The sequence below is a fragment of the Anopheles arabiensis genome, chromosome 2 (genome assembly GCF_016920715.1).
Source record: "Anopheles arabiensis isolate DONGOLA chromosome 2, AaraD3, whole genome shotgun sequence".
NCBI classification, from domain to species: domain Eukaryota; kingdom Metazoa; phylum Arthropoda; class Insecta; order Diptera; family Culicidae; genus Anopheles; species Anopheles arabiensis.
In genome coordinates, this window is record NC_053517.1 from 62,634,650 (window position 1) to 62,706,738 (window position 72,089).

At 41.1% G+C, this 72,089-nt stretch overlaps 3 protein-coding genes, 1 long non-coding RNA gene and 1 pseudogene across 5 annotated transcripts; 2 read left to right on the forward strand and 3 right to left on the reverse strand.

The window, feature by feature from the left end:
* Positions 1-8,115: 8,115 nt before the first annotated feature.
* LOC120897048 lies at positions 8,116-8,656 on the reverse strand. The gene is made up of 2 exons (XR_005738488.1): positions 8,403-8,656; positions 8,116-8,300 (listed from the first exon to the last, which is right to left on the reverse strand). It is a non-coding gene; the product is annotated as an uncharacterized LOC120897048 (long non-coding RNA).
* Positions 8,657-10,619: 1,963 nt separating this feature from the next.
* LOC120897042 lies at positions 10,620-14,339 on the forward strand. 2 transcript variants are annotated; one of them, XM_040301650.1, is made up of 3 exons: positions 10,620-11,282; positions 11,359-11,752; positions 13,193-14,339. In XM_040301650.1, exons 1-3 carry the CDS (start codon positions 11,242-11,244, stop codon positions 13,754-13,756), a joined length of 999 nt encoding a protein of 332 aa, XP_040157584.1. In that variant the 5' UTR covers positions 10,620-11,241; the 3' UTR covers positions 13,757-14,339. The 2 variants fall into 2 exon arrangements, with proteins under 2 accessions (XP_040157584.1, XP_040157583.1); XM_040301649.1 differs by having other exon boundaries at positions 10,620-11,752.
* A 7,103-nt stretch (positions 14,340-21,442) lies between these two features.
* Positions 21,443-26,353, reverse strand: LOC120897041. The gene is made up of 2 exons (XM_040301648.1): positions 26,161-26,353; positions 21,443-26,101 (listed from the first exon to the last, which is right to left on the reverse strand). Exons 1-2 carry the CDS (start codon positions 26,215-26,217, stop codon positions 22,292-22,294), a joined length of 3,867 nt encoding a protein of 1,288 aa, XP_040157582.1. The 5' UTR covers positions 26,218-26,353; the 3' UTR covers positions 21,443-22,291.
* A 2,633-nt stretch (positions 26,354-28,986) lies between these two features.
* LOC120897044 (multivesicular body subunit 12B) lies at positions 28,987-57,191 on the forward strand. Its single transcript, XM_040301652.1, has 5 exons — positions 28,987-29,133; positions 55,938-56,434; positions 56,565-56,700; positions 56,769-56,945; positions 57,031-57,191. Exons 2-5 carry the CDS (start codon positions 55,974-55,976, stop codon positions 57,148-57,150), a joined length of 894 nt encoding a protein of 297 aa, XP_040157586.1. The 5' UTR covers positions 28,987-29,133; positions 55,938-55,973; the 3' UTR covers positions 57,151-57,191.
* Positions 42,101-43,254, reverse strand: LOC120897045 (annotated as a pseudogene).
* Positions 57,192-72,089: the final 14,898 nt, after the last annotated feature.

The window sequence follows — 72,089 nt, forward strand, 5'->3', positions numbered from 1 at the left end:
GGACCGTTTCCGCAAATGAAAAATCTCCCGCTTTCCGGGGCAATATAAACGACGTGTACCTGTCGTGCTCGACCGGACCTAACTTCCTCATCAACAGCCTGACTTTCGCGGCTTCATCTATACGCTCCGCATCCTTCCTAAACAGCTCCTCATATCTCGCAAACCACCCACCGAACGTTACACCTCCTTCCTCATCATAACGAAATTCCGTTATATTTCTCGCTAGCGTGTCAATGATCTGCTCGGGGTGTACCGCGGCCGTAGACGCACCTAAGTTATTTAAACGCTGGCATAATAATTCACTTATAAGCTGCTGCTGCTGTGCCATCTGCTTTTGTAGCTGCTGTAGCGTTTGCATCATCGTATTATCACTTCCACTCAAATACGGACCTGTACTTTGGTGCTGCTGTGCGGGAGCCGACTGCGATGGCGCCGTTGGAGCTGACAGCAATGGCGCCTGACCACCGTGGAACAGTGGCAATGACCCGGATTGCGATGGCGGTTGCGCACGTATCTGCAACGGCGCGGCATCTTCACTTCGCTGCATACCACCGAGAATGCGCTGGTCGCCCAAAAGATGCACGTTGGGTTGCAGCATCGCACCGTTCTGCGGAATTAGCCCTCCGCTCGCGCTAGCTAGCCCTAGCGATGAACGACGCATCTCCTCGTCCATGGCACCAGTCTCCTCAGAGGACATCCTTCGCCGCTTGGGTCGCGGAATTTTCACTCGGATAAATAAACGAAACAACAAACAATTAGAAACTCGTCGCCACTTTTGTGTTTCAGACTGGTGCACAATTGAGGATATTTAAGGCACACGCGGCTCTTCTGTATAAACCACTTATATTCTAATATAAATAACATATATTCTCCAGGACTGTTGTGTGTGTCGGGTCGCGGCCTATGATCGAGTGCCGACCCTCGGTAGCCCGATCGCTCCCGAAGCTCTTAACGGCCATTCGGACGTCGGATGCTGTCAGTTGCACGACAGCATCGAGTCGCGGTTACACTGCACCGTTTCTGTACACAACACTGTCAATCCAACGTACGGGGTGAATGCCATCGTGAAATCCGCGTTTCGGACCATGCGGTAGCCCACATTGTGAGTGTCGCAAAGGAAACCACTCACGGGTTTTTTTTTCTCATTTTCGGATGGGAAGAAGCCAGCCCTCCGAAAACTGACGAGTGTCACACGGGACCACGCCAGAGCAGCGATTTTCCCGTGTGAAGAACAAGGCATAGGAAGCAACGCGATCTTCTATTTGGCAAACCGCGTGATGCAGCCAACCCGATCTTCTATTTGGCAAACCACGTGACGCAGCCATCGCGATCTTCTATTTGGCAAACCACGTGAAGCAGCCATCGCGATCCTCTATTTGGCAAACCACGTGACGCAGCCATCGCGATTTTCTACGTGGCAAACCTCGTGAAGCAGCCATCGCGATCCTGTATGGTGGAAACCACATGCAGCAGCCATCTCGATCCTGTATGGTGGAAACCACGTTAACCCATCGCGCAGCAGAAATCGAGCTGTGTAAAACAACGGGAAGCAGCATAAGATGACGTGCCAATCATTCGACGGAACCTCATAGTGAACGAACGGACGCAGATTTCAACGTGAACGAACGTGCGGAACATCGTGGATGACGGGTGCAGCTTTTTACGGTGCAACATCGTAGATGACGTGTGCAGTTTTTCGTCGGCGCAGCCATCGCAATAACGTGTCGAGATTTTCATCGGCGCAGCATCGTCTTTGCTGCATGAACCACAACGCCGCAGCCGCTATCGAGAACAACGAGCTGAGAACCTCGTGGTGACCTACCGGCTGCTGACGCTATACGCCACGATATCGGTGAGCTCGTTCCTTTATTTTATTTTATCTTTTCTCTTATTATAACGTATTTTCCCGCGTTCCATCATTATATTATTATCGTATATACTATTGCGTTAAATATTAACATGCATTAAATTTGAATTTGCCGACCTATTTATATATATGCATATTTATACATATTTCACAATCGTTTCGTGATACGTCGTAAACATTTCAAACAAAATTTTTTTTTCATCATAATACGCAATTTTCATAAAAAAAAAAAATCAACTCAATAGTGTAAGCATTTTAGAGAGAATTAGGTACATTTTTTTTATTAGATAGGGAATATTCTGTGAACCTAAAATGTCAAAGAACGAAAGTGATGATAAAAATGCTGGTCCCAGTGCAATTCCGGTGCGAGCCGCGGGGCCGTCATCAGAGGCGGGAACGATGGAACAAGAAAACTCTCATTTGGCCATAGAAAAAATTTCCACAAAATTGCCTTGTTTTTGGGAAGACGCTCCAAGCGCATGGTTTGTGGCAGCAGAAGCTGAGTTCGATATTTCAAACGTTACAAGGGAACGCTCGAAATATTCTCACGTTCTAAGCGTGCTCCCGAAAAACGTCTTGCCGAAAATAATGGACATAATAACTATGCCATTACCAAACAACCCGTACTCACATTTAAAAAGTCAACTTCTAGAAAGGCTTAACGCGAGTGAAGAACAACGAATCACTCAGTTGTTGTATCACGTACAAATGGGTGATCGTAGTCCGTCTGATTTTTACAGACACATGGTTCAGCTGGCAGGTGATTCTGCAAACCTCACTTCCGAGCTTATTCGTAAGCTTTGGTTATCAAGATTGCCAAAAACAATGGAAGTAGCGCTCATTGCCATCGGAAACCGAGAAATCAATGAGCTAATTAAAATCGCAGACAGGGTGTGGGAAGCAACCCAAGCCGGAGCGGTATCATCGATTGCAGGCGTTTCTTCTAGTGAAAGCTCGGGAAGAAATCCCTCGAATGAAACTGCAATATTGCGACAGGAAATTTCTGAACTGCGTAGTATGCTAAGGAGAATTTCCTTCCAAACAGGAAATAATAGAGGAAGACAGCGAGAAAGATCTCAGAGCCAAAAACGTGCAAGAACACCATCACAGGTTCGGAAGCACCCCATGTGTTATTTTCATTTTCGGTTTGGCGAACAAGCACGACGGTGCCAAAAACCCTGCAATTTTTCGCAGCAAAAAACTAATTTGCTCAACGGCAGCGGCGGGCAACCCGAGAGCAATATTGGGCTCCTCTCGTCTTTTCATTGACGATGAAAAAACAACATTTACCTTCCTTGTAGATACAGGAGCCGACGTGACCGTCATACCGTACAATCTTTTTGGAAAAGTCATCAAACAAGCTGAACACCAACTAGTAGCAGCTAATGGTAGCCCTATTGCTACTTACGGAACCAAGTTGCTACAGTTAAGTCTTGGACTTAGGAGAGTGTTTTCGCACTGTTTCACACTTGCTGAAGTGAATCGACCAATCATTGGGGCTGATTTTTTAGCGAAGCACGATTTGTGGGTCGACTTAAAAAGAAAGAGGTTGATCGATCATCTTACAGGACAAGAAACGATCGCAACCATCGCTTTAGTGGATACACCTACCCCCAAAAACTGGATGATTGAATCGAGCATATTTGGTGAAATTTTTAAAAAATATCCAACTTTAGTGGATCCACCAGATTATAAAAAGCCAGTTAGGCATTCGATAGTACATAACATCGAAACCAAAGGAAGCTTACCATTTTCTAAACCACGACGTCTGGATCCGAAAAAGCACAAGATTGCTCAAGCAGAATTTCAACACATGTTGGATCTGGGAATCTGCAGAGTTTCCTCGTCGTCAGCTTCGTCACCGCTACACATGGTACCCAAACCTGATTCAGATTGGAGACCTTGCGGCGATTATAGGCGTTTAAATGCCATCACAATACCTGATCGTTATCCGATCCCGCATGTGCAGGATTTTACGATGAACTTGGATGGTTGCAAATTTTTTCTAAGTTGGATATCATTCGAGCGTACCACATCATACCTGTTGCCGAGGAAGACATCCACAAAACGGCGATAACCACGCCGTTCGGGTTATTTGAATTTCTAAGGATGCCGTTTGGCCTCAGAAATGCAAGCCAGTGTTTTCAACGACTCATGAATAATATTTTTCATGATTTAGATTTTGTGTTTGTATACATAGATGACATTCTGATAGCTAGTTCGACGCGTGAATCCCCTTTAGAACACTTGCACATTGTTCTAAAACGTTTAACGGATCACGATATAAAACTTAAGCCATCAAAATGCATTCTTGGTGTGAATCAAATAGAATTCCTCAGCCACACCATTTCGGCGAAAGGGATAACACCATCGCCAGAAAAAATAATGGCCATTCGAGATTTTCCTTCACCATGTTCGGTGAAACAGCTTCAAAGAGTTTTGGGAATGGTGAATTATTATCACCGCTTCATTCCTAACATTTCAGATAAGCTAAGAGTGCTTCACCAGTTAGTAAAAGAGCACAACAAAAATAGGAAAATCAAATTCGAATGGTCTGACGCTTGTGAACAAGCACTAAATCAAATAAAGGATGAACTTTCAAACGCTACCATGCTCGTGCATCCGAAAAGTAATGCTGCTTATACACTAACAACAGATGCTTCTAGTGTTGCTGTAGGGGCAGTATTACAACAAACTAGCGAAGGCATTTTGGAACCTCTTGCGTTTTTTTTCTAAAACGATGACGCCCACGGAACAGAGGTATTCCACATTCGATAGAGAATTGCTCGCTATTACTCTTGGGATAAAACATTTCCGACATTTTCTAGAAGGTAGATCGTTCACGGTTTATACAGATCATAAACCATTGATCCATGCCCTAAATTCAAAAACAGAAAAATCCCCAAGACAATGCCGACAACTAGACTTTATTTCACAATTCACAACGGATATAAAGTACATTACTGGCTAGAGCAACGTTGTGGCAGATGCGTTATCTCGAATAGGAGAAACCAACGAAATCACAAACTTCACATATGAAGCAATTGCAAAGGAACAACAAAAAGACGAACAGCTAAAACAACTATTTGAAGACTCAAATAGTCAGGCAAACTCCAAATTCAAATTAAATCAATTAATATTGGATAAAAACAAACTAGTATTCGAGTCGTCGACTGGACAGAATAGGTTGTATGTTCCTTAATCTCTAAGAAAAAAAACTTTCGCCAACCTACACAACCTATCCCATCCGGGTATTCGCGCATCACGCAAGCTGTTATCCGAAAGATTTTTCTGGCCGTCAAAGAACAAGGACGTGGGAAACTGGACTCGTTCGTGTGTTGGATGCCAAAAAGCTAAAATTGATCGTCACACTCGCTCGCCTTTGGAAGCATTATCCGTTCCAAAAGGGAGATTTGAACATGTGCACATGGACATCGTTGGTCCATTGCCACCATCCGAAGGAATGAGCTACTTACTGACCATTGTTGACCGTTTTACACGTTGGCCGGAATGCTATCCGATGCCTGATATGTCGGCTAAAACGCTAGCTGAAACATTTGTAAGGAATTACATTCCAAGGTTTGGTTGTCCATCTACAATCACAACCGATAGAGGCAGACAGTTCCAGTCAAAACTGTTTGAAGAACTAACAAAGTTGTTAGGAACACATCACATTAAAACGACTGCGTATCACCCTCAATCCAATGGAATGGTTGAAAGATTCCATCGACACTTAAAAGGAGCGTTAAAAGCCTGCGAAGACAATACGCATTGGATTTCTCGATTGCCACTGATTCTGCTGGGCATTCGAGTAGCATACAGAGACGCATTAAAAGGCGCTCCAGCAGAAATGGTATATGGAGAAAGTTTGCGACTTCCTTCCGAAGTATTTTTACCCTCTGCTGCAAAATCCGTCGAGGACGTACCCGAATTTGTTCAGGATTTTAAAAAAGCGCTAAGGCACATTGACCCATGCCCACCAAAACTAAATGATACAACACCGGTTTACTTACCAAAACACCTTCAAACCTGTAAACATGTTTTCGTACGGGTAGATAAAGTGAGAACGGGTTTACAAGCACCGTATGAAGGACCTTTTGAGGTAGTTCGACGGTGCAGAAAATTTTCACGGTTAAAATCAAAGAAAAAATGAATCTATTTCGATTGACCGCCTCAAACCTGCTTTCGAAATGGAGGGTGTCTCCAAAACAGGCAAAACCACAAATAGCCAAAAGAATGTTCGCTTTGCGAAAAACTAAATGAAATCTCAAGTTAAGAGACAAACACTCTCACAATTCTTTTTCTATCGCGACTCCGTCACTGGTGGGGGGTTCTGTGGTGTGTGCTGTGCCTGTTCAAATTAAGTGAATTGGGAAGGACAGCTTTTTCTCATCACTTGAGGTCTGCGATATTAAGGGTTAATTAGGGTCTCAAGTAGATAGTTAGAGAGCTTAGGAGATAACGGGAGAGTCGGGCAGGACACGCATAATGAGCGCGAGAAATGCGTAGCCTCGCGAAAGTGCGTAGGTGCGTGAGAAAGGACAGGTGCGCGAGAAGGAATAGGCGCGCGAGCGTAAGGCGAGAGAGAGAAGGTATAAAAAGGAGCATCCGATCGGATAAGCTCTCTTTCTTAATACTCCGGTATACCGCGACAATACTGTTCTCCTGCGCACGATTAACATAATAAAGTGAATATAATTGTAGAAACTTACATGTCCATCGTGCAATGCTGTATAGTTATTTTAAATGTTTAAAATAATCAATTCTATCTTCGTAGTATAATTTTCTTTAACAGCTTAACCAAGATGTACTAGAGAACTTCTTCTCGCAAGTAAGACAAAAAGGAGGGGTGAATGATCACCCATCGCCGTTGAGCTGTCTTTACCGTATAAGAATAATGATACTTGGAAAATCCCCAACCATATTACGGAATCAAACTCATACCAGACAACAAAACAACCAAGAACCGGATGAATATTTGACGACAGTGGAACCTAACGTTGAAGAAAGTAATTTAAAGTAATTTAAAGGAAGAGCCGGAGGAATATATAGCTGTAACGGTGTTTTCAGGAGCCGAAATAGTACCGAACTTCCCAGACATGCAACGCAGGGAAAAAGCTAATGGATTAATAAGCTCAGAAGATAGTGATATTATCAGTACGGCTAGCAGTAATCCTTTAACAATGACAGAACAAGAAGAAGACGGATTGCAATACATTATGGGTTACCTCGCAAAAAAATTTAACGAAAAGTATTCAACGAAAATAATGAGGAAAGCCCACTGAAACTAGCAGCCGAAAAACGATTTAAAATGAACCTAATGATGAGTGATGGCTAACCAGAAGCCTCAACCGTGACGGAGCAACTTATCCCGGATGGCAGCCAGCTTCTTTTTGTCTTCTTTTTTTTCTTTTTCTTTTTTTTCTTTTTCTTTTTTTTTCTTTTTCTTTTTTTTTCTTTTTCTGTTCTTTTCTTTTTCTTTTATTTTCTTACTATTTCTTTTCTAGATATCAGCGTGGAGGACGTACTAAGTATCAAGATGGGCCATCACACAAACGCCTAAAGGAAGATAAAAGGTACGCGGAGTGTTTTAGTGCGGTCGCATTGATCGTAAGCTAATCTGTAATACAGATGGGTTACGATCAATGAATCCCACACTACCCACGACATCGACGGTTGGTATGGAAGTCGTGGGTGCCTTTTGAAGGTTTCACTCCGCGATAACAAAAAAAAAGACGAGAGCAATGATGAAGCTACTACTAACAATTAACCTTAATTTTTTCAACATATCAAAGCTGTGCGACCAAGTTTTCTACATGTCAAATATTATCTAATTAATCTATATACGTTCTTTAGTAATGCGTACATGTGCTTAAGCGTAGAATACATGAACTGTGATGTAGAATTTCCTTTTAAATGTTTTAAGAGATGATTAAACTGTTGATAGTGATATCGTTTCACTCACTAACTGTAGCTGTTCTATTTTTGCATTAAGTCTCACGAATAATGTTTATAAAATATGTTTGGTTCAGCTTGTAAGAGTAGTGTAATTCGCTTATACAACCCATATCAGGATTGAGTAAACTAAATAAATTTAGTAAAATGAATACATTCGTAAAACCAAATATCATACCGTACGTCGAAAACATCACTTAGGGAATTATATATAACGCTAGCTCAAAAACTAAATCACGTTGGTTCTGTAATGTTTTTCTGGATCTGGATGGATGGAATCTGGAAGCGCCAAATAATAGAATCATAACAAGTGATTTTGCTTCCGCCATGTGTACGAGAATCATATGCCACCATCCGACACGGAAACCACAACCAAATGGCTACATATAATTAGGACGGGTGACCAAACTCACTGTTGGCGCGTTTATTCAATTTCATCGAATTGGGTTTGATATATACGGTCTAGTCTAGGAGGCACCTAAAATATAGTATGAGATGATGTTTATACTATTATAGACTAACATATCATAAGGAACTGAGTTTATCAAATATCATATCACTTATGACCACGAATCTTTACCACTTTCCAGATGGTAAAATGAGCCACGAACATTAGATTGTAATAGTACAGATATTGCGCGATGAATAATTTATGTGATCACAAATCACTGAACAATGATTTTATCTTAAATTTACGGAAAATGTTAACTTAATTCCCTTCTTGTTGTTTCGCATCATTCTGATCGTAAACATTTGAAACTAGCGTCGCACACATACAATCACATCCCTTGTACATACACGCGGTAATCCAGACGTCACTTTTCTTAGCTGACCTTTCTTGTACCAAATATCACCAATTTTACGACAAAAAATGCACTAACTTAAGAGAAAAATAAATATTTGTAAGCCAGTTTGCACCGTACGCTATAACCAAAGTCTATATAATACAGAGGTCGAGTCGTCCAGAACATTTGATCAAAAAGCGTGGGAAAGTTTTGACAGCTGGATGAAAAAGCTTCAATAGTTTCATCGTAGCATACATTGAGGTTTTAGTTGTTGAGCATGCAATGGTCTGAATGTATTTTCGGTCATTATTACATCGTTTATTCGTAATATTGCACTGCAAAAAAGTTGACGAATATCAAGAAAAGATAGAATTATAGTACAATTATTGATTATAACAAGATCAGTGCCCAAAATTAGGACAAAATCATGTGCAGCTCAAGAGAACCAAAGCTAATAGGCTTGTTTCCTGATTTTATACGTTTTCAAGTGATGAATTAGAGAAAAAAACTTCTCCATGCCACGTAAATGAGAAGGAAATAACTATACACACTAGATTTTGTGCAGAAAAAGCACAATTGGCCCTAAAAAGTGTTTGGTTGTGTGGAATCGTTCACAAACTTTTTCATCTAACTGTCAAAAACAAGCTTTCAAAATGGTGGACCAAAATCGAGCTATGCATCGACCTCTGTATTATATAGACTTTGGCTATAACCATCAAACTGTCAATGTCTGCTCTGTTTAAACGTCGCATCAAAATGGCTGTCAAAACGGGCCAAAATAAGCAACATAAAATTAATAATTAAAGTGCTTTTTAACACCAATCTTAGGAAAGTAAGAGTGTTAAATTGCTTTAAACATTTTTTTGTACATATTCACATTGATACAAACATTTTCTGACACGTATTCGCGCTGCCGAAAATAGGAACACAGCCTGCCGAAAATAGGACCAAACTGCCAAAAATGGGAACAAAATCAATGTTTGCATTTTCACGAATATTTGTGAAAAAGGGCTTTGAACCGGCAAATAAAAAATATTGTAACATACTATGATAGTTTATCAACCAGAATAACAACACTTTCAAGAAAAATAATAAAAAATGTTTATTTGTGAGCAGTTTTTGTGAAACTACTGCACTAGCCTGCCGAAAACTGGTACAGTTACCCTAGCACGTCAGAATAGAAATACGTCTCAAGTGAGATGAATTGTGCAGCTCACATCGCAAAGTGACTTGGTAAACCCTGTATCTTGCCCACTCTTAACCCACCTTTTCCAAAAATGCTTTGAGGAAAAGTTTGGTCAAGGGTTGGCTAAGGTCAATATGCTGAACAGGATTTTAACTCTTCGATTGATTACATTCATTCACTTACATCACTGCACTTAAAGTTCCGCAATATTATTAGTCTATAAACTATGTACTGACCAGCGAAATGGAAGAGTTCGATCGCAAGTAAACAAACACACATATTTGTTGAAAGTAGGCAATTTCCTACCCCTCAAATATAACGCAAAGCGAGTTGTCACTTGGGCAGGGAAACATTTCACCAACACTGTAAATACATGTAAGCGATTCATTCCGCCAATGTGTTTCGTACAATAACCACACACTTAAATACGACTGCGCAAGTGTCCTGCTATTTCTCCCTTCCAACAGGTTATGGGCCCAGGGAATGTTCCAAGAAAGGTTTCTCGGAAAGTTTAAGTCGTGTGTGTAGAAGTTAATCTTCTGTTTTCTGGCGTGAATCGATAAAGGTCCAGTATGGCAGATGCCGGAAAGTTTTCGTTTGCCAGGTTGAATAACCAAAACTATCAGGGCTGGAAGTTTCGCATGGAAATGCTTATGATTCGCGAAGAGCTCTTGTACGTGATCGACGAACCAAAGGTTGAACCAGTGACGCCACAATGGATCAAGGATGATAAAAGGGCTCGAGCAACTATTGGACTATGTGTTGAGGAAAACCAATTCAGCATAGTGAAAAAGGCAGATTCGGCAAAGGAATTCTGGGAAAAGCTGCGTGAGTACCATGAAAAGACAACCGTTACCTCAAGGGTGTCCCTATTGAAAAAGTTGTGTAACCTGAACCTGGGCGAAATCGGTGATATGGACCGCCATCTTATGCAGGTTGATGAACTCTTCGATCGACTCACAATTGCGGGACAAGCAATGGAAGAATCGCTTAAAATCGCCATGATCTGGCAGAGATTGACTGTCAGAGAGAGATTGACTATCAGAGAGAGATTGACTGTCAAACTGAGTGGATGTGCCTTCCTCGTGCTCCTGATTTTATACGCTGTTTTGCCGTGTTATTTCTGGAATCTCAACATTTTCAACAGTGGTGCTGCTGAGTTGTTCGTACTGGCTAGTGCGTGCCTTCGATTAATATAAAGCTGCTTCTGTTTATTCAACATTTTTGCCGAGAAAGTGTTTGGCTTCGTTTCTGCTCCTGCCACTCATCAGATTGTGCTGAGTCATCGTTATGCAGTGCTCAACCTGCAATGCACCCACCGATAGTGCTAATTCGGTGTCCTGTGCCGGTGTTTGTGGTTCCAAGCATCACACCCATTGCACGGGGTTGTCCCGTGATTCTACTCGTGAGCTTGGGCGTAATAATCAATTGTTGTGGTTGTGCAAAACATGTCACGAGTTTCGCATTGGCACAAATTCACTTCTCACAAGTGAGATAGCAGCCCTACTCGAATTGGTGAAAGCAGATATTCTCACCACAATTGACTCATCTCTCTCTTCTCTTAGATCGGCTATCAAGAGCGATTTGCTTCCTGAGATCCTCGCTCTCGTTGATAAGCGAGCGCTAACACCCATATTAGCTAAGCCGTCTGTTAGCAACGCATCGCGATCGCACACATCCACTAATGTATCGTCGCTCAATGCCACAAATACATCCAGAACGACTAAAACAGCTTCCGCTCGCCGTACATTTACTAACTCAACGGAGCTCACTGATGATATCCAAGCTGCGAACGATACCAACACTGTGGATGATTCTGACAACTGTAACCACTACAATCATCGTACTAAGCCGACTAGTGATGTTAGTGCTGGAAACTATCGAACAAATACACAAGCATCTTCTGATCCTGTTTTGAACCAAAACACCACCAACACGGGCATAGCCGAGAAAGTATGGTTATTATTATTTATTTAAATCAAAGTTATCGGGCAGTATGCCTAAATAACTTAATGCTTACAGTGTACAAGTTTAAATTATGGCCCTAGAACTAACTTGAATATGCTGACGCAGCTGACTAACGGATTGATTGAAATCTGCTGATAACCCTAACCTATTATACACATCAATCATTTTGAGCAGTGGATCATTGGCACCAAAACCAGTCGATCTAAAAGGGCTTCTTAGTAGCTCTCTACTTCTAAGACCTCTAGAAGGAGTAGAAAAGCAAATAAAATTTAAAATGTCAGGTGCATCAAAATCTCCAATTAATAATTTATGCATGAAAGTTATCTGAGCCGTAGTTCTCCTATGCTGTAAAGTCTCTAAGCCAAATAGTAAACACCGAACATTATACGAAGGACGTGGAATTTGGTTTGACCAGGGAAGACGATGAAACATAACACGTGTGATTTTTTTCTGAATTTTTTCAATTTTATCTATGTATGTGATTTGATGGGGACACCAAACTACACTGGCAAATTCCAGGATGGGACGGACTAGAGAACAGTATAATGTTTTTAAACTGAAAGAATCTTTAAAGTCGGCCGAGACACGTAAGACAAATCCTAACAGTTTAAGAGCTTTAGTGACGATAGTTTGATAATGGCTAGATAAACTAAGCTTACTGTCTAAAATAACTCCTAAGTCCCGAACCTGAGAAAAACGTGGAACGCTGTCTTCATTGATTTTGTAGTTATAAATAATAGGATTTTTTTTCTTTGAGAATGTTATACAACTACATTTGCTAACATTAAGTAACATTTCATTATTAAAACACCATGCAGAAAAATAGTTTAACGAGTCTTGTAACATTTCACAGTCGTCAGAATATTTAACAGGTAGGAACATTTTTAGATCGTCAGCATATAATAACAATTTAACATGAGGAATAGCAAACACGACATCGTTAATAAATATAATAAATAGTAAAGGTCCTAATATACTCCCTTGAGGAACACCAGATAAATTATGGAATGTGGCAGATAAACTAGTTCCTATCTTAACGTTAATGCAACGATCAGTTAAATAACTTCTTAACCACTCAACAACATTTGTGTGAACACCATACTTTGATAATTTAGATAGCAATAGAAAGTGGTTGACCTTGTCAAAAGCAGCGCAGAAGTCAGTATAAATGACGTCAACCTGTAAGCCCTTGTCAATATAGGAGTGGCAAAAGTTAAGTAAGTATATTAGATTGGTCTCAATCGATCGTTTCGGCATAAAGCCATGTTGAACATTAGAAATTAATGGTGAAAAGGCTTGGAGCATATGACGAGACATTATCTTTTCAAACAGTTTACTGCACGCACATAACATAGAAATTCCTCTATAATTGCACACATTACTTTTGTCAGATTTTTTATAAACAGGAAACATCCACGATGATTTCCAAAGTTATACTTCACGAACATCAAATCGCATGTCTCGGCTGATGATATGCGTGTGTGGCTTAAAGCTGTGCTACCAACGGACGATATTAATGTTTACCGTCTCACGAAAAAGGGTGTGAACCTGGACTCGATGTCCTTCATATCGTTCAAAGTGAGTGTTCCTAAATCTCTTAAGGAGCTTGCGCTGCAGTCTACTATTTGGCCAGTTTCACTTACTGTTCGGGAGTTTGTTGCTCGTGGCCTACCAAAGCAACGTGTACATGAAAGGGCTCGATTTGACCCTTCTGAGCTTATTTCGCATCGTACAAATAGTGAAAATTGCTCTTCAGCTGTGCCAAAAACTACCGCTCATCCGGATCATTTTTTGGAACATCGATCGCCACCCCCACAGCGCGTGATTCTATCACCATCCCAGATGACCGAGATCCTAGAGGCTATTCAACTGGAGTTTCCTCCCACACCGCCTCAGTTATCACCGGGGGTGGGGCTTCAATCACAATCCAATCTCTGCAACACGAACCGCTCACCACAGATCAGCCCGTTTGCCAAACGGATAGCTCACAATTAATAGACCCATTTGTGATATATTACCAAAATGTTCGAGGCCTTCGCACCAAATACAATGAATTGCGCCTTTCTGCGAATGAATCAGGGTTTGAAATGCTTGCCCTTACTGAAACCTGGTTAAATGAATCGATTCCATCCAACATGGTCCTTGATAGTGATGCCTACAACATATACCGCTGTGATCGAAGCAGGTTAAACAACGAACGTTCGCGTGGGGGTGGTGTGCTACTTGCATGTTCCGTTCGATATCCTTCTGTGGCACTTAACATTAATCAACCCACGCTTGAAGCTTTATGTATACGTGTTTCTTTTTCTAAGTTTCGTCTTTATGTGGGGATTGTTTATGTGCCACCGTATTTGAGCAGCGACCGCAACTATTTGGAATCCCTTTCTGCTTTCATCAGTGATGCATACATGCAAATGAAACCGAATGATCATCTTATCCTTCTGGGTGACTTCAATCAACCTGCGTTAGAGTGGTCGCTTTCTACCGCAGTAAGGCCAGATTCATCTTCAGCTATTAGACATTATGTGCCACATATTTCTTCGAATACATCCAGTTCCTGCTTTTTGGATATGTTAAACCTGCATGAACTCTATCAGCTGAACGGGGTGCATAACCATTTAAATCATTATTTGGACCTGGTGCTCTCCAACTCTGCTGCAGCTGCTTGTTGTTCTGTGTATCCTGCTTCGTCACTGCTCCTGCCCCAGGATGCCCATCATCCTGCTCTAGAAATTGCGTTACCGTCTTCTTTATTTAGGGCTAGTAGGGTTAGGAATGAATTGCCTTCTGCTCCTAATTCATTGAGAGTTCGTTATAATTTTCGGCTCACAGACTATCGTAAACTTAATTCAATTCTATCTCGTTCCGACTGGTCTTTTTTTTATCAATGTACATCGGTCGACGAGGCTGTCCAATCGTTTAATGCTTTGTTAACCTCTGCACTCCTTTCATGTACACCTATTTTTCGTTCCCCTCCTAATCCTCCCTGGTCCAATCGTACTCTTCGCAACCTGAAAAAGGATAGAATGAAATATCTTAGGAGGTATCGTCTGAACCGATCTGCTTTCAACTTTCGTTTATTTAAGTACGCTGCCTCTGCGCATCGACTATACAACAGGGCTTGTTTTGAGGCCTATTCGAGTAGACTGCAATCGCGTTTCCGTTCTGATCCAGCATCCTTCTGGCAATTTGTTAGGATTCGAAGAGGGTGCAATACGTTACCTAATGAAATGGTACTTGATTCTCGAACTGCCTCTACGCCTGTTGAGATCTGTGAGCTATTCTCTGCACATTTTTCCCAAATGTTTGAGCCACCGGTTAGTGACCCTAACCTTATTGAGGGTGGGCTACTCTACACGCCAGAGAACTTAATTAATCTCTCCGATATTTCGGTTAGCTCTGAAACAGTTGTACAGGTGTTATTTGGGTTGAAACGTTCTTTTACTCCTGGTCCAGATGGCATTCCTGCCTCTGTTTTAATAAACTGTAAGGACGTGCTTGCTCCACACCTTGCTAAAATTTTCAACCTTTCACTTTCTCTTGGGGTTTTTCCTGCTCTTTGGAAATCCTGTTGGCTTTTTCCGGTACACAAAAAGGGATGCCGTAGCATTGTTTCTAATTATCGTGGGATAACCCAAACTTGCGCCAGAGCCAAAACTTTTGAGCTATGTATCCTTCCAACCATACTTCATAGTTGTAGTTCAGCTATTAGCCCTAAACAGCATGGATTTATGCCTGGTAGGTCTACTTCAACTAATCTCATGTCTTTTATTTCCAATATTTTTAGATCTTTTGAGGCCGGTACCCAACTTAATGCAATATACACCGACTTTCATGCTGCTTTTGATAGTTTGCCTCACTCTTTATTATTAGCTAAATTGTCTAAACTTGGTTTTGGTGATGGCATTATTAGCTGGCTGTCCTCATATTTAAGTAATCGATCATGCAGGGTTAAAACCGGGTCGTACTTATCTGAGGAGTTTTTTTGTACGTCAGGTGTCCCTCAGGGTTGTGTGCTAAGTCCACTTCTGTTTTCTTTGTTCATCAATGATGTTTGTAATGTTTTACCTCCTGATGGTCATCTCCTTTATGCGGATGATATCAAAATCTTTTTACCTGTGTCTTCTTCTTCTGATTGTCTGAGACTTCAGCATTACCTCAATGCATTTGCTCATTGGTGTTCATCCAATTTACTTCGCCTGTGTCCCGAAAAATGTTCTGTTATTTCTTTCTCTCACTCTCTTTCTCCTATTTTATTTAACTATACTCTCTCTAGCGCTTCCCTCTCTCGTGTTATGTCCATCCGTGACCTTGGTATTATACTTGACTGTCGTCTTAACTTTAAACTGCAGCTTGATGAGGTGCTACTAAAAGCAAATCGAACCCTTGGGTTTATCTTACGTTTTACCTCTATTTTTAGAGATCAAAGCATCCTAAGAATCCTTTATTGTGCTTTGGTAAGGCCTATTCTTGAATATGCAAGTATCATCTGGAATCCTCCCACTATTGATGGCTGTTCGAGAATTGAAAGCATTCAGCGCCTCTTTACCAGGATTGCCTTTCGTCGTTTGTTCGGTGCTGCCTCACTACCTCCCTATGAAACGCGATTGCAGTTATTCAATCTTCACTCCTTAAGCTTCCGCCGCCAAGTGTTTCAGGCTTGTTTTATTGGTGGCTTATTACTTTCTGCTACTGATGCTCCTGATTTACTCTCGTCCATCTCGCTGTATGTTCCCTCTCGTTCTCTTCGTCCACGTGATCCTCTGTCAATTGAAACACGTCATTCTCTTTATACTTTCAATGACCCTCTTCTGTCCTGTTTCAGGTTGTTTAACCACTTTTACTATCTCTTTGATTTCGACTCCTCTCTTAACTCTTTCCGTAACCGTATTTTTTCTTCTAATTCCCTTTAATTATTCTCCTTAGTTTTCTATTACTCTCTTTTTTTTGTTTTTGTTAAGTTTATGATAGTCTCTACGCTCTACTCTTGTTTTTTCTTTTCTTTTTTGCTAGGTCAAGACTAGGTTAGTCAGGCTTAGTCTTTCATGAATTATTTTGTTTATTTGTTAGTATTAAATTAGTTTTAAGTCTATTATATTTAGCCTTGATGGCGGATATTGTATGAAATAAATGAAATGAAATGAAATGAAATGATTCTGCGTAGCTTGCCAGAATCATACGGTGGCTTGGTTACGGCGTTAGAAAGTTGCCCAGATAGTGATTTAACCATGCATTTGGTAAAGTCGAAGCTACTAGACGAGTACGAGCGAAGAAAAGAGCGATCATGTGGTACGGTGAGTGAAGAAAAGGCCATGAAAAGTTCCACTAGACAACCGCCCTCAAACAAAAGAGTTTGCTTCAGCTGTGGTAAGCCGGGCCATCTTAAAAGAAACTGTCGTTCCCGTTCTGATGCACAACAAAGCGACAGAGTGAGAAGGCCGAGGGAATCGAAACATAATGGCTACCAAGCCGAGTGTAGCAGTATGTGTTTTATGGTGGGCGAAGCACACCGTGATGTGTGGCTCATCGACAGCGGTGCTAGTTGCCACATGACGAACAACATGCGTTTCTTCAAAGAGCTGTACAACACAAAAGGACCGAGCGTAATTTTGGCGGATGGTAATGTCGCGGAAGCAAGCGGTTACGGTCATGGATTACTGCGCTGTGCAAATGGAAATGGCGGCGGAAATGGACACACTGCAAAATGTGTTATACGTTCCGTCGTTAAAAACGGGACTCATTTCAGTGGACAAAATTACCGCCAACGGATTTTCAGCGGTGTTTAAAGCAGATAGTTGCGAGGTTCGCAATGCGGATGGAAAATTGATGACTGTGGGGACGCGTTCCGGTTGTTTATACCAGCTACAATTAGCTGAAGCATCGAGAATGGCTACGGAAAAGGAACATAACAGCAATTGCTTGCATTCGTGGCATCGGCGACATGGACATCGAGACCCAAATATGATCCTAAGGATGGTAAACGAGGATTTGGGCACAGGAATGAAGTTCGTCGACTGCGGTATTCACCAATCCTGCGAAACGTGTATGGAGGGTAAGTCAGTACGTAACCCTTTTCCTACAGCAACTGAGAAGAGATCGACGAAGATTTTGGACCTGGTTTACACTGATTTATGCGGTCCAATGCGTACGGCTACACCCGGGGGAAAGAGATACCTGATGACGATGATAGACGACTTCAGCCGGTATACCATCGTGTATTTGTTAGAAAGGAAATCCGAAGCAGCTGAAAAGATAAAGGAGTATGTTCGTTACGTGGAGAATCTCTTTGCACGCAAGCCTCGAACAATAAGATCTGATGGTGGTGGTGAGTACGTTAATGAAAACCTACGTATTTTCTTTGTAGAAGAAGGCATTAAGGCACAATACACGACAGCCTACTCACCACAACAAAATGGCGTAGCAGAGAGGAAAAATCGATCTATAGAGGAGATGACAACAACGATGCTCCTGGATGCCGGATTGGATAAGCGATACTGGGGCGAGGCAGCTCTAACGGCTGTATACCTGCAAAACAGATTACCATCACGATCTGTAAGTACTAATCCCTATGAGCTGTGGTTTGGTCGGAAGCCGGAAATAGGTCACCTTAAAGTGTATGGTTGTCCAGCATACGTACACATTCCTAACGTCAACAGAGGAAAGTTTGACAGTAAGGCTCGAAAACTAATTTTCATAGGGTACTCGCCAGATCATAAAGGTTACCGTTTCGTTAACACTGAGACCAACAAGATCACGATTAGCCGGGACGTAACATTTTTGGAAGATGGTATGATGTCTACCCATTGTAATAGTCCCGTAAAGAAGCAGAGTAAAATAACAGAACCGTCGCAAGAACAGGAATGGAATGATGATTCCAATGAAAACGATATAGAATATTTCTTATCGAGTCCATCAAAGCGTAACACTACGGAAGATAGTCCACTCGTATTTGCTGATGACGAAAGCGAAAATGTCGAGTTTTTCGATGTCGATAATAACGAGGATCCGCTCGCATTTTCACATGAAGACAGAGATGATCAGATTCAGGAAGATACAGATACAGTTAAACGGGCTGTTAGAGTGAATCGTGGTAAACCTCCTAGTAGATTGGGCGACTACGTAGTGGGGGTTGTGACCGAAAGGACAGGAGAGCCTTCTAGCTACAAGGAAGCGATTTCGAGCGTAGATCGAATGTCTTGGAAGCAAGCGATGGAGAGTGAGATGCAGTCTCACATGCAAAACCAGAGTTGGGAATTGGTTCAACTTCCCAAGGGAAAACGTGCATTTGGTAGCAAGTGGGTCTTCAAACAAAAGCGGAACGAGTCAGACGAGATCGTTAGATATAAAGCACGGATCGTAGCTCAAGGCTATAATCAACGATACGGTGAAGACTACGACGAGGTTTATGCTCCGGTCACAAAATACAGTACTCTTCGAACACTGTTGGCCCTGGCGGGAAAGAAGAATTTGTTTCTTCAACATTTCGACGTACGTACTGCCTATCTCTACGGTGATATCGATGAGGAGATCTACATGCGTCAGCCGCAAGGGTACGAGGTTCGAGGAAAGGAGGAGTTGGTGTGTCGTCTGCGGAAGAGCATTTACGGACTGAAACAATCGGCTCGGTGTTGGAACGAGAAGCTGTCGAAAGTGCTTGGAAAGCTGGGGTTCATAGCGAGTTCGGCCGATCCATGCTTGTATACGGCGAAAAGGAGTGGTGAGACGGTGTATCTCATCGTCTACGTCGATGACATTCTCGTGGGTTGTAAGAGCGAGAAAATCATAGCTGGCGTTTATGAACATTTACGAAGGCATTTCGAGATAGCTAATCTTGGTTATGTAAAATTCTTTTTAGGATTGGAAATTCGAAAAGAAGATGGTGTATACAGCATCGGGCTAAACAACTACATTAACAAGCTAGTTAAGACCGTGGGGCTTGTTGAGGCGAAGACATCAAAGACACCAATGGACCAGGGTTTCCTGAAGGACACAGCTGACACCAAGCTGTTGGAAGACAACACCAAGTATCGATCCGTTGTTGGAGCAATACTCTACATAGCTGTTTGTGCGCGACCCGACATAATGGCAACGGCTACTGTACTAGGTAGAAAGGTTAGTGCCCCAACGGAAAAAGACTGGACGGCAGCCAAGCGTGCGGTAAGGTATCTTAAGGATACCAAAGATTGGAAGCTGAAGATGGGTGGAGAGCATGGTGTAACCAACTGCGGTGACTTAATCGCGTTTTCCGATGCGGATTGGGCAGGCGACTCTTCATCACGGAAATCAACAACCGGTTACGTGGTGTACTTCTCAGGAGGAGCAGTGTCCTGGGCTAGCCGTAAGCAGAGCAACGTTACGTTATCTACGATGGAGGCTGAGTACGTTGCGTTGGCCGAGACCTGCCAGGAGGTACTGTGGTTGCGTAGACTCCTTAGTGATTTGGGGGAAGTTCAGCATAGCGCAACAATAGTGAATGGAGACAATCAGGCTTGTCTTTCATTTGCTCAATCGGAGAAATCCAGCAAGCGCTCCAAACATATAGAGACAAAACGTCATTTCATACGGGATCTATGCCAGCGAGGCGATATTAAGTTGAGGTACTGCCCTACTGATAGCATGAATGCGGATATACTAACTAAGCCATTAGGAACGGTAAAGCACAATATGTTCGCGATTCGTTTGGGATTGATGAGAGGTAATTTGAGGGCTATTAATTGAGGAGGAGTGTTGAAAGTAGGCAATTTCCTACCCCTCAAATATAACGCAAAGCGAATTGTCACTTGGGCAGGGAAACATTTCTCCAACACTGTAAATACATGTAAGCGATTCATTCCGCCAATGTGTTTCGTACAATAAACACACACTTAAATACGACTGCGCAAGTGTCCTGCTATTTCTCCCTTCCAACAATATTCACATATTACACATGAATGTTTTACAACAAACCAACTTAAACACACACTTTTAATTGCTTCATTTGCACAATTCAATAACATTTTAACACAGGTGAAACATGTTGAGCAAATAAATTGCCCGTGCATAAAAAACTGACTTCAACAACATTGAAGTGGCTGCTTCTGTGGCCGTGTGGCTTAACCCACCAAACTGATAGTTTTTTAGCTTTGTTTGATGGAACTGGATTTTTAGTACAAGAAATTGGTGGCGTTTTCGGTATCTTGGTTATATGGGCAGTGACTAATTGATTTCCCCCCTTAGCAAGATATTCAGTATGGCGGCACGGTCCATTTGGGGAATGAACCCATGACGGGCATGTTGTTAAGTCGTACGAGTCGACGACTGTACTACGAGACCGACTCACACTCATAGTATGTTATGATTAATTTACGAAAAGTAAAAATCAAGATTAAATACAAGGTATTTTTAGTATTTTTCTTCTAAGTTCAAATTCCGTCAAATTGACGGGTTCCGTAAACCTATTGTGAAATTCGTAACTGACCATCAAGTTTGAAATCGAGATCGTCTAAGCGATCACTCGTAAAGAGAAATTGATTTAAATAAAATTCATAAAATTTAAGTGTCGCGTTCGCAACACCAATAATAGTGGGCATTCAATCGAAGATAGGTCCCGGCTGTATGTACAGTTGAATTTATCAGCACTTCCGTTGCTAATTTAATAGATCAGCATAAAAAATATCTACAATCATAAAATATACTCAGGACTCTGGAAATGTACATGAACATCATTAACTTTATTACGATTACAGTAATACGGATTAAGATTATTTTCTTCTTATAAAAACTCGCATCAATGAAGGGCTTTCTTTTACTATGCGCATTTCCCGTACATAACGCACCGAAGCAAGCGCAGGAACCGCTTCACGTTTCTGAGTGCTTTGTAGCGAATTATTTAAAGCATTATCGGCTAGTGAAAGATTTTGGCTATAACTATTCAAGATGGGCTCTGCTGAATCAAATATATTCACTACAGCTACTTTCTCTTTATCATCTTTATCTTGCTTGCTAGCCGTTGCACATTTTACTCTGCAATCTCGATTAACAGCTATTTCAGATTCATTGCTACTCTTTGCAATATGAAGTTCTTTCCTATTGTTAGCATCTATTTGGTTCGTATTATTTATATCATCTGATGTTTCTATTATATCTTTTTTGTGTTTTGATTCTTTTTTGCATTTGTGGCCTGTCTTTTTTTCCTCGTCAACGTTTGTCTGCTTCCTAGGTGGTTTGCGAGGATTTTTACTTGTTTTCTCATCTGAACTATTTGTGTCAAGTTTTGTTCTGTCGTCCGGGCATTTACTAGACGATGGTCTATACGTACTGCAAACATCCATTTCGTCCAGCGATTCTGGAACCTGCCATGGCACTGCATTGTTAAAATGCTTACAAGAACTTTGAGCGAATTGTAGTTCTGCTGATTCATCTGATTCTGACATGTTTAGGGACTTCTTCGGTAACTCCGTTTTTGTTTGGCTATTCATTGAAACCTCTTCCTGCATTAGCTTAAGATTTGTTTGTTTTAATAGCATATTTATACGAATGGTTTCCGGCGCTTTAAACCTTTTTTGACGACGAAGCTATGGAAAAATTATGCACTTCAGATGGCCTGTTAGACGAATTTGAACTATTGATCGTTGGCTGGAAAGAGGTAACAGAAGTCAGAGTTTCATATGTATTGTTATGGTTTAAAAGCGTACTTCCCAGATTTGTTGAAAAGTGTTCTGTTTTGTTTTTTAAATCAATGCACTTTTTTGAGCAGTCAGTACACGTTTCAACTGGTTCTTCAGTACCGGGTTCAGCTAACTTCTCACTTGATTTTGTTGTGTTCGCTACCCGTTTCGTATGCACATTTCTTTCTTTCATTGCACAATCCATCGTGTCTGACGCCAAAGGTATTGGAATTTGTTGCACTCTTTCGTCCATTAACTTACGTTTGCTGGCAGTGCGATCATTCTTGTCAATTATTGACAATGGTTTAGTATTAAGTGGCGTCGAATGTGCCATCAAATTATGAGAATGAACACATTCTTTAGGTACAACGTTTTGCGCGCTATCATTGATATTAAAATTATTTGATCCCGGAGCCACAACATCATTATTCTGGTCCTCATTCTTAATGGGTGTTTGGAACAGCGAATCCATTATTTGCTCTACCGTTGAGAAGTCATCTAAAGGATAATAGCAAACATCCAAATTATTGTTAAGTATCAATTGATTCGAAGGTTTGGCCGGAGAATGCACTACAACCATTGGTGTCATGGCAGTTTCTTCTGTTCGTTTTAATATCGGTGTTTGTAACTTGCTTGGAATACTGTCTAAGGCAGAAGTGATCGGTAATGCGATTTGGGAAAAATAGGACGAAGAAAGATTGCCACCGGTTGGTGAAGCTAGAAGCTTATTTGTACTAGCACGTATATCGATATCGGATTTGTGCTTTTTCCTTGATGAAGTAGCACTCTCCATAGATAGTCTTCGTTTAGGACATTGGGCCATTGTAATCAATTCGCTTCGAACAACTGTGTTTGGCAAATTTATATTAAGCCGATGCCGTAGCCTTTCACGCATGTCACACGTATGTTCAATGGAAATTTTTGACTTATTCCTAACAATTTTTTGAGATTCATTATTGATTTTTTGGTTATTGACTTCTGCTTCTACATTAAACCCTAAATTGCTATTTTCGGTGACTATCCCCAAACTCTTGGTTATGTTAGCGTTGGGGTAGACAGTATCAGGCAGTGTTTGTTCTACCACTGAGCCATTCATATCGAAGGTATCAAAACAAGTTTGGATTGTTTCTGACTGCCGATTTTCACTATTCTCTTGTCCAACATAACAACTATTTGCACGTCGTGCACGTAAGGAATGCGGAATGCGTGCATTGTTTTCGTCCGAAAATACATCTGAATTCGATAAATATATGTGTTTGTGGCTTTTTGTATCTATACTGGAATTCATCGCTTCCATAGCATATTCAACCTTTTTAGCAACGTGGGGAAGCTCTAATTCACTCCTACAAGCCAAATTATTACTTATATTTTCCTGGTTTGTTTCCTTTGCGGTTTTGACATCGACCGATATTGCGTACTTATTACAATCCATTGACGAGAGTGTTGACAGTTTTAAGTCATTTGATGTCTTTTTCGTTACAGCATAACTATTTTTGCATATGTCTGGCAATTCTTCCTGTTTTTCTGTAACTGATTGCTTTACTTTCGCTTCAACATTTTTAGGAGTTTCCTTTAATTTTTTTTTAATTGATGTGTGAACGTTAGCAGCATGTTTAGATTTGGAATAATCTTTTGATGATTTTTTACATGTGCCACGACTTTCTTCTATTTTATCGCCAATATTTGATTCTGTTTCTTTAAAAGTCTTGTCTTCCGACTTAAACGCTACATGAAAATTAGTTTCGTTCATCCTCGATGTTACATGTGCGACTGTCGTATTTATTTGGGTTACCTTGTTTTCGCTGCGTTTAATAAGAACTGAATGATTTTGATGAGTATCTATTGATTCTATTTTCCGATTCTCTAAAACTGAATGCATCGACATCTCTGACGTGCCAAAGCACAGGTCCGTATCAAGCTCGTTATTAGCACTTTCGGCGTTGGAAGTTACTTTAGATGTTCTTATCTGCTTATTTAATTCATTTACAACATTTATATGGTCATCTACTTTCTGATGGTTATCGTCATTCCCTCTTTCAATTGGTTTGGAGTCTACTTCATCCAGGCAGCCTGATTTCTCTGTATCACATATTATATTAGAATTCATTACATTCGCCCTCGATGTTATGTGTACAATTTCATGTGAACTATTTCCTTCAATTGCACTGGTTACACTGGTTATGCAATTATTTGTACAGTTTTTATTTATGTAGTTTTTATTCTGTACTTTTTCTGAATTATTTAAGGGATTAAACAATGTTCCAATTTTTAAAATATTTTCACCATTACACGTTCCGAACGTACAAAACGGCTTTGTTACATCCAGGACGTCTGTATTTTCTGAGTGACCCATTATATTCGGGATCATTTCGTTTGTTTCAGATGACAAATGAGCTTTGGTCTTATTCATGTGAAATACGTTAGCTTCTTCTATTGTGCTGTTTGAAGTTGAAATTACGCTAGTTTTATTAGTCTCTAACGATTTAGAACGCTTTTCCGAGGCTCCGTGGTTTAACAAAGCACCACCGTAAGGCTTATCTATATGCAAGTTTCTCTTTAATTCGCATACGTCCCGAGCACCTTCACTTTTGGAAGTAAAATTAGTAGCATTTCCTCTAGTTTCATACATAACAGTACACAAATATTCATCACAATCCTCTCTTCTAACAACATCATCACCCAGTAAACTGTTCGCATTGCAGGAGCCTAAGTCAAAATTGGAAGTATTTACTTTTGCTGTAACATCACGAAATACAATAGGTTTTATGTTTAAACTTTTTTCACAGTTTTTCCGTTTTTCAGTTGATGTATGTGTGCCATCTGCTCTTAATTCACTCTTGTTTTTTATTACGTCACTAGTTTTCACTCGTCCGCACTCAGCATCCTTAGAAACTTTCTTGCCATTATTAGTTTTATTGACAAATGATTCTGGTGCAATTATACCGCACAAATCTCTTTTTTTGTTATCTTCACTGATGCATGTCTTTATATCGCGTCCGACACAACTCGTTGAATAAGATGACGGATAATCTTTCTTTGCGTTCATATTTTTCTTGCGATCGTGCACACCTCTATCGCGACTTAGTTCGTAACTGGAATATTCGCACAAACGATTCGGTTCACGAGATTTCGTTCGATGTTTTGAACGACATCTATATCGAGTTAGTTCTCTATCACTTTTACATCGATCGCGATAACCTTTCCCCTCCTTATCACGTTGCCGAACACCTCTAGTATCTACTTTATCATGATCACGAATTTGTCTGTGTGCTACGATTTTTTTAGATTCGCGTTCCATTTCACGATCATACTTGTGGTATTGTTCTGATTTCGCGTCGTTATCAGGACAACTCTTGCTCCAAATTGGATCGGCGGTTTCCTCTGTTGAGACTGTTTGTATTCCAGAATGCACTAAGAGCGTTACAGATGTTTGAGTGAACTTGGAAACGCATTTTTTACCTTTTCCAACATGATTTCCACGCCTGAAAACCACATTATCACATTGCTTTCGTAAGTCACCTATTACTGCATCCTTTCTCTTTAGTTCGGCTTTGGCGGTCAAAAGAAGAGAAGATACGTTTTCAAGTAGAATATCATTCTTTTTTATGATATCATTTTTCTCTTGTTCAACTGCGAATAACTTATCCTGCAATTCTGTTATTCTGCGTTGCAATGCAAGATGTTCTTGGCTTTCCTGAAACACGAAAAGTTTACTGTGGTGTGGATAATTTCGTATTAACATCCTTTACTTACGGTTTTGGCTTCTGATTCAATATACTCGAGATCGCCGTATATGTCGAAGTCATCCATCGTAATATTTGTAACAGATTAGAAAAAACACACAAGCTGTTATTGTTTCTAAAATTTATAATCAAGTCAATGCTTGCTAAGGTGCATCAAAAGCAACTGTCACTTTCATGTTATGATTGTTTGGCGCTATTTCGTGAAGTCAATACAGAACTAGGTGTTGGAATTAGAAAAGGTAAAACTCAAGGTGTATGAATCTGGCAAGCTGAAGGTGTTCCGAGCAACCCGCCAAACATTACGAGCTTACGAGTACAGTGGAACGTCGATTATCCGGGCAGCTCGGGACCGGGCGGTTGCCGGTTAATCGATTTGCACGGATAATGGGCCGAGAAATGTCAAATTCGTAAAAAAATGTAAAAATCCACTAGTTTTATGATTAATTCACCTTGAATCAAGCAATAAATCGTTAGTAGAATATTATTTTAATCAATAACTATAGGTTTAACCACTGTTCATGAACAAATATAAATTTCGAAAACACCACTAGACACTACAGAGCTGCACAAGAAACTGGTTACCCAATTGACTATCGCTGCAAACATTCGCTGTACGTATGAACAGCTGTCACATTTATGCGCACGGTTAAGCCACCCGCCGGTTAATCCGCTCCCGGATAATCGACGTTCTACTGTAGTGATGTGCTGTATGGAGCGCACCCACGACTTCGATCCGACTCCGACTATTGTTAGTTCGATTTCGACTCCCGCGAAATGGAACCACTAGATCCGCCCGGAGTCGGAGTCGTTCGGAGTCGTCCGGAGTTTTCCGGAATCGTCCGGAGTCGCCCGGAGTCGTTCGGAGTCGTCCGGAGTTGAACGACGCCGAACGACTCCGGACGACTTCGATTCCGGGCGGCTCCGGATGACTCCGAACGACTTCGACGACTCCGAACGACTCCGAACAACTCCAAACAACTCCGGACGACTCCGACTTCGCGGCGGCTCTGGACGGCTCCGAACGACTCCGACGACTCCGGACGACTCCCAACGACTCCGAACGACTCCGGACGACTCCGACTCCGGGCCACTCCGGACGACTCCGATCGACTCCGACGACTCCAAACGACTCCAAACAACTCCGGACGACTCCGACTTCGCGGCGGCTCTGGACGGCTCCGAACGACTCCGGATGACTCCGGACGACTCCGAACGACTCCGAACGACTCCGAACGACTCCGAACGACTCCGAACGACTCCGGATATTGCAGCGTGGACCTACCTTCCAGAGTCGATTCCAAATTTATCGGAGTCGGATCGGAGTCGACTCCGGATTTTGGCAACTTTACCCATCACTACATTCGAGTATCAAATTCCAGTGGACATTTTCGAGCACGAATAATCGGGAATTCGAGCAAATTCCCTTAAACCAAGGTGGAATATAGAGGAGGTGTCTTCTTAGCGTTTGGCATGTTGCCATTTTGAGATTCAGTTTGACAACAGCCGTCGATATTTGTTTACAGGCAGCAGGCAGAATATCACGTTGAAAATGCCGATTAATAAAGTGTGGATGCAAAATACAAGTTTTTAGTGCTATACAAATATTTATAAAACGAAAACAATTCATTTATCATATCCAAATACCAGCAACATTTGTCGCATTTGACAACTACCGTCTATCCTGGTTTTGTGTTTTTTTTTCTAAAGCCTCGATGCCCAATCGTTCTGTATGACGACACCTCCTTTCTACCCACTTTGCCTTAAACTGGAGCCTTAAACTTCCCTTAAACTGCACCAGTTTAAGGGAATTTAGAAAAAGACCTTTAAAATCAACTGTGATGCGGCTTTTTCATTGTTTTCTTTTAGATTCGCTCGGAAATGATGTTTCCTATCGTTATAGTTGGTCATGTAGCCATTTTATACATATATAATTACGATTTTTTATAAAATAACATCACAAAAAATTTGCTTTTGTTTATCATAACAAATCAAAGCTACGAATGTAAAATAAGCTCGACGGCATCGTCAATCGATAGAAGAAAGTCTAATTTACGAACTCACCAAATCTTAGCCCTTTCAATTCACTCGATCACACTCAATTCTACAATTTCCGGCGTATCGAGCTCTAATCGAGCAGATATGCGAAAACAATTTTAAACCAATGTCACTTCGGATTCTACTCGAATATTGCTGAATTTTTCGTAATCCCATGCAATTGACAGCGATTTGCGAGGATGCGTGAGGGCACTAGAGCCCTCGCATTAAAGAGCTTGCGAGCCTTGATAGTTTTTTCACCCCTAGTTTTAGCAGTTATAATTATAGCACCTCGAGAGCAGGTATAACAGTGCGATTTGTAGCATACTAAACACCTGAATTTTGACATTTTAGTTTTCAAAAATCCACAAAAATTTAAATAGTGATCTTTTCGCCAAATACTACCGCACAAAATATAATTCTTGAATAAAAATCAACGATTTTTTAAAATACCATAAGATTTCGAGTACATGAAATCTTTCGCAACCCTCGCATTGTTTGACGGGAGTTTTCAAAAATCCACAAAAATTTAAATAGTGATCTTTTCGACAAATAACACAGCAAAACACCTGAATTTTGACATTATAATTTGAAATAATCCACAAAATAAGAACTAGTGAGTTTTTCGATGGATACCACTGCAAAATTTATAATTTATGAAAAAATAAAGATTATCTCAAATACTATAAGATTTCCAACGGATGATACCACTCGCAACCCTTGCAATGTTTAACGGGTAGAGGCAGTGTAGCACCTGCTAGTTTTTATCCACCTTGGTTTAGCGGGAGGATTAAAAATTATACTGTCAAATAATGTAGCTGGTAGTGCCTCTACTGTAATTTATTTATGTTTGAATTAAAAATTTGTATGGATAATTTGTTGTTTAATAAGCATTAATACAAGCAGATAAAAGCGGAAATTCTTCTCAAAGGCTCAACTAACTGCCTGCGTAAGTCTCAAAAGTTTTTTTTTTAAATAACTTCTTTCGATAAAACTATACCTCTCTTTGAGAAGTTCATACAAGTTATCCATTCGATGCGATACCTCTTCACATCCTGTATTGATACATATTGTTTTACAACATTTCTAAATGTTGAAAAGAACAGTGAAATCTCTCTAAGGTGAATATTCAAGGGACCCTCAGCTTAGAAAGATATTCATGTTGGGATGTCATGAAGAAACCATAGGATGGCATTCTTTAACCAATATTTTTGTGAACTACCACCAAAAATCACCTGATACGGAAGTCACAAGAAACGTAAACTCAAAAATGTTATGCTTGACTAGTTAATTTGGCCCGGTTGCAGGATATCGCAACAGAACCTTAGAGGTGTATACTGCCTGCAGGGCACATTTAAAGGCTTTCATGCACATGTAGATAAACAATTCTGTTCTCTTTTGAAGTCTTTTTACTAATACTCTATATGACCGTGTTGCTATCTTGGTACAGGTTCCTATCCAATTCCTATCCCGGTTCATAGCCCATCCATTTTTTTTGTTTTATCTACAATATGTGGTAAATGTTACTGTTTCCATTACATTAGGAACCATGGTCCACTTTCTTTCTCAGTATGTTTTACTATCGGCTGGACTCGTGGTACAGTCGTCAACTCGTACGACTTAACAACATGCCAATCATGGGTTCAAGTTCCAAATGGACCGTGTCCCCATACGTATGACTGACTTTTATCCTGCCATGGGTTATCAAAAACGGTTAAAGTAAGGCTCAGCCCTCTACGTTACATTGGAGAAGCGTTACATCTTTTAAAATATTCCCAAGCAGCATTTTTATTACAGTTTTGTCATCCAGGCGACCGACCAGTATACATTATTAGAATAAAAAATATTTTAATTTGCGATGAAAAAAAAGGAATTTGCTTTAAGATGAATCAATTTCTAGGAGATTTAATTTTTAAATAACAATTAAATTACAGGTTTAATATTTTTCATTGTTGCACTATGATTAATGAAAAAAAAAGTCTGAAAGAAGGAAGCTCATGAACACCCCAAAAGCTTTCAATTGGAGTAACATTTCCTATGATTAGAAAATATAAAATATAAAAAATATTTATAATTAAATTATATATTTGAAATATAATTATTACCTTTTCAATCAATTTTTCCGGCCATTTCGAATAAAAATTACTTTAGATGCTCTTTTTAAGGGCTCTTTTTAAAAATGAGGTTAATGAAGTTAATAAATACTTGAAAGTATTTCATTATCCTACTTTATCAATAACTGGGTAAATAAATAAATAATCAATTTTTATTATTTACCCCTTTTATGTAAAAGATTGGCATAATTATAATTCTTGAAGTTGTTACAACTCTGATTGCTGTTAAAAATGATAGCCTAATAATAATATTAGTATATATTTATACTAAACAATTATCAATGAATTTATCTTTATTAGCGATTGCTGTACTTATTTATGTTTGTTCAAAAATTTTAGCTTTTCTAACTATCATATAAAAGAAAACAATATTAAGCCATGATAATCTATTATTTTGCTCATCCACGGCGGTTAAAACAAACGTTCAAAAATGCTGCTTGGGTTTGTGATAAACAGGCGTTACGCGTAACGCTAGCGTAACGTAGAGGGCTGAGCCTTACTTTTACCTCAAAAAGTTATTGAAAACCAAGCCCCGCTGTGGTACAGGCCTTGGCCGACAACGGTTGTTGTGGCAAAGAAGAAGATGTTTGACTATTCTGCTATGATTGACCATTTTTACAACCACATACTACATACAAAAAATTAATTTAGTCGTTCTTTTTTTAAGGAGATTGGCCACATTCGCCTCTATTAATAATGTTATCTATACCTAAAATTTAACAATCTGCTTTGCTAGCCATTTGTGGCTTGCAAATTACCGTATACCGGGTAGTCTCAGTTTACTTAAGACTATCTGTTGATTTTATTGTCTGTAACAATTTTGGTTTTGGTTAAAGTTGTTTATAAAAGTTAGTATTATGAAGGAATTTTAAAAGGCGAATGAAGGAATGAAATATGAAGGATTTTTTTTATATTGGCAATCGCTGAAAATTTAGTCGTTCTAAACTTATGGAATAGCTACTAATAAATGTCATGACATGTTCATATGATATATGGATCCGAGTCTCCCATCCACAGGGGTCACTGTCACGGCTTATTATTGACCCCTGCCCCACCTTCTGCAAGAATATTTGAGCACCAAGCAACCATGTATGTGCCAAATGGTAATAAAAACAATTGCACTAACTTCATTCAACTTTGTTACTTTCCCATATATAAAAGAAACCCTGACCTAGGAATGTCCTTATTCCGTGTATATTATTGTCCCATTACTTTTTCCTATAAGAGTTGCTGATCATTTCAGGTCTTCAGTTCAGTTAAGTTGTAATGCCACTGCTGAACCATAAGATAATTTTTCCCGCAAGATATACTTTCAATGGATTATTCAAATTCAATTATTTATATTTTGCTTTTTTTCAACTGTTTAACACAACTCGTACAAAGCCTTATCCACGCATCTACGTATGAAGGCCCGATCCATGGGAAATATAAACCCGTTATATGCATGTTTTTAAGATCTTCATTTGGACCTAATTTTTCAGCTCCAATGTGTTCACTATATTGCATTGTACCCGAATTTTTGGAGTAATCTATAATGAAAAATTGTATTTGTTCAACGTTCATAGTGTACGATTTTGCTATCCTTTCTAGCGAGCATTTGATTTCACTTGGATGATAGTTCGAAGCAAGTACTTATTTGTCTTACTTTTTGTTTAAATGTTTTGTACTACACAACACTGCTCCGCATGATCAAATAGATGGAACGGGGTATAATCTTTACCACAGAATTATTTAGAATCACTGGGAATTATTTGATGATTGTTGATACACTTACAATACGTTGGTAGAAGAAAACAATGATGTCTTTCGATTTGAATATCTCAATGATTCTATCAATCTACCATTGCTTGTTGCCTCAAAGAAAGACATCCCCTTTATGAAATAAAAATCATCCAAGCACCCATATTTGGTTAGCAACACTGTTCTATAGTGAGTAACTTTTTCGTACACATAGTTTCTGATGATGTAGGGTTTCATGACTGAAATCCAATTTACGACATAATTAACGCATCGCGTAACGTCCGTATGTGGAAATTTCGGCCGCCATATCGCAAATGCAGATTGGAGAATAATCTCCTGGGGGAGGTATTCATCATGAACAGACATAAAATGTATGGGATATGACGGGACCGTCTAAGTCAGTGATGTCAAACTCGTTTTGAATCGCGGGTTGAAAACATTCTCGCGGGCTGCAGTTGAGTGGTGTTGGGAGGATGGGAACGGATTCCAAGAAATGTCAAACGCATATAAAAAAATGAAATTCACTAGTTTTATGATTAATTCACCTGGAATCAATCGATTAATCGTTAGTATAATATTATTTTAATCAATAACTATAGGTTTAACAACTGTTCATGAACAAAAATGAATTTCGAAAATACCACTAGACACTACAGAGCTGCACAAGAAACTGGTTACCCACTTGACTATCGCAGCAAATGTTCGCTGTACGTTTGAACAGCTGTCACATTTATGCGCACGGTTAAGCCGCCCGCCGGTCGACGTTCTACTGTATATGCTTTTTAACATAACTAGAGTCTGCGTATCGTAATCTATGTGTGTTATATATTTTTATTCTCATACTCTCGTAATATATAACTGTAACTCTCGTACTCTCGTATATACCCTTATCTACTAAAAAATTATAAACAAGTATAAAGGAGTTGTCGTCATGTAGAATATTTGACCATCAAGACTTCTAAGCCATCAAGAAAAAGGCATAAAACCATAATTGGGGTTCTATCCGTTTTAAGTTTGTATTCTGAAATTTCAGCCTGTCAGCTGTTTGCATTGTATAGCAGTTTTCGAGCAGCTATCTAAGTAGGTATACCATACAGATGGGCTTATCCCAAGGTGTATGAATTTAGAAGGCTGATTTTTTTTCATTTCTGCTTTATAATAAAGGTTTTAAGAGTGTTTTGTGTATTCGTCAGGCCTCCAGAAAGCTTGTTTGAACAAAAAAATTTACCCATTCTGTCAAAAAGACATGCTATGAGACCACCTGGACTACATGCTCTTTGATTCTGGATTTCATCACCAGATCGGTTTAATGCTCCTTGGGATACATGAAACAACACCTTGTTTTGACATTTTTCCAGCAGGTACTCGAAACTAATTCTAGCTTTGAGGCTAGAATAATGTAGACCGAAATTGCAGGCTAGTTTTTTGTGTGGCTTTGTATGGTGTGTTTACATGATTTCAGCCTGCAACTGTCAATCTCCATACAAAAAACTGACTAGAATCGTGAAGAGATCTATCGACGGCAATTGCCAAATACGACGAATGTTGCTGATACAGGCGTCCCGAAGATACAGTATCTCGAATTTCTGCGTATGTCAAATCTCGTAATATCCAATTAAAATATCAATAATCTACGTGTAATTTTGCAATTAGGGCAAAATTATTATAGTTATTTTAGGCACCAAATTAATTATTTTATGTGATTGTGACTGAATATAACAGTTTCAAACCTTTTTAAATAGTTTCTAAAACGGACGTCACACGAAGCGCAAACTCAAAAAAAAATACGCTTGATTTGTATGGGAGAGCGTAAACTTCCTATCAAAAGATTATAGGGTTGTATGGCTGAAATCCAGTTTACGCCAAAGTTTACGCTTCGTGTGACGTCCGTATAACATTCGATCAATACGGAAATTATTTGGTATTTCATAATGGATGTTGCAAATCCTTACAATTTGCTCAAAGAATTATCAAATTTAGAATACCGCATATCTCCGAATCCGCGTTTAAAAGGCATTGTCTATCTTGAGGACCACCTCTATATGTGTATGATAAACGAATTGTTTACATTTTATAAAAATTCGTTTAATATTAAAAGCATACATTTTGCAACCACACTTAATAAATCGGCATTTTTCTCGTCACATTGAGGGTGATGTGTGTAGACACATATTATTGTAATGTACAAAATGAAACAATTGAAGACATGACTGTTCAGCTTGAAGGCTATTCAACAATTAATATATTTCTCTCATCTCATCTCATCTTCATCATCACAATAGGCCCGATTATTAAACACAAATTGTAAAGACAAGTTGTCAAAATCGGAAGATTTGTATTATGAAATCCGTTTGTGTTGTGTGTTGGAAAAACAAAATTTGACGAAACACAAACTCACAAGCACACTGCCAAGGTATGTATTATGAAACACAAACGGAAATCCAAAATTGTCAAACTGCTTTCCGTCAGCTTTTTGTCACGGAAAGGCGCCAATCTCAGATTGTTTCACCGACACAACACAACAACAGAGTTGTTACTGTTGCTTTCACGACAAAATATAAGTATTTTATTTCAGAAATTATCAAATTTTAACATTTTAAACAAAAATATGTGTACTGCCATATCCATACAAATGGCGATAAGCTGGAGATACTGGTAACGTACTGCTGTTTTGGGTTAAGAAGCTGCTGTTATTTCCTTCCTCTGTTGTTGTTCGATGGTAGTCGAAAGATGAAGGGCTCACGCACCCGGTTTGCGTTCAACAGCAAAGGATTCCAGCAACTTCTTCAGTGAGTGACTGCTTCAACAACCAACAGCATAGTCACATGTAATTATCACATCTAATACTGCATACACTTTTAGGAATAACAAAGACTCGGAGGGCTCGATCTCCTCCAGAATGTCAAGGAAAATTTCCTTCGGCACAAGATTTTTTTTCTTAAATCTGAAATTAACAACCACGAAATGAAACATGTATAACACGGTTTGCACAAATGATCCGCATGCTTAACTCACGCTTGGTTAGAAAGCTGTAACGGGTCGAAAACACTTCGAAGCAGTCGGCGCTGTTTTACCAGATCTACCGTTGTTTCTTCTTCACTGCTACTATCGTCACTTACGAAGTGGGAGAAAATCATTTCGAAGTTTTAAACAAGGATTGTTAGCTTGATAAACGATCGTGTCTTAAATAAACTTGTTTACGTTTTTTTTATTTTGATTTTGAACATTTTGACACATCGACAAAGGCTTTGACACAGCTTTAACGAAAGTAAAAAATTAACGAAACTTGTGTATCACAAGAACGGTTTCAAAATGCATAACTATTTTCCGTTTGTCTTGACGCACTTGTCTTGTGTCATTTCCGTTTGTGTTTAATAATCAGGCCTAATAATATCTCTTTTTTTTAATTCCATTTGACGAAAAATGGAGCGAACATTTCTGGCCGTTTAATATTTCTTTTTGGTCGTCCTGTTTCGATCTCTAGTTGTTGTCTTGATTCCTTACTCTGTTGTCCAACTGGACGATCAACGGAATTTGATGGTTGTTCTTCTGATGGAAGTGCTGGAATAGGTACGATTGTTATTTCTTGTTCAGTTTCCAAATCTGCTGTTTCCAATTGTGGAATTGATGGTGAATCAGGCGCAGCTATTATCTCTTGTTCGTTGGTGGTCTCCAAATTTGTTATTTCCTGTTGAAGTGGTGTAACTATTGTTTCTTGTCCATTTGTGGTCTCCACATTTACTTTTTCCCGTTTAAGTCCAAACATATCAACCAAAATATTTAAAGGACTTTTCGATTTTTCGTCTGGTTGATCACACGGCTTTAACATTAGCTGGTTGATATGGCTTCGAATGAGTTTTCTTCCATGTATATCGGTTAATAAAATAATGTAATTTACCCTTCCAATCCGCTCGATGACAACACCAGCTGCCCAACTCCATTTGTTTCTTGAATACACACTTCCGCGTAGACATTTTCTCCCTTCCGAAAGCGTCGTCTTACTTGCTTGATTGAGACTTGATGTTCCTTTTCGGGTTCCAACAAAGTTAACAACGTTTTCATTTTCCTTCCGAACATGAGTTCAGCTGGTGTTTTTCCGTTTAATGTTCTGCATGGTGTTGAACGGAAAACCTGAAGGATAACCTGTAGAGATCTCGCTATTTTTTCTCCTTTGTTTATTTTCATAAGTCCTCGTTTTAAAATATCCACAAATCTCTCTGCCTGACCATTGGACTGTGGTGTGGAGCGGATTTTAAATGATTTATTCCATTTTCTTTGCAAAAATTATGGAATTGCGTGGATGTGAATTGACTTCCATTATCTGAAACAATTGTTGATGGATTCCCATACTGCGCAAATAACTCTTCGAGGAATTCTACAGTGGATGATGTTGTTGCCGATGGCATAATCTTCACTTCTGGCCATTTCGAGTAAGCATCCACAACGATAAATAAAAATTTATCGAAAAATGGACCCGCAAAATCAATGTGAATTCTCTCCCACGACCTGGTTGTTTGTGGCCATGGCTGTGGTTGAAGTCGGCTTGGTGATTTGGCTTGGCTCATGCAACTAACACAGTTCTTAACGAAATTTTCAATGTGCTTGTCTAATTTCGGCCAAAACACGTGACTTCTCGCTATTGACTTCATGCGTTCTATCCCGGGATGTCCACGATGCAGCTGTTTTAAAATGCGATTTCGGAATTCTTCTGGAATTATTATACGATCTGCCATCATTAGACATCCTTTTACTGTTGAGATGGCTTCTCGATGAGCAAAATATCCACGAACTTCTTCATTTTCAATAGTTTCAGCTCGTCTAGGCCATCCTTCTTCACACAATTTCTTAACATCCTGCAACACAGGACACCTTGATGTAGCATTTCGAATTATGTTGAATGTTATAGGTAATGTTTCAATAGCTTCACCCAATACTGCTGTGATGTTCTCTTCCGATTGTAATGAAGCTATAACGAACTCTTCATCTGTTTTGGAGTAATTGTTCATGAGCCGCGAGAGAACGTCCGCATATCCAAAATTAGTTGTAGATATGTATTCTATTTCAAAATCATAGCATAATACAGGGTTTTCGAGGATTATATAGACATGTTCAGCGAGTTGTAGATTCATTCAGGCATATAATAGACTCTTTCAGCGAGTTGTAGATTCATTCAGGCATATAATAGACTCTTTCAGCGAGATATAGAATTGTTCGGAAGTAGGCGTTGACATGTTCAGCGATTCTGTAGAGCTGTCACTTTCGTACCCCTTGGACTGCAGTTTGGACCATTCTCATCAGAAGGTAAACAAACGATTTTCGTAAAAATATGTTTGTTTTAACTAATTCATGCATTAAACAGCTTGGGGAATGATTATTAGCTTCTTTTAGGACGAGCGAGATATAGATTCGTTCAGGCATATAATAGACTCTTTCAGCGAGATATAGAATTGTGCGGAAGTAGGCGTTGACATGTTCAGCGATTCTGTAGTGTTGTCATTTGGTTTGTTTACACCCTGTGCCGCAGCATTCAATTTTTCATTCTTAAATATCCTAAAAATAGCTAATAATCATTCCTCAAGCTGTTTAATACGTAGATTAGTTGAAAAAAGCATATTTTTTCGAAAACCGTTTGTTTACCTCCTGATGAGAACGATCCAAGCTGCAGTCCAAGGGGTACGAAAGTGACAGCTCTACAGTATAACCGAACATGTCAACGCCTACTTCCGAACAATTCTATATCTCGCTGAAAGAGTCTATTATATGCCTGAACGAATCTACAACTCGCTGAACATGTCTATATAATCCTCGAAAACCCTGTAATGTTGCCATCCGCAAAACGATGCATGGCCACTGCGCCTATGCCATATTTTGATGCGTCCGCTGCTATGATGATTTCGTTCACTGGATCGTAATGTGTTAAAAGCAAATCTGAATGCAATATTTCCTAAATTTTGTTGAAGGAATATTCACAGTTATTTGACCAATTGAATGTAACATTCTTCTTTAATAATTCATCCAAGGGCCGTCTCCATTGATGCATGTTCTTTACCAACTTCGCGTAAAAGTTTACAGCACCAAGAAATGAACGAAGGCTTGTAACATCGGTAGGTGCAGGCATGTTTGTTATTACTTCAATTTTGGAAGGATCTGGACGAATTCCTCTAACATCTACGATGTGTCCCAAATATTTTATTTGTTGTTGAAGCAAACTGCAATTTTCCTCCTTAAGGTGAAACCCGTAATCTTCCATACGCTTGAAAAGTGCTCTTAAAAATGTGTGATGATCTTGTGCTGTTTTGCTGAACACTATAATGTCGTCCAGAAAAGATTCAGTACCTTCAAGATTCGATATCATACCACTCATGAGCTGCTGGAATGCTCCAGGAGCAGATTTTACCCCTGGCGCTAATCTATTGAACCGGTAGAGACCCCTATGTGTGTTAATGGTTAGTAATTCTTTGGAGGGATCATCGACTTCGACTTGCAGATATGCATCTGAAAGATCAATGATACTAAAAACCTTTGATCCATTAAGTTTTGCAAAAATCTCTTCCGGAACAGGTAATGGATAGTGGTTTCATTCAAGAGCAGCGTTTAAACATGTGGAATAGTCTGCACATATACGCACCTTTCCATTCGGCTTTTTAACGATAACTACAGGTGCAGCCTACGAAGAAAAATCGACAGGCGTGATGTTTATGTTTATTTGTCTATCGATGGACAATAATGCCCTCTCGAACCATTTTAGCAATGTTTTACAATGAGTTCTTTACAATGGATTACAATAACATAGAACATAAAAATGTGCACTATGGAACCAAGTTTAACACAGAAACACGATCATTAAACTCAGTTGGCAAAATCCTCGGCTCAAAAGCGTCGCTGACTGCGTTGAAAGCACGGCACATGAGTAGGAACGGGTCAGAGGAGCCAAATTGCGTTCTACGGTCGTCGAGGGCCAACATTGCCCGAGTCCGGAGCGGCCTGGCCGGAACGTACAGGTTGATGGCAGCCAGTAGTGACGGAGAGTCAATACGGCCGTCGAGAAGTCCCGTGATGAACGACAACCTGGCTTTTCATATTATTATTATTATTATTATTATTATTATTTATTTATTAATCTTCAACGGGCTCTAGGGCCTAATTAAGATGTAACAGTTCATTAAAAAAAAAAACATAACAAAACATGATTTGCTGCGCAATTCACTGCGGCCATGGCAAAAGCCGGAGACGTTCCTTGAAGCACTGAGTTGAGATGTCGAAGTCGAAGCAATCCGAGACAGTGTTGAAGACAGCCGACATGCGGAACATAGGGTCAGACCGACCAGCGCTGGAACGGGGTTGAGCGAGCCGTAGAGTTTCTCTAGACCTAAGTGTTCGGGATGGTGCATAGATATCGACTCGATGCAACAAAGGCGATGAGTCGATTGAGCCATTTAGCAATCCAGCGATGAAAGAGCACTGTGCATTGCGTCTTCTAACCGAAAGAGGTTCAAGGCCTAGAAGACGGCACCGCGCAGCATACGGAGGAAGATTATTGCGATCCTGCCAGGGAAGTAGGCGTAGGGCATATCGCGTGAGTTTACGTTGAATCGCCTCAAGTCGAGCAATTGAAGAAGCGGTAGTTGGGCTCCAGACTACGCACGAATATTCCAGAACCGAACGAACGATACAGTTGTAGACAGCTTTGATGCACATGGGGTTGTGGAATTCATTAGTTGTCCGGATAACCACGCCAAGTAATTGATTTCCTCTAGCTACAACGTCATCAATATGCTATTTAAAGTTCAAACTAGAGTCAAGCAGAACGCCCAGGTCTTTGGCATGATTTTGTCGATTAATTGCAGTGCCGTCTATGAAGTAGGTACCAGTTACTGGGCTCCTGCATCGACTAAAAGACACACAGTAGCATTTCTCGATGCAGATAGTCAGTCCATTACGCTTGCACCACGAACAGAAAATTTCGATGCAGTCCTGCAGCAATGTACAATCACCTGTGTTGTGAATAGGTGCAAAATTTTTTGCATCGTCGGCAAACAGACTGATACTGTCGGGAGGTAAAGCGAGGGTAACATCGTTGATGAACAATATGAAGAGAAGCGGGCCAATATTGCTTCCTTATGGCACACCCGAGCTGCTGACTATTTCTTTGGACATGTGCTTATCAATTTTCACGATGTATGTGCGATTAATTAGGTAAGACTTAAGCCACTGTACGAGCGAGCTGGGAAGTCCTAGTTTATCGAGTTTAGCGAGAAGAATTGTCGAATGCGGAAGAGAGTCGAATGCTGCTTTCAGATCTGTATAAATTGCATCGACTTGAGTTCCGGCATCAATTTGACTAGTGCAATAGGTTACAAATTCAACCAGGTTTGTGGTAGTCGACTTTTTTGACACGAATCCATGTTGATACGGGCTTAGGTAGCTGCGGCATGCATGTAGCAGATTTTTGTATATCACTAGTTCGAACACCTTAGCAATGGCACACAAAGATGTAATACCCCGGTAGTTGATGGCATCTGTCCTGTCGCCCTTTTTGTAAATAGGAACCATCCAAGATTTCCTCCATGTTTTGGGAAAGTAGCCATTGGCTAGCGATGCATTGAACAATTTTGCAAGGATAGGTGCTACTGTCGTTTGACAGCGTTTCAGCACGGTAGAAGGAATTCCGTCGGGTCCAGGAGCGAAGGAAGGCTTTAGTTGCGCTAGGGCAGATAAAACGATCTCACTGTCGATGAAAGGAGTGCTCATGTTAATTGCTTCAGCCGGAGTGTTGACGAGAGCAGCATCAATGGTATCGGTATCATTCATGGCCGGTGAGAAGCAATCTGCGAAGCGATCCGCGAAGAGATTGCACATTTCATTAGTGTTGGCACTTGTTGCTCCTTTGTACGTAATGGATTTCGGTGTATGCGTGGATTTTGTTTTGCTGTTGTAGAAGCGCCAAAACGAGTCAGGCCACCTGCAGAGGTTACGTTGAATTTTACTCAAATATCTGCCATATCGAAACCTGTTATAGCTGCAGTATAAAGAGTGCGTGTCAAAGTAGATCGAGCGAGATCTTTGGCAGCGGCGCGTTTGGTAGTGACGATAAGCAGCTCTTTTTACACGTTTGAGTCGTTTGAGTGTGCGGTCCGCCCAGGGGGGGTTAGGTTTAGGACGCTGAACTGGGACGCATACAACAAAGGCTTGCAGCATGAAGGACAAGAATGAACATACTGCTTCGTCAAGTGAAATAAAATTGGAACAATGAAAGCTATTGTTAAACATTGATATCATGTCATTCAGTTTCACATAGTCAGCTTTAGCAAAGTTATAACGATAAAATGCGGTTGTCGTCGAGTTTTGTCGAGTCGTCGAATTGCGTCGGGTCGACGAGTTAATACGTATATTGAAGTCAAACGCCGGATGGTAGGAGTCAAGAGGTACAAGCGGAACAACACTTGGAAAGACAGGCGAACACAATTTAGCTGCAGCATTGTTAGCGTAGAGCAGGTCAAGCATGAGTCCGTGCGAATTATTGATGTGATTAAGTTGCACTAATCCGTTAAATTTAAATCCATCCACAAAGGTGTTGTTGGCCAGTGAGCGCGCAGTTGGTTCATAGTGCGTGATTGGTGAGTATGCTGGCGAGGACGAAGGATCAGCTGTGGACCAGCTTATGCTGGGCTGATTGAAATCGCCAATAACAAACAGCAGATCCGAAGGCTTCAGTGTGAGAGTGAAGCTGCTGATACAATCATGTAGAGAGCGAAGAGTCAATATCTCGGAGCTAAGCTGCGGTGGAATGTATACTACCATGACGTACAGATGTGCGTTATTGCAGGCGACGCGCACACAAATATACTCGAGAGAACGATCACGGGAAGGTAATTCTATCGACTCGTATGCGTTAGAAACGGCTAGCAAAACACCACCGTTTGGTAATAGCAGCTTAAATACTCAGCGGTAGCGTTTTCATTGTGGCGGTTGGATAAAGCGGGTATACGGTAAGTCAATTGAGCTGCGTTGTCAGAGCATGAGGCTTGGCGTGTTTGTTGCGTGCAATGAGCGGAACTTCGTCTAGTTGAGAAAAAAGCGATCGATTGTAGACTGGTGTAGGTGCGGAGATGAAGCACGGAGGTTTTGGGGCGGTCCAGAAACAAGTGTTGAGTTGGGTGCTTCCAAGGTATCATTCACCGGGGGGTGACACTGTTGTGATGATGTTGTTTCAGGACCAGGTGGAGTAGACGTGCGTGCGGCTAAACGGTCAGTCGTTGTTGGTGTGCGTGTGGTGTAGCGGTGATCAGTACTAGTAGCTGGTGTGCGTGTAGTAAAGCGGTTTCGGGTGGCTATAGGAGATGAGGTTTGGTGGTCGTGTTGACGGGATTGAAAAAACTCACGTACACCGATACCGACGGGCCAAGTGGATGGTGTGAGTGCCGCATCTCGAAGAATAGCCGGGACTCTCACTTTGAATGAAAGCCAATTCATGCTGTCCACACTAACCCCTCTTCTCAGCAGGCAATACGCTATAACGTCATCGGTGACTAAGCGACGCTTTACAGAAGCGACCACTTGTTCCACAGTGACGGCCGTTGATAAGCGGGATAGGCGGATCCAGATCCTATCTGTGAATGGCTCACGAGGTGCAGCTTGAAGCGGTGATGATAACGGATCGGTTCCCACCAGTTCATGCGGTTGTGTAGGTGCCGGCTGGACGGCAATCGTGGTATTGGTGTAGGCGTTTGGCAATGACGCGGCACAAAGGATGTTACCGCGACTGTTTACAATTCTATTTACACCAGGAGATGCCGAATCCTCGATTACGCGCCTCCGCTTTCTACCAGTAGCCGGTCGAGGATCAGGATTCCGAATGTGAGGCGTGGATGCAGTTTGAAGGAGGGTAAAACCACTGCGAACTTCGGCGACAATAGGCTCAACGAGCTTGCCGATTGCTGCTACAGCTGAGGTGAGGGCGGCTTGGAAACCGACCTGGGCGCCTATTTCTTTTACCGAACGGCATCGCGGATTTTTAAGAATGTTAGTGCAGCTAATGCAGCTCCAGTGCAGGTTGACATTGGACAATACTGCGTCAATCAGCTCGGGGGGCAATTTGCAACATCCGCGGTGGAACGTAGCGTCACAATATGCACAACTGATGATGCAGCCGGTGGCCTCTAGCGGTTCAGCACACGAGAAGCCGCCATCGCGAAATCACGCGTAATCACAGCACAACACTGCTAAGCCGAGCAGGAAAAAACAGCAGGAAACCACAGTTGTGATGCAACTAAACAATTCGCCAAGACGAAGCGATGATGTTAAACAGTTTAATAGTCCGTAGAAAAGGCAACAATGCGATGCGACGCAGAAAACACAAGAAAATTATTGAAAAATCACGGAGCGCGACGGAAATGCGGCCGAACAATTAAACGTCAAACGTCAAACTATACGCTCACTTAGGGTGGGTAGCCCGAGTAGTAAACACCTAGTCCAGTAATCGAGCCTTTGGTTCCATGAGCGAAGTGCAAATCGTGAATTTTTGCGCTGGATTGATTCCAATCGAGCTAACGGACGCGCTGCAGTTGGCCACCATACGATATTTGCATATTCCATCAACGACCGGATAAGTGAGCAATAGAGCGCCTTGGTGCAAGGTATATCGTTAAGCTCGCGAGTCATATTGATAACTAGTCCTAGCATTCTATTGCTGGTGGCTACTACATGATCCAGCTGATCCTTAAATGATAGTTTTGTATCAAGCAAAACACCTAGATCCTTAACACATAGTTTTCGCACCAAGGACTGTCCATCAAGCGCATATTCATACAATGATGGGCAGCGAGAACGACTGAAAGTGATGACTTCACATTTATGTATGCATAGGGATAAAGCATTACGGTTGCACCAACACTGGAACTCATGCAAGGAAGTTTGCAGTCGGGCGTGGTCTTCTGGTTCACGAATAACACGAAAAATTTTCGCGTCATCTGCGTACAGTAGATGATTATCAGCTGGAAGGATCAATGTCGCGTCGTTGATGAAAAGAAGGAACAGCAAAGGACCCAGGTTGCTGCCCTGCGGAACTCCAGAAGATGCATGTACTGGACTTGACATGTACGGGCCTAACTTCACAGAATATTGACGATCTGTAAGGTACGATCTAAGCCACATTATCATAGGGTTTGGGAGACCAAGTAAGTCGAGTTTCGCTAGCAAGATGGAGTGCGATACACTGTCGAATGCTGCCTTGATATCCGTATAAATAGCATCTAGTTGTAAACCGTTATCGATAGATTTATGGCATTTGCTAACAAATTCTAGTAGATTAGTCGTTGTAGATCGCCTGGGTACAAAACCATGTTGATTCACACTAATATAGTTGCAGGCAGAGGCCAACAATGGCTCGTAGATTAGCATTTCGAACACCTTTGCACACACGCTGAGTGAGGTTATGCCAGGATAGTTTACAGCATCATTCTTACAGCCCTTCTTGTAGATGGGTGTCATCCAGGAAGATTTCCAAGTGGCAGGAAAGGTTCCACACCTCAGGGACTCCTTAAAAATCTTCATCAGCGAGGGAGCAAGCGCAGAAGCACACCACTTTAGGATAACGGCCGGTATACCATCTGGGCCAGGGGTATATGAGGATTTGACACGTTTGATGGCAGAGATGATCGTATCGACAGTGATGACTGGTAGCATAGGGAGCAGTGCACCAACAGGTGTGTTAGAGAGAGCATCGGCCACATCTTCTGGACCAGTAGTTTGAGAAGCGAAATTGTCCTTGAAGCGCAAGGCAAACAATTTACACATTTCTGGCAGGGAACAGGCACTGTCACCGTCATAACGTATAATGCTTGGTAGCCCAGCAGATTTTCGTTTTTTGTCCATATAACTCCAAAAGCGCCTAGGGTACTTGCAGAGGGAACGTGCAGTTTGTTTCAAATAACTTCGGTGGCAGGATCTATTATATCGGCGATAGAGAGAATGAACTCTGTTGTAATAAAGACGTGACGTGCTGTTTCGTTCTGCTCGTTGATCAGAATAGGCTTTTCTTTTTTCTTTTTTTAATGCATTTAGTGTGCGATCAGCCCATGGTGGTCCACGACGAGGAATTTTAACAGGAGTGACATATAGCAGATCTCATGAACTCACAAAAAGCCTCTGTGGCATCGTCAATGGTTGAATAGTCCGAACAGTTAAAAGAATTGTCAAAAGATAAAATCAATCGCTCCAATTTTGGAAGGTCAACACGATTATAATTCAGCCTTTTATCAGCATCAATGGCTGTAGCGATCGTAACTGGGGCTACGTTGTCCAAGTCAAAGTCAAGCGGAGGGTGGTGTTCGTCGATAGTAGTAAGGGATATTCACAGACACGTATTGAAGCACATGTAGATGCAGCTGGCCAATTTGCGTAAATTAGGTCAAGTATTCGCCCCGATGAGTTAGTATTGGAGTTAAGCTGGTATAGTGCACTCTGATGCAAACCATCAACGAACTGGACACTGCGCGTGGAGCGTGCATGAGGCTTATAGAAATCAAAAGCAGCTCCATTTTCCTCTGACGCCGATGTCCAGGATAGCGTAGACTGGTTGAAATCACCAATAAGCATGAACCTGTCTCTCGGACCAAGAGTAGTGCAGATATTAGCAACGAAGTCGATCAATGCACTTATTTTCTCCTCATTCATGCTATGGTTAGGAGGCAGGTAGGCAGCGGCAATAAACAAACGGTGGTCGCATAACGGTGGTCGAAGGATTTGCTCGAGCCGTATGCGCAAAATATGGGTGCGCTGCTGTAGTGCGGTTACTTCGGAAAAAATTGAACCAGTGTAGTTTGAAGTGTTTTTGAACGTGACGTGGACGGAAGAGTGGGTGAAGGGAGAGTGCAGTTCATATCGGTTGGAGATTGTTCGGTTTGTGTTCGTGCGGGTTCATGGATATGTGCAGGTGAGTACGGATTATTGTGGGGATTATTGTGTTGGGTACAAGGCTGCTGTGGTGCCGGTGAGTGCTGAGTGCGAGGCTGTAGTGGTGTCAGTGTCTGCTGATTACGGGGTTGTTGAGGTATCGGTGTGTAAGTGTTCGTGCGTTGTGTTCGTGAATGTAGAGATCGCGGCGGGAGTGAAATGAACTCACGCACACCGAGCCCGACCGGCCAGGAGGCTGCGTTAAGTGCCTTACTACGAAGGGCAGCAGGGATTCTGACCTTGAACGATACAGCACTCAATGGGCGAGGAACCGTTCCTGCTTTTAGCAGACTAAAAGCAATTACGTCTGCAGTGTCCAACTGCAAACACACCAACGAGACAACTTGCTCTATGGTGACGGACGCACCCAACCTTGAAAGATGCAGCCATAAATAATCGGTTCTTGGTGATAATGTTCAATTTTTCCAAACGATCGATCTCTTCGTCAACTTTTGAAAATGCAGTAAATGGTACCGGACGCTTTGGTCTGAAAATTGGACGAGCATCCTGTTTCAGGAACAGTTTGACTTTTGTTTTCTTGCACAGACCAAGATGTTCATTGAAAACGTTTGGAAATTCCTCTTTGTATTGCAAAATTGGTGTTTGAAATGATTGAACACGATTGCAAATTGATGAGAGAGGCTGTGATTCTAAACCAAACAATTCGATCCAATCTAATCCGAACAAATTAAAATTGGAATTTTGTGATACAAAGCATGATGCATTTTTCAAAACATCTTTGAACTGAACAGTGCTAGTAAGTTCGCCTATTATGCATGTTTCCAGAAGCAGACCTTGCTGAATGATTAGTAGGTTTAAGTTCTGGTGATCCAAGCTTCAACCATGATTGTTTTGAAATTATGGTTATGTCCGATGCAGTGTCAAATTGCATACGAATGTTTTGGCCTAGTATAATTACTTGTAAAAATTTCCTAAGTGATTTTCCATTTAGCTGTAGAACGGAAAATATTGCATTTGTCTTAGGATTCTTCACGAAGTCCTGCTTTTTTGCTTTTGGTGTAACACAATTGCAGTAACCTTCTTTATGGCCTACTTTGTGGCATGCTTTCCAAAAATGCTTTTGAAACGGGCAAACTTTTGAAAAGTGCATCCCACCGCATTGCCAACATGGTGTTTTAGGAAGTTTTTGATAATCGCTTACCTTAGCCCGTGGATCAGATTGTGATGATAGAGGATGATTCTGTTTGATTGCACAGACTGATATATCTACCGATGTTTTCTTTTCCACAAGCGCAGTGTCGAGTTTCTAGTTTTGAATCCGTTCACATTCGTGTACTAATTTTTCTAGTGTTAATTCAACTCCTTCTTCATCCAGTTTTGCCAGTAACCTCCCGACAGACAAAGAGAACGAAATTTTCTGGCGAGGGGTAGGTAGAAACACGCGGTGGGGGCCCGGCCCAAGATCGGATCCAAAGTCCGTTGTTTTGGGCTCGAAATTAAAAATGGCGGATGGAGCGCTACCACGGAGAGAATGCGCTCTCTTGCTTGCCTTTAAAATACACGAGGCGCTCTCGCTGTAAAAAACGCTCGCTCGCGCTGTTTCATCGTATTTTCCTCATACCCCTTCCTTCCCGTTTCTTTCGGCTTGCGCTGCGCTGAACTGGTACCCCCTCCCACTTGATTCCAGCGAATTGCGCTGCGCTGGACTGACACCCCCTCCCGCTCGTTTCTTTCGTAGCGCGCTGTGCGCTTCCCTTCATTCGGACTTGGTGCACCCGAATCAAAACAAAAACTTGAACACATCAAACTTGGTTTATATTTTATCACTTTTATTGCAAATAAAAGCACATTTAAATACACTGCTTCACACAATCTTGCTTCAAACCACACACATTCATTATATAAAAAAATCGTCGTATTTTAAATAGCCGTCTAACTGCGTGGATCCCGTAGTTGATGTTCAAAACAGCAAAAAAAACATTGAAATAAAGCAGCGCAAATCACACATTTCAGTTTAATGGTGAAAGAAAAGCGCAGCTTCATTTCAATGTGCACAACACTTCAACACTTAGCGAAACTTCGATCGCCCGGGACTTAGGCTAACACGCGCGCAGCCTTTCACGGCGAACGCTTGAGCTGAACTGACGATTTCGTGTGGTGGCAAGAAGGGGAGCGCACAGAGGAACACTCGCTGCACTAGTGCGAGCGAGACACCGATACCCGCATGCCGCTGCGAGAAAACCAAACTGAGCGCGCAGGCTGAAAGTGAACGCACACATTCACACATGTGTAATTGTGTGAGTGCAAAAACTGTGTAGAAACCAAAACACGCTCGCGCCTCCGAGCAATTCCGCGAATTTCCAACCGTCTCCCCATGCTTCTACATGCCCCTCGCCTGAAAGTCGCACACTTTTTCATTCTCATTGCTAGTAGGGATGTCATCTATCGCTGCGACCGAAATTCTCTCAGCAGTAACCGTTGCCGTGGTGGTGGTGTACTCATTGCCTGCTCTTCCGTGCTGAACACGTCAACTTTATCACTGCCGTTCGACACGCTGGAGTCTGTTTGGACAATTGTTAAGCTTCAAAACCTTGCAATCTATATCGGCGCCGTTTACATTCCACCCGATCTGCGTTCTTCCGAAGAAGTCCTTGACGATTTGCATGAGAGTGTTAGTTTCGTTGCTGGCAAACTTAAATCAAATGATCTTATGATGTTACTTGGTGATTTTAATTCACCATCACTCTCCTGGCAACCGTTTGCATCGTGGGTTAATCACTTCATTCCTACTGGTGTATCTCGTGAAAATGTTTCTCTGCTTGATGGAATGTCGGTAAACGGTTTGCTGCAATTATCTGGCATAAAAAATATACGCGGAAGTCAATTGGACAGAAGGTCAATGCTGCCAATGCTATGCTTTCTTGGAGCGCTGCTCCCCCGTCATAGCTTCACCTGTTCCACTCGTCGCGCTAGACAATCATCATCCTGCTCATGAGACAAGTGTGCTCCTTACGCACTCTCGCCCTGCATCCTCTCAACGAATACCTTCGGCTCGTATGTTCAATTTTAGGAAACTGGACTACCAAAAGCTTCATCATATTTTAGCCGGTACCGATTGGTCCTTTACTGATGCGGACTGTGACATAAATCAAGCTGTAGCAGCATTTACTAATGTAATCACTTCCGCCTTCCCTTCCTGCTGTCCTCTCCTATCCTGTCTACCGATCCCGTCTTCGCTCCTTTTCCGTACCATAAACTCCTTCCTACTCCTTCGTGAATAATTGTATACTATAGTCAGTAAGCACTATTGCTGTAACCCAACGTGGCCGAGCAATTAATAAAATAAAAATAAATAAATAAATAAATAAATAAAAAAACTCTCATGTGTTTAGCCTGGATATGATCGTTTTGAGATTTTTTTAGGCCAAATAGTTCTTAATCTTTATTATTCTTCTTATGGCACAACAATCGTTGTCGGTCAAGGCTGGCCTGTACCCAGTGGCGCGTTAAACGGTGGGCGGACTGTGCGGCCGCCAGGGGCCCCGTCCTTGTGGATGTACGACTTCGTATGACAAATAGGGGAAATCGGGAAGGGGTGGTATTGTCCAAAAAGGAACTGGGCCATGTTAATATTAAAATGATGTTTTATCACTAATTACATACAACTTTTTGCGTGAAGACAAGATAAAAAACCGTTACAGCTATATTGAAGCCAAAACTCAAAGGTGGTTTACGGAGCCCCAACGATTATGTGGACTCTTCGATGAAGGGGCCCCGTCGGTAAGGGCCCCCGTCAATAAGAGCCCCGTCAATAAGGGGAACCGTGCATTTGGTGTCTTGGTGTGGATGGTCGGTGCACGAGCTCACCAAATAAAAACGCGGAGACACTTGCTGCTAAAATCCAATGCACGGAACATAGAACAAAACGCTGCGTTTAACCACAAAGAAAACCCGTTTCAACAGCCACAAGCACACATCATACACAGACAAAAATTTAAAGGCCCCTACACAAAATTTCAATACACCGGCTCGTAGCCGGAGAAATTAGCAGGAAAAATTGACACCAAGCTCGCGTCGCTTTAAAAAGCCTAGGAAGGTCGTTTGGTCTACGGTGCTTCAGTGGGTTGAGGTTTCATTCGAGAAATGGTTAAATCGATGTCATTGTGTGCGCTCTTGGCTGGGATGAACCGTCCTGTACTTGTATACGGGGCCCCTGCTACCGCTTTGCGATTGTGTGCCGAAAGCAGACAGCTGTTTCACACGAAAATTGGTATTCACATTCCTGGCCTGGTATAGTGGATTGTGTGTGTCTTTTAATGCAAAAACTAAAATTTTCATTCTTGACCCTAATCGAACACATCAAGTTTGTGGACCGAAGAGAAGGGGAAATGGGAAAGGTTTCAGTAAGAAGGAAGGGGGGAAGGGTATAAAAATACTCAAGGAACCTATCTCGCAAAAACTAAGAACTCGTGCCCCGGCTAACCTTTGGGGCCCCAGTCAAAATTGTGGACTGGACGAAGTGATGGTAGAAAGGCAAGCTATTGAAGGGTTTGGGTCAAAATTGGAAGGGTCGACGGAAAGGAAATATGGATATGAATGATCGCGTAAAATTTGAACTAATTAAGCTGTCGGCAGCGGTCGGCAAAGTCCGGCCCGAGAAAAAATTTAACCGATTTTGATAGATAGGAAGATCCTATTCATTAAAAATAAACTGAACATATTTTAATATGACAGTTCATATCGTTGAACTCTTCCAAATTTGATCACCATAACATGGATTGTCAGACCAATCAATATGGTAAAACTTGAGGAGAAATTAGAAAATAAAACGAATAATTCCATAAAAACCTGACTGTTGATTTTACGAGAACAATGGTTACACACTATTGATTTTTAAGGATGCAAATATTTTCTAGGAGCTTGTTTTTTTAAAGAAATGCGCTATCAATTTGTCTGACCTTGCCTTACTTGTCCGTGGCCTCATAATAATACTGAACGATTGTACGTATGTCTCGATAATTTTTCAGCTGTTAAGGTTTTTGTACCATCTTTAGATATATCCTGAAACAAATTTGCAACATGGAAGGAAGGGTACATTGAGAAGCGATATTGCGATTTTGCTTAATTGTTTGGAACTTTTTATGACTTTTGCACACTATGCTGCTGACTCTTAATTGAAGAATCTTTACAATCAATTTTAGAAATTGTAAGGTAATATAACGAATTTGAAACTTGCTTGGATGATATAATACTTTAAGAAAAACAACAATATAACCAATCGCATTGTTTAATATCATAAACCAGTTATTTTGTGTATTAACTGTAATAATATAATAATGTATGTGTAAAAAATGCATTTTCCTGGCCCTCAACTCTCGATCATTTAGAAAGCAGCTGATCTAAAGCAGTGGTCTCCAGCCTGTGGTCCGCGGATCACTTGAGACAAACATACTGCAATACAGGGTATTTCCAGGTACTTTCGAATGAAAATATTGCTTTTCCCGCGTGCAAGAAATTATCGCTCTGATCGATTGAAAATGAAGTGGCCGCAATTCGAAGCAAGACGGTACTTCAGTATTCATTGTAAAGGTAAACACCAACGTAAAAGCAAAATATTGTTTTCATGTTATGCTCACGATGACGATTTTAAATCAAATCGTCCTTATTATGAAACACGAGCTGGAAACTGTAAAGTAGGAAAGAAAATATCGTTTAGAACCATCGTTCTTGTAAAATAAATAAACAAAAGATAAACGTAACTAGCTTAGCGAAAACGATAACTTTCCGACCTTTAACTTTTTTTGAGTATAAATATAACCAACTCCGATCATGGCAAGTCAGATTTGTTCGGATTGTCAGGATAGGACTAAGCCCATCCATTATCTATCGATTTCTCATTTAATGAGTTTACTTATGTCCTCCTACCCAAGGTAAACCCTCTAAACTCCAACGTCCTAAAGGATCGCCTAGACCAGCAGTGTCAAACTCATCTTATCAGAGGGCCGCTAGTACAAATTTTCAGTGATTCGCGGGCCGCAAAGTTGAGAATGGAAAATATACCCCAATGTTTATGTAAAATACTTTTTTAGATTTTTACAATTTTTGTCTTTTTGTACTCCTCGCTTCTTATCTGGAATCGTTTGTTATGTACAAATTCGCGATGTTATTTTTATATGTGCTCTTTTTTATATGAGAAAATTTTTTAATGTACTTTCAATGTTATTATTAAAATAGAACATTTTTCATTACTCGCGTTCTCTTACGGCAGTTCTGCTAGAAAATATCTGTCAAACACACTTTTTCACTGAAGTAGGAGAAGTCTAGCAGCCTACAGTGATTCTTTTTCAAACAATCCGAGCTATCCATCACTGGATGAATAACAAAAATATTTTCTTGCAATTTTTTGACAGATCAAGAGAAAAATTGTAATAACACGTGTTTAAACATTATGTTTCGCTAATTTCCAAGTTCCAAGTGTTCTGGTGATATATTCATTTCTTATAACAAGAACCCGTATTTTACGAATAACTTTTTTTTTTAAATTACGATAATTTTATCTCACAAAGAGTCGTGGTGTGTGATCCCATACAGAACGGCAAATCAGTTTTGACACTTGAAGGGAGATGATTTGCGAATTGAGGATTTGAGGACTGTGTGAGCTTATCTATTAATAAGCTTTGTATTGCAGGGCATAGGCATTTCGATTATTTTTATCCTTAATCTAAATCCTTTAGGCTTAAGCGTAATCATATCATTTTGGTTTTGATATTTGGGGAGGTTGGAAATTACATTAATTCGTCTTGCAGAATGTTGGGTACAAATAATTCCAACTTGGCTACAATATTTTTTTTTAACATTTATGGTGGCATGATTATGACAAAAAACAGAAAACAGAAAAACAGAAAAAATAGAAACATTCGGAGCCGAATGAATCCTTTACTCGGCAGTCGGGGGCATGAAGATTGTCAAATTCGGCGGGACAACCGATGACTCCAACGGTTCCGAATGGCTCTAAACGGCTCTATAGGCTTCGGACGGCACCGAACGGAACTGTTGGTTTCACTGGTTTCACAATCACTAGTTGTTGAAAAATTTCCTAGTGTGTGTATCAAGTTATTTTCATTCCTTTTTCGTTTGTAGACAGTTGACGCAAAAATTTTTTCCATACAGAATGTGCAATCGAGTGTGCTCAAAATTATGCTAATATTCAGAATTTAATCGAAACATAATACGACTGAGCTTGCATTCGATTCAATGATTCTTAAGGGTCTCGATTGATATGTACCTTTGTGTAGAATAAGTTTATGAGATGTTATGGGTACATTCATGTTAGCTTCGAAAAATATACCAACAGAAGGATTGTTCTTCTCTTGAAAATTTAATACACTTTGACAAATAGTAATAACAGATTTATGGTTTGCAGTGCTTTTAGCATTTCTCAAAATATTCTCGCGGGCCGCATTTAGAATCGTGTTCGTGTTGTCAGTATCCGCATGCGGCCCGTGGGCCGCCAGTTTGACATACCTGGTCTAGACGATCAAGTGTCGAAAGTCCGCTTCGAAACCGTATCCACGTTACCCAAAAATTTGAACATACCACAAATCTTTTCTGATATTACTGATTGTTTAGTCATTGATATCAATTAAAAATTGGCGAAAAAAAGGAATTGAAATTGGTGTTTTTATAGATGCGTAGGGTGGCAGTCCATTCTGCTCATGTTCATGTCTGTTTCATAAAGTTTTATTATTATTATTATTATTTATTAATCTTCAACGGGCCGTATGGCCTAATTAAGATGTAACAGTTCAATAAAAAAAATACATAGCAAAAACAAGATTTGCATCGCAATTCACTGCGGCCACGGCAAAAGCCGGAGACGTTCCTTGAAGCACTGAGTTGAGATGTCGAAGTCGAAGCAATCCGAGACAGTGTTGAAGACAGCCGACATGCGGAACATAGGGTCTGACCGACCAGCACTGGAACGGGGTTGAGCGAGCCGTAGAGTTTCTCTAGACCTAAGTGTTCGGGATGGTGCATAGATATCGACTCGATGCAACAATGGCGATGAGTCGATAGAGCCATTTAGCAATCCAGCGATGAAAGAACACTGTGCATTGCGTCTTCTAACCGAAAGAGGTTCAAGGCCTAGAAGACGGCACCGCGCAGCATACGGAGGAAGATTATTGCGATCCTGCCAGGGAAGTAGGCGTAGGGCATATCTCGTGAGCTTACGTTGAATCGCCTCAAGTCGAGCAATTGAAGAAGCGGTAGTTGGGCTCCAGACTACGCACGAATATTCCAGAACCGAACGAACGATACAGTTGTACACAGCTTTGATGCACATGGGGTTGCGGAATTCATTAGTTGTCCGGATAACCACGCCAAGTAATTGATTTCCTCTGGCTACAACGTCATCGATATGCTGTTTAAAGTTCAAACTAGAGTCAAGCAGAACGCCCAGGTCTTTGGCATGATTCTGTCGATTAACTGCAGTGCCGTCCATGAAGTAGGTCCCAGTCACTGGGCTCCTGCATCGACTAAAAGACACACAGTAGCATTTCTCGATGCAGATAGTCAGTCCATTACGCTTGCACCACGAACAGAAAATTTCGATGCAGTCTTGCAGGAATGTACAATCACCTGTGTTGTTAATAGGCGCAAAAATTTTTGCGTCGTCGGCAAACAGACTGATACTGTCGGGAGGTAAAGCGAGGGTAACATCGTTGATAAACAATATGAAGAGAAGCGGGCCAATGTTGCTTCCTTGTGGCACACCCGAGCTGCTGACTATTTCTTTGGACATGTGCTTTTCAATTTTCACGATGTATGTGCGATTAATTAGGTACGACTTAAGCCACTGTACGAGCGGGCTGGGAACTCCTAGCTTATCGAGTTTAGCGAGAAGAATTGCGTGCGGAAGAGAGTCGAATGCTGCTTTTAGATCTGTATAAATTGCATCGACTTGAGCTCCGGCATCAGTTTAACTAGTGCAATAGGTTACAAATTCAACCAGGTTCGTGGTAGTCGACTTTTTTGGCACGAATCCATGTTGATACGGACTTAGGTAGCTGCGGCATGCATGTAGCAGATTTTTGTATATCACTAGTTCGAACACCTTGGCAATGGCACACAAGGATGTAATACCCCGGTAGTTGATGGCATCTGTCCTGTCGCCCTTTTTGTAAATAGGAACCATCCAAGATTTCCTCCATGCTTTGGGAAAGTAGCCATTGGCTAGCGATGCATTGAACAATTTTGCAAGGATAGGTGCTACTGTCGTTTGACAGCGTTTCAGCACGGATGTAAACTACATTCTACATTCTACTACATTATACAGATGTAAACTGTATTTTGTCGAAACAAGTTTGTTGATTTGGTATGCACTCACGGTTACCACGAAATTTCAACAAGAACAGCAAAGTGGTGTGAAGGTTTTTCTCAACCAAAACGTTAATCCCGCAAGCCGAATACGCACCTCAAATTTTATCGGGGTGTCTGTAACAGTTACCAAATCAAGTTTTTGTTTATCACGAGCAAGCGGGCATCGTATTATGTTTTCTTTTAAGGCTCAGACATGTCGTTTTGACAGAATATATAGCTGCATTTTCAGTAATTTATTTTATTGATATTCAATGAAACGACAAAACCATGTATTACTCAATAGATTTCAGTAAAAAATGTAACTGCAGCAAACTTAGAAAATTTGCAGTGTATGATTTGTACACCATTTCCCCCCCCCCCCCCCCCATACCCTAACGCCTAGGGCCTCGGAGAGGCTTGACCCGCCACTGCCTGTACCACTTATGGGGTTGGCTTTCAGTGACTTATGGGTTATCCCACATAGCAGGATAGTCAGTCCTACGTAAGGCGGTGGTCTATTTGGAGCTTGAACCCATGACGGGCATATTGTTAAGTCGTACAAGTTGGCGACTGCACTACGAAACCGGCTAATGTAAAATATACTTTGTTTTCTAATATTTTTCAGCTGAGACCATCACTCTTCAAATGTAGCAAGGTTGCAATGATGAAATCCAGTACCTCACATCAAAAAAACATCCTTAATACAGTTATCTGTGTTTTGCCTGACAATCGTCCCGTCACGTCATTACAGTTGGTTGAAGAATTTGAAAAATGCCCTACAAATTTTCAACCTATTAATAAAACGTATGACCAGGACCAAGATGCCGATTTATGGCGCGAAAAAATGTTAATCGGCAAACGGACAACACGATATTTGTGTCAATCCAAATCAGAAGGGTTACCTGGTTACATAGTAGAGACACTAAAAATAATAAACGAAAAGGAAATTATTCCAGAGGGATTTTCGCAGCTAACGAGAACAGCCGACACAGAACAAAAAGCATGGCGTAAAAAACAACTTGTGTATCGATTAACTAAAAAAAGCTCAGCAAAGCAAGCGGTAACAGATATTATTTTATGTTCAAGGATGCGTCAGGCACCGGACGGATTTACACTAGCTGGGTATGCTTGCACTTTCTATTATAACAAATCTTGTTTAATCTTGTTTATGGCTTCAATGTATCATTTCTCTAACAGTTTATAATTATAAAAAATATTTCATTTAATAAGAAAAAATACAAAACCATTACAGTGATATAAACGGTATTTTGGTGTGCTTCAAAAAGTCACCGGTTCCTCATCGACCATCTCCAAGTATTCCATCGCGAAACATAAATGACCTGGAAAAGACAATAGAAAATCTGAAGTTACAAGTAAATTGTAACAATGTAAGCAAACGTAGATGAGCTATACGTAATGTTAAACTTGTATTCACTTAATATAATGTACATTGCAGGCCCTATTTCAATCTCAAGACTATGAATACGTGCAGCTGTCATCATCGTATAAGCTTTCACCGAAACGAGCTGCTCCTAAACCACTTATGTATTCAACCGGAACAATGTATGTTCACACTGACGTTGAAGGTGTTCCATTTTTGTTAAATCCTGGTCTTAAACAATATAATACACATGTAAGTAAACATCATTTTTCAAGCATCGGTTCAACAACGGTGAATGGTAGCTATTATGATAATAATATTATGGTTTTCATTTTAGGTTCCAATAAAATATGATGTAACAGGAGTACAATTACAGTACGATTTTCAGTTAGAAAGACAAGTGCTATGCACAACAAAATCGCAAAACGACCAAGTAACAAATCCATTTTTTCAATGAAGCTATGAAATAAAATAGGTTATATTATTTTTTTACATGAAGCTTTTGCTAAGTTTTTGGGTTCTATTGAACGAAAGCAAATTTTAGAATTTTATGAAATATTTTTCTACATTTCAAGCTGATTTGATTTTTTTCGTAGTATTTAAATTAATTTTCAACAATGAAAATGTTAAAGTATGTAAATGAAGTTGGTTCATCAAATTGACATCAAGAATAATTTTATTGAGTCATTATTTTATAGCTATCAAAAGCTGTATAGCTGTATCATTGACAGCATCCACTGAACAAATGTATCATGCCTCCAAATTGGATATCACATTAGATTTCAAACATTTTATTGGTAGAAGTTACTCTCCATACTCAATCTAACATTATGTGCTATCATACGATACGATTTTTTGAGCACAAATCGTTTCTAACCTCGAATCACTGCTGAAAAAAAGTATTGAAAGATTGCTAGTAACATATCCGTAATTATCAGTAACAAGCGGGTGTTTTTGCTTCTCGATTTCACCTTAGTGATTCCTACAAAGTGATTTAAGCAGAAATCGTTGTTTATGATAATTGCAAACCTGATATGTGATATTAATATATAAGTTGACAGTTGACAGTTGTCTGCTAAGCGCACGTGCTCACTTCACTCTTCGTAAAAATTTTATTTGCTTGTGTTATCTAAATTTATTTTTGATTTTCTTCTGGTTTATCGTGACCATTAACTGTATCCTGCGATCCTGACACCATTTGCTCCTGTGATCCGTTCCTGTTACTGGTGCAAATCTACGGATATTTCCCGCGTCCCTGGCGTATACATCCAATCCGCAGCTATAATCGAAGAAGTTTGTTATGCCTGTTCGGTGCCACTTGAATCACTTGTTGATGGTATCTCATGCTCATACTGTGATGGCCTTCACCACATTACGTGCACTAATTTGCCCTTGACGGTGATCGAAGAGGTAAGACGGACAGCCTCTCTTCATTGGAGTTGCACCGGGTGTACGAGCGCGATCGCTAACCCAGATAGTAAGGCAATCAAGGGAACGGGTAATGCAGGTTGGTTTTCAGGCGGCGCTCTTTGCCGCTCTTGAGGTAATGAAAACTACCCTAGTTCCGCCGGTGGTGTATGAGATTCGCGAGGGCTTTGCCGCAATAGGTGCGGTACACCAAGCTCTCAGCTTGTGCTCCAATGCATTGCCCTTCCGAGTGGTAAGCGCAGAAGATTGTTCCGAGACGTTGTTGCATGCACGGAAGCCATTGTTGTTAATAATGTTCCTGCACCAGCTATCACAAACACTAATAATACTTACCAAAACAGTCATCCTTCACTACCACCAATAATTACTGGAACCGATAACACCACCACATTGATAGCAACTAGACCTGATTATATATGGCTGCACTTGTAGAAGCTTTCCACATCCGTCACCGTGGAACAGGTAGCGGAGATGGTAAAATCGCAGCTAAAGCTTGCTTCAGATAGAATTGGAACATAGACAATTGCCTGTATCTCAGTAATTCATTATTGAAATTAAGATCTTTTTTTATGCCAATGTAGTGTTTTCTTCATACTTTTAAGGAAAAATACTTATAAAACTATTTTTCACGGTTTCGAAGGAATTCTCGAATTTTTCCTGTAACACGGCTCATTTGGTGGCGCACATCTTTTTCGTCCATCGTTTTAGCTATCTTATTCCACCAGGTCGTCATCTGATTGATGTCTTTGACAACCTTTCCCTTTGCCTTGAGTCTCCTCTTCATGATTGCCCAGTATTTCTCAATAGGGCGGAACTGGGGGCAGTTGGGTGGGTTAAGGTTTTTCGGAACAAACTGGACCCCTTTCTCTGCATACCATTCTCCAACGACTTTACTGTAATGACAGCTTGCAAAATCTGGCCAAAACATTACGGGATGGTCGTGGGATTGAATGAATGGCAAAATTCGTTTTTAGAGACACTATTTTTGATATAGTTCCGACGTCATTGACTTGTTTGTAACGAAAACTTTCGTTTTTTTCCACAGCTACAAATGCCCTCCCAAATCTTAAATTTTCTTGCAAATTTTTCGGCAAAAACTAATTTAAATTTGGCGGAAACATCCCCCCGACCCGTTGCCAAGTAAAATTTTTGACCTGGGATTTGCCCGAAGTCAGTCTTAACATAGGTTTCATCATCCATCAGAAGACACCCGTCGAACTTGGTCAGCACCTGATCGTATAGCTTCCGAGCACGAGTTTTGATCAAACTATTCTGTTTTATGGTGCGATTTGGCTGTTTGCTAGCTCGATACGACTTGATTCCTTCCCGGAGTCGAGTTCTCCTGACGGTACTATGAGCAGCACCGAATTTTCTGGCCAAATCGCGGTCCGACAGATTAGGATTCCTCTTAATCGTCTTCAAAATCTTACTACGCAGATTCCGGTCGACAGTTCCACTCCGACGATTGGCTTGAGGCTTCCGAATCGTCGTCAATGTTTCCTTATACCGTTTGATAACGCGCCATACGGTATTTCTGGGAAATTTCAACTTTTTAGCTAGCCTAGATGCAGACCATAAAGGATTTTCCAAATAACTGTGCACATTTTTTCCCTTCTTTCGGCTTCCATGTTGATTGTTTACTAATTACAGTCGATTTGCGGAATGTCAAAAATATATACGTCAAGCTGACAAAATGCCCGACTCGTTGACGCCAAGAGCTTCCAAATCCGTCCACCAGGAGCGCCACAATATGAGCAACAGTTTGTTCCAATTCTAAATGAAGCAAGCTTTAAACATCGTCGATGTCCTCGCTTTTTGTTTATTGAAAGCGGGAACATTTATTAGTTCTGTTAGTGCATTGACGTTTAAGGTCATAATTTTAGCTGCTTTTCGGGACAAGGCATTTACTGGAGGCTCTTGGCAGGCCGGTGTGCGTGAGCTCATCCCACTCCCACAAAGACCATCGTAACGTCAACGTGAACTCACTATCATACACTCACATGTAGCAGTTCAACGCATCCCGTCTGATCCCGCACAGTTATCACCTGACATGAATCGCACTTTAACTTCACCAGTTCCACTAGCCACAACTGCACCAAACTAGTGATGGGTAAAGTTGGCAAAAATCCGGAGTCGACTCCGATCCGACTCCGATAAATTCGGAATCAACTCCGGAAGGTAGGTCCGCGCTGCAATATCCGGAATCGTTCGGAATCGTCCGAAGCCGTACGGAGTCGCCCGGAGTCGCCCGGAGTCGGAGTCATCCGGAGTCGTTCGGAGTCGTTCGGAGTCGTCCGGAGTCGCCCGGAGTCGGAGTCGTCCGGAGTCGTACGGAGTCGTTCGGAGTCGTCGAAGTCGCCCGGAGTCGCCCGGAGTCGGAGTCGTCCGGAGTCGTTCGGAGTCGGAGTCGTTCGGAGTCGGAGTCGTTCGGAGTCGTTCGGAGTCGTTCGGAGTCGTTCGGAGTCGTCCGGAGTCGTTCGGAGTCGGAGTCGTTGGCAGTCGTTCGGAGTCGTTCGGAGTCGTTCGGAGTCAGAGTCGTTTGGAGTCGTTCGGAGTCGTTCGGAGTCGTTCGGAGTCGTTCGGAGTCGTTCGGAGTCGTCGACTCCGGACGACTCCGGTCGACTCCGGACGACTCCGGTCGACTCCGGACGACTCCGAACGACTCCGACTCCGGTCGGATCTAGTGGTTCCATTTTGCCTGAGTCGGAAACGAACTAACAATAGTCGGAGTCGGATCGGAGTCGTGGGTGCGCTCCATACAGCACATCACTACACCAAACATCATTAGAAATCACAGTTCAAGCCAGAAGCATTTCATTCAATATTTCAACAACACGCTCGTACGCTGACAATCTCATTCCAACCCACACACGGTCACCACTCATTGTCCGTCCCTCGTATTTAACTGTATACTATCAGAATGTGCGTGGTTTGCGATCCAAAACTGATGAATTCCGCTTAGCAGTATTAGAAGCAGACTATGGTGTTGTGGTACTCACTGAGTACCGCACTCGATCCCAGCCTTCCCACCACTCTCCTATTTGGAGACATGTACCGTGTTTCCTTCACTGCGACAGAAGCGCCACAAACAGTTCTCACTCACGAGGTGGTGGTGTGCTAATCGCGTTGAGTTCTATTCTTTCCTCGCATGAGCTTCCTGTACTTCAGTCGACACTCGAATCCATCTGCATCTACATCCAGCTTTCCACGTATCGAGTATACATATCCGGTGCCTACCTCCATCCAAACCACAGCTCGGATGAAAGTAAAATAAATGCATTATTGTACAGTGTCAACTGCATCTGTAGCGCATTAAATCCGAACGATAGATTCGTGCTCGTCGGAGACTTTAATCAATCCGCTATCTTGAGGTCGCCGGCTCAATCGAACCACGAAACCCCTTTTATGTTTTTCGACCCTCACTCCCGCTCAACTCGCAGCGCCCACTTCGTCGATGGGTTGCATCTGAACGCGCTTTACTCCTCGAGGCGAATTCTCGATTTAATCTATGTAAACTAGGTGGGAGCAACAACCTCCTCGCCTATACGTGTCAGCGATCTTCCGTTGCTGCCAATTGACTGCTACCACCCACCGCTTGAATTCGATTTGGACATAAGCACACCTGTTGTTAAGTTCGCGATTATTAATTCCGTAACGAACGTGTCAAACTGAAAATTCGCGAGGTGCGCGATCAGCTTAAACTAGAAACCGGGTACGCTCCGTGTAAAAGCGTAATAAATATGCGTCACAAACACTAACACACGGCACTCACGCGTACGTACACTTATGTACTATTTATCCTCGGAAAGGATACACTAACACCCTAAAATTGTATGGGCTTTCGGGGGTATAAAAGGGACCGAACTTATAATAAACAAACCATTCGGATTTCGAAACTCTAAGAAACCTTGTCTTTTTTAATTTTGCATATTCGGATCAGAAAGAAATCTTTCATCCCTCTTCACCCCTTTCTGCGGCATAGGCTCCTCAAATTACTTGAGAGAGCAACTAGCGGGAAGGTTAATCATTGGTGTCGAACGGTTGAGATGATCGCTGTTACCCGAGCGGGTTTGACTTACAAGTCCGCATCCTTCGCGTGGCCCACAGATCCGTTCGCCGTAGTAACACCTGTAATGATTACTTGCACTATCGCCCCAGAAAGAAGGCTCAACTACGCTCGCACCGATTTCGCTAAACTCAAGAGACTAATCTCCTCCTTTGACGATTCTTTCCAATGTTCGAATTTTACATCACTTGACCATGCTACAGACGAATTCTCTAAGTCAGCGGTCGGCAAACTTTTGTGGCAAAGGGCCAAATTAAGTAAATGATCGAGTGCCGCGGGCCACAAAAATGCGGTTTTTTATCATTACGCTTAAATAATTACATTTAAAACTTTTAGAAACCTTTTAGATATTATTGTTGTTTTTCTGTAATAAATTCATGCAGGCATGGTTCAAAATTGATGATACTTGCTTTAAAAACTAATTGTAATATTTAATCATTTGAGAATCGGCAATAGATGTCCAAAAATGTGATCAGTAAAAAATAACAAATAAGGATCAATATCGCTTCTTGAAGAACCCATCCTTTCACGCCGCAAAAAATATTGCTGATATTCCGGGGATGATACAAAAATCGTAACGGCTAAAAAAACTAGCGAAGCAAACGTGGAGTCAGAAATTATTACAATGCTTTATGGACATGCCATGTCAGATAAATTGATAACTGATTCCTTACGAAACAGCACTTTGACAACAACAGGGGTTTTGAAATGTTCGCTTTTGCGAAAATATCACTCAAATAGTTTGAAGATAAATCCACTGATTGTGTGAAATTAAGAAGAAAGAAAAAAAAAACAAAATAGAAAAAAATATCGCGTGAAAATGCTGTTTTACTATATTTAAAACATTGTATTGTATGTTTTGCGTTGGCGAACGTCAAATGCTCTCCCATAGCAAAGTCGAATGCAAAACTTTAAATAAATTTATTGTAACCAAGCTTTATCGTATCTAATCAATATAAAATTTTGTATGCGATTTCCTTCATTCCGAATGTCTTATTGTCGTGTTCAACAATGTTAAAATTACATATTGGTTGACAGTTGAAAATTGACAAATTTATGGGTTTATCAAGGGGTTATTTTCACCTGCTTTAACAAAACGTTATTTGCACTTTGAATAGTATTGTCCCATGAGAGAAACAGACAACCTCTATCACCTCACCTTGACACCTCTATCACTCGAACCATGGTGGTCAAATAAGGGAACTAACCAACTTAGAAGTGTGCGCGAACAACGAATGACACCCCGTAGCGTCTTAAGTAATTAACTTTCAAATGATGTTCATGTAAAGAAATTGTCTCTCCTAGTTTTTTTCTACAGCTAGCCGAAAAAAAGGCATTTTTCATGCAAACGTTACGGGGATATTGATCTTGAGTTCTAACATATCGATCGATCCGTCATTCCATAGTCTTCTTCTTCTTTTGGCTTAACAACCATTGTCGGTCAAGGCCTGCCATTCAATAGTACTTAGTAATTCAATAGCAATTAAAGAAGAAAGAGTTCGTTGGCATAAAATGCTATTCTAAAACATATTCAGTAATTTTTATACGAATAGTTTCTTCCCATCTTTCAAAATCAGTCAAAACCATTCGCGGGCCGGATTGAATGTTGCGGCGGGCCGGACTTTGCCGACCGCTGCTCCAAGTTTATGCGAGCTGTCTTGATGGAATGCGTTCCCATAAAAAAACACGCCGCGGGCGGCCATGGGGTGATCGCACTTTACGTGTCCTGAAAAAAGCGAAACGAGCATGTGACCGACGGTTCACAGCGTCGCGGTTATATAATCTATATATCTATAATCTATAGACTTTATAATAGACACTGTCATCGCAGATATATACGGCGAATCGAATGCAACCTGCAAAAGAACCTTCGTTATTTTTGGACCATCGTGGACAGCACGGGCAAATCATCGGGCCTCCCCGGTACTATGCATTTCAAAGGAAAATGCGCTGACACTTTATATATATGAGACATATGCAAACTATTCGCAACGCGTTTCGAAGACAGCTTTGTGTCTAACAACAATCATCCCGACGCTGTATCCCATGCACTCATTAACACTCCTATTGATGCTGTCTGTCCTACATGTCCTGTCGTCACTGAACCTATGGTTTTAAAAGCAATCGACCGCCTGAAGAACTCCAGCTCCCCTGGCCCTGACGGTATCCCTGCGATGATATTCAAACATTGCGTTGTATCAATAACTCTCTTAACAAAATATTATCAATCACTGGAGCACTGATTTCTGGAAGGTATCGTAAAAAGGGATGCAAAAACGAAGCGAACAATTTTCGTGGGATTACATCCTTAAGTGCATGCGCTTAAGTTTTCGAGCTTTTTACTTATAGGCCCCTTTTAGCATCGGCCTGCAACTACATCAGCATAAATTAACACGAATTTGTACCTGAAAGGTCCACTAAAACAAACCTATTCCAATTTGTGAGTACCTGCCATAGATATATTGATAGCGGCTTCCAGGTGGACACCATCTATACGGATATTAAGGCGGCCTTTGACAGTGTTTCCCATATTACTCCTATATGCTAAACGGACAAAGTCCTGAAAGAGTGTCTTGTGCCAAAGACCTCGGCGTCTATCTAGATTCCAGACTCTCCTTCGATGCATACCTCGACGACCTTGTAGCCAGGGGCAGTCGTATGTTAGTGTAATGTGACAATCGTACAACTGTACCTCGAGTAGCGTCGCGATAGGTCAGTGTTTCGCTGACAAGTATTGATGTAGAATCATACTTTGTTCGAAGCGGACTTTTCAACACTTGATCGTCCAGGCGATCATAGAAACCCAAAAGGGGTTTCCCTTACTGGAAACGTTGGAGTTTAGAAGCCTTACCTTGGGAAGGGGGACATAACTAAACTCTTGAAATAAGTTGGAAGGCGAAGGTTTTAGGCAGCGTAATGTCCTATCTTGGCAGTCCGAACGAATCTGACCTGCCACGGTCGGAATTGGTTTTATTTATACTCAAATGAAGTTAAGGATTTCGCACATTTGGTTCCGGGTTTTTATGTTGGAAAGTTATTGTTTTCACTCAGCTAGTTACGTTTGTCTTTTGTTGACAAGAACGATGGTTCTTGCCACTAAGTTCCTGTTTTGAGTTTAATGCATATACTGTTCCTGCTTTGGGTTAAAATGCATAAACTGTTCCTGCTTATGTTGTACGTTTCGGTTGGTTCTGTTAAATGTGTCACAATTGTTTTTATATGAACGGTGTGGCCTGAGACTTCCGGCTGTGTATGGTATGATCTGATTTACTGAGTGTGTTATAATGAATGTGTTACAATGGTGTGGCTTGGCTTTCCAAAGTGTGTTACAATGTGTCTATGGCTGATAGTGTGTATTACAATATGTTCTGTATAGCAGATATGCTACATTAGGACTAATTGGAAACATGAAGCCTCGGGGCCACGGGGCTATTTCAAGCACTCATTTAAGTTTCTCAAGCACACGAAACTTGTTCTTAGACGCGACCCGGTGGCCGTCGTAAATTTTCTCACTCTGAGAAACTGATATAGCCATTCAAGCTATATTTGGAGCTTTGAACAAAAAATAAGCTTCGATCGAAGAAACGATCGCTGCATCGTCAACTTTCTCAAAGATTCTCAAACCGATTATGTGCCGATTCGACAAACGTTGAGAACGTAAGTTTTTCAAAAGCACGCATGAGTGCTTGAGAAAATGAGCGTTGAGAAACCCCATCGCCACGCGGCCTGACGCGTGCGATCCGTGACCCCCTGTGCATCAATACCACGCAAACAATGAGACCCCAAATTTTGAGTGATTCAGGCCGAGGGGTATGAGGAAGCTTGAGGAAGCACGGAGAAACGCGCTGCGATGAGAGTTCGCATTCTGTTTTACACGCGCGCTTCACTAACACCAATACAAATACCGTGCTTTGACGAGCCGTCTGTGAATGTGTGTGTCTTCTTTCAGCGAGCTCAACTTGGAGCTGCTCGTCACATCGTGTTGTCTCGCTTACACTACAGCATCGAATCATCGCTCCGTATGTCCCCCCCCTCCTACGCGTACAAAACCACCAGTACAGCGCGACGCTTTGCCGGAGATGGTTGTGCGCGTTTTGTTCTCCCGCGCGCAGTGTTTGTGCGTTGATGCGCATTTAGTTATAAGTCTCGTGCGCCGGTGTGTTTTGGTGAAGTGTGAAGTGAATAAACAGTGTGCACAGACGCACATGCAGTGCGTGGATAGACAGGTAAGAATTTGCTGAACAGAGGCAACGCAGATTGTCGACAAGTTTCCCGCAGCCTGGCTCGACCCGGTATGACGTCATTCATGAGTATGAAGGATTCTAAATGTGTACTTTAGTGTGTACTTTATGTTTCAATAAAGTGTTTAATGTAATAAAAAATGACAGTGTTTGTGTTTAGTTTTAGAATAAGTGCATGAAAGAAAACGAAAAACGAAAGAAACAACTATCTTTACATGTGTTGGTAGCATGGCTCGAAAGAACACAAACACATTGAGAACTGCAGAGCGCACTGTGCGTTACGGGTGGGGAGGGGGAGGGCTCGCGCGAGGGTGTAACTCATTCGTCGAAGGGGCACTGTATTTCGACAGCGTAACTCAAATCACTCAAAAAATACACTCATTTTGCCGGACGGGTACGCTTTACTGTGCTCTTGTTCGACCGTTGCTGGAATACGCATGCATTGTGCTTAATCTACTCAGGTTATGGCGCGGCTAGAGTCAATTCAGCGGAGAGCAACACACTTTGCCCTTCGTGACTGGCACCGACGGCTCAATACAAGGTTCCTGCTGCTGGGGCTCCCTAAACTCGCAGACTGTATTTCGACCAGCATGCCAGGTTGGCATTCATCACCGGGCTTCTTAACGGAAGTATCGACTGTCCTGTGCTGCTTTCGTGGGTTCAGCTATATGTGCCAGTCAGATCTCTTCGTGCCCGCTCAATGCTGGCTATTACCCGTATCCGTACAACAAATAACTAACTGGCGCGTCCGGTGTTTATATGTATACGTAGAAGAGCAATTTCGAATGGGCTATGAAGTTCCTTGATAATACAATACACATTAAACATTAAACTGAACGACTTAGATTCTTCTTTATTACAAAAACTCACCAATCTCTAACACCAACACTAGCAGCCGCATGACACGGCTAACATCGGGTGGAAGCCGATGTCGGCACTTTCCATGTATTTTTATTGCCAAACTTTATGCTTCAACATTCCGGCCGCCAGATTTTTCTATCGGTACATCGTTCACTGGTAAATTGCTATTTTGGTCTGGTAAATTGCTATCATAACAGTCTTCTGTATGATTTGTTATTTCCAAAACCTAATGTTACTATTCTCACAACATTATCTTTACCCGGATGTATGTTCTCAATTTTTCTTAATGGCCATTGTTGCTACGTGTGTAGCACTTGGTTCGTTGAGTCGCAAACGGTAAATGTAATTTTACAAACTGTCGTTTATTTGAGCAGTTTTAAAATAGGTGCTGTCTTTCCGCGTTCTAATTTGCAACTATCCGCGTTTCGCGATGGCGCCCTGTTCCAGATCAGCTGTTTGGCAATTAACTTGATTGACCCTTTTAGTGACCGTCGCCAACCTTTTCTCTAATTGGCCCTAATATTGGTCATATACAGGGTATCCCAGCATAATAAACAACTGTCGACTTGTTTATAACAATAGTCGTTTCGAATAGACACCGCTGTCTACCACTTGCTCACACGTCAGATGGTGTAAGCTACTCTGTCCAATTCAATAACACAATTTTCGCCTTCGATTGCACAACGGTCGGATTCGGCACGGTTTCTTGTGGTTGTTGAATAATTAACAAAATTCATGTTTTGATTTATTGCAATGTATGGTTTATACTGCATATTTCTTGAATAAAAGAAATGTGTTTGAAAATGTTTTGTTTTTGCAAAATTTGTCAAAACAAAACAAACAATGCCGGATCTGACAGTTGCTACTCGAAGGCGAAAATTGTGTTATGGAATTGGACTGAGTAGCTTCCCAGTCAGACAAATCGGACTTAATTTACCCCTATCTTACCGCTAAATTACCGGTAATTTAAGAGTAATTTAATGGTAAATTAGCAGTCGTTAATTTACCCATTCGAGCAGTTTTGACAGATCCTATTCCTTCCTCTATTTTATTTTTATTTTTTTCGGCTAAATTGTTAATAAATAACACGAATTTTATTATATTACAGTTTAATGGTTATATTCAATCATTTTCCTTAACTTTTACAAACGATTACAATGAATTTTTTATAGCAAACTCGACTTGAACAGCCGCTTCACCCGGAGAAGGTGGTGCACAAATAGCACTAATAAATGCAATTTCTCGGCTGTTTTTTACATTTTACAGTTTTAAACACACCGCCGACGTCTTCTTCCACTAAAATATCATTAAAACAATACTCTTTTTGTTCTAATTTATATATTTTCACTGACAACAAACGACAACACTTCTTCACACCGCTAAATTGCTCTTAAATTACTGTTATGACCGACACAAAACTGCTCGAATGGGTAAATTAACAGAAGGCTGTCTGACTGGGTTACACCATCTGACGTGTGAGCAAGTGGTAGACAGCGGTGTCTATTCAAAACGACTATTGTTATAAACAAAAGGACAGTTGTTTATTATGCTGTTAAACCCTGTAATAACACAATAGTTATTTTCAATCGCACAGCTGTCAGAATCGGAATCTAGGCTATATCTTTATTATGTACATGTACATGTACCCTTATCTTTCTATATTGCGTAGTTTATAATACGCAGGTTAGTTCTTCGAATGAAGCTTTAACACTGCAGGGCCATTAATTAAAGCAATTTGAGCACTCGATCGTGGGCGGTAAACAAAAATTGCAAATTCGTATAAATATTGCCTAATGTTTACGCTTGCAAATCAAATCAAAAACAAACTGCTACCTTAAAACCACGGCAGTCATTCAACATAGTTAAAAATACTTAAAGTATTATAATCAAAAGAACGTGATTATCTTCGGAAATCGAAAGGTAAGTTAGTATTGAATGCGGGAATCGTGATTATCCTTTTGTATCGATTTGAATATGTATTTTAGGCATGTTAGAACAAGCGATAGTTCCGTGGAGTAATGACGAAGGAGAGCAGCCAACAACTTCCAAACGTAGAGCTACATCGCTGGAAGACCGAAAAAGGGTTGTTGCTGCTTATGAACGGGGCCAAACGGTGCCAAACATATGCGAGATGTTTGGTTTGAACCGTTTTACGGTATACAGCATCTTGCGCAAAGTGAGATTAACAGGTGTAGTGGAAGCTAGAAAACGTGGGGGGACTAAACCCAAGAAGCTGTCGAACGATGTAATTGACAGCCTTAAACGTTGGATTGACCAGGATTGCACGATATCACTACGGAAAATGCAGCAAAAATTGGAGCAGGAACATAACATACAGGCCAGCATAAACACCATAACACGAGCGATAGAAGGATTTCATTATTCTTTCAAACGTGTGAATAGACACCCAGAGAGAAGAAATGCTCCTTCTAACATTGAAGAAAGGCGAAAATATGCCGTGGAGTTTATGTCGCTTCCTCGTGAATATAGCGAGAGAAATATCATCTACATAGATGAAGTAGGCATGAACGTAAGCATGCGTGCAACAATGGGGCGTTCGGCAGTCGGCAAACCTGCAGTGGTAGTAGTACCACAGCTTCGGAGCCGCAATATTTCCATCGTTTGTGCTATGGCTAGACATGGTATTGTGCATTATGTAGCCAAAACAACTGCGATTGAGCGGGTTTCCTTTAAGGATTTTATTTTACAACTGAAAGACAAATTGGAAGAAGTTGGAATTTTTGAACCGGTATTGGTAATGGATAATGTGGCATTTCATAAATGCAATGAAGTCAAGGAATGCATTACCCAACACATTAACGCTAGATTGCTGTATCTTCCGCCTTACTATCCATTTCTCAACCCAATTGAGAATATGTTTAGTAAGCGGAAGAACATTGTGCGACGTGCTAATCCGGAAAACGAGAATGATCTGATGACAGCCATTGAAAATGGTGCTTCTCTAATAACATTCCAAGATTGCGAGGGTTACGTCCGCAACATATGGGAATATATCAATAGATGTTTAAGTGGAGAACAAATATTAGATTAATTTTAGATTTGTTATGCACATGCTTTTTATGTAACCTCCTACACACCAATATGATTGGGTTATCTATGAACTACGAAACAATCTGTGAAACTTTTACGTTAACAATTATTATGAATTACTAATGCTACACTATTGTTATGTTCCTATTCGTATTTTGTTATTCTAATTGCGTTACCATTATGTTACCATGAATTTATTTTGAATAAAAAGATGCACAGCATTGCATTAAAAAAAAAAAACATGTACCTTAAGCTCATTGACTAGTACACCTCTGCAGCCCTTTCGGTGAAGCAAGTAGCCTAATGAGAAAAGGCAAAGGCAAAGCGCCAGATGACGGCATGGGGCTGATCATTCAGCAGAAAACCGATCGACTGCATGGTGTTAGTGTGTTACTGGTGCACATCAGGATCTTTCAGCACGAACCTACAACGAAAGACGCTTGGGTGAATAACCCGGCAAACAGGTACTTCGTAATCGATGCATTGAGTCTCAATTTATTCTAACTCTTGCTGCTTCGCGGAGAAGTGTGCATTTAGCTGGCTTGCTGGAATGTGCATCAACGCACAAACACTGCGCGCGGGACTTAGAACGAAACACGCACAACCATCTCCGGCAAAGCGTCGCACTGTACTGGTGGTTTTGCACGCGTAGGAGGGGGGGACATACGGAGCGATGGTTCGATGCTGTAGTGTAAGCGAGACAACACGATGTGACGAGCAGCTCCAAGTTGAGCTCGCTGAAAGAAGACACACACACATTCACAGACGGCTCGTCAAAGCACGGTATTTGTATTGGTGTTAGTGAAGCGCGCGTGTAAAACAGAATGCGAACTCTCATCGCAGCGCGTTTCTCCTTGCTTCCTCAAGCTTCCTCATACCCCTCGGACTGAATCACTCAAAATTTGAGGTCTCACTAGTTAATTTGGCCCGGTTACAGAGTTTCGCAACAGAACCTAAGACGTGTATACTGACTGCAGGGCTCGTTTAAATGTTTTCATCCAAACCTGTAGATAAGCAAGTCTGTTCTCTTTTGATGTCTTTTTACTGATACTTTTTATGACCGTGTTACTATTTTGGCACAGGTTTCCAATTCTTATCCCGGTTTATAGCCCTTCCATATTTTTGTCTTATTTACAAATGTTAGTGTTTCCATTACATTAGCAATCGTGGTCCACTTTCTTTTTCAGTATGTTTGAGTATCGGCTGGACTCGTGGTACAGTCGTCAACTCGTACGACTTAATATTCCAATCATGGGTTTAATTTCTAGTATGACTGACTATTATCATGCTATGGGTTATCAAAAAATCACTAAAATAATCGGTGTGGCGCAGGAAGGCCTTGGCCGACAACGGTTTTTATGGCAAACCAAATGTTCGACTATTCCGCTATCATTGCCCATCTTTACAACCATATAGGACATACGAAAATTTAATTTAGTCATTTTGAACTTATGGAATAGCTACTATTACATGTTCATATGGCATATGGATCCGAGTCTTCCATCCACAGGGCTCACTGTCACTTATTATTGACCCGTGCCCCATCTTCTGCAAGACTATTTGTGTACTAAGCAGCCATGGATATCCAGGAGTGCTAAATCCGAATAAAAACAATTAAACTAACTTCATTCAACTTTGTTGCTTCATCTGAGCACATGATTAACAAAAACCCCATGACCCAGGAATGTCTTTATTCCGTGTATATTATTGTCCCATTACGCGTATGAAGGCCCGATCCATGGGAAATAT

What these genes read in the sequence shown, in the direction of transcription:
- LOC120897042 (XM_040301649.1), top strand. Translation starts at nt 11,084, where the DNA reads ATGCAGTGCTCAACCTGCAATGCACCCACCGATAGTGCTAATTCGGTG. An exon ending in GCATAGCCGAGAAAGTATGG is followed by an intron (nt 11,753 to 13,192) that starts TTATTATTATTT and finishes TGATTTCCAAAG; the next exon opens with TTATACTTCACGAACATCAA.
- LOC120897041 (XM_040301648.1), bottom strand. Translation starts at nt 26,217, where the DNA reads ATGGATGACTTCGACATATACGGCGATCTCGAGTATATTGAATCAGAA. An exon ending in TTGAATCAGAAGCCAAAACC is followed by an intron (nt 26,102 to 26,160) that starts GTAAGTAAAGGA and finishes TTCGTGTTTCAG; the next exon opens with GAAAGCCAAGAACATCTTGC.
- LOC120897044 (XM_040301652.1), top strand. Translation starts at nt 55,974, where the DNA reads ATGATGAAATCCAGTACCTCACATCAAAAAAACATCCTTAATACAGTT. An exon ending in TACAAGTAAATTGTAACAAT is followed by an intron (nt 56,701 to 56,768) that starts GTAAGCAAACGT and finishes TGTACATTGCAG; the next exon opens with GCCCTATTTCAATCTCAAGA. An exon ending in TTAAACAATATAATACACAT is followed by an intron (nt 56,946 to 57,030) that starts GTAAGTAAACAT and finishes TTTTCATTTTAG; the next exon opens with GTTCCAATAAAATATGATGT.